Source organism: Hibiscus syriacus, unplaced genomic scaffold (genome assembly GCF_006381635.1).
Source record: "Hibiscus syriacus cultivar Baekdansim isolate YM2019G1 unplaced genomic scaffold, ASM638163v2 tig00110472_pilon, whole genome shotgun sequence".
Lineage (NCBI taxonomy): Eukaryota > Viridiplantae > Streptophyta > Magnoliopsida > Malvales > Malvaceae > Hibiscus > Hibiscus syriacus.
The window spans coordinates 180,844-252,932 of record NW_024062752.1 but is presented as its reverse complement, the minus strand read 5'-3'; the positions used below and the strand labels follow the sequence as shown (position 1 = coordinate 252,932).

At 32.3% G+C, this 72,089-nt stretch overlaps 4 protein-coding genes, 1 non-coding gene and 1 pseudogene across 6 annotated transcripts in view; 3 read left to right on the top strand and 3 right to left on the bottom strand.

Annotated features, from left to right (window-relative positions):
* LOC120127823 (indole-3-acetic acid-amido synthetase GH3.6) overlaps positions 1 to 5,945 on the top strand; it is an 18,815-nt gene extending 12,870 nt beyond the window's left edge. Inside the window, exons 2-4 of one of the 2 annotated variants that reach the window (XM_039145639.1) lie at positions 3,824 to 4,155; positions 4,265 to 5,193; positions 5,283 to 5,945. In XM_039145639.1, coding sequence (XP_039001570.1) covers positions 3,833 to 4,155; positions 4,265 to 5,193; positions 5,283 to 5,869 — 1,839 coding nt within the window. In that variant the 5' untranslated portion in view covers positions 3,824 to 3,832 and the 3' untranslated portion in view covers positions 5,870 to 5,945. The remainder of the gene's footprint in view (positions 1 to 3,823; positions 4,156 to 4,264; positions 5,194 to 5,282) is intronic. The other variant, XM_039145640.1, reaches the window with a different exon arrangement.
* Positions 5,946 to 22,254: 16,309 nt separating this feature from the next.
* Positions 22,255 to 22,337, bottom strand: TRNAL-UAA. The gene has a single exon. It is a non-coding gene; the product is annotated as a tRNA-Leu (tRNA).
* A 1,478-nt stretch (positions 22,338 to 23,815) lies between these two features.
* On the top strand, positions 23,816 to 24,244 carry LOC120127713. The gene has a single exon (XM_039145569.1). It carries the CDS (start codon positions 23,816 to 23,818, stop codon positions 24,242 to 24,244), a length of 429 nt encoding a protein of 142 aa, XP_039001500.1.
* Positions 24,245 to 46,659: 22,415 nt separating this feature from the next.
* LOC120127668 lies at positions 46,660 to 47,810 on the top strand. Its single transcript, XM_039145530.1, has 3 exons — positions 46,660 to 46,711; positions 46,748 to 47,122; positions 47,650 to 47,810. Exons 2-3 carry the CDS (start codon positions 46,758 to 46,760, stop codon positions 47,705 to 47,707), a joined length of 423 nt encoding a protein of 140 aa, XP_039001461.1. The 5' UTR covers positions 46,660 to 46,711; positions 46,748 to 46,757; the 3' UTR covers positions 47,708 to 47,810.
* Positions 47,811 to 48,830: 1,020 nt separating this feature from the next.
* On the bottom strand, positions 48,831 to 51,166 carry LOC120127711 (annotated as a pseudogene).
* Positions 51,167 to 67,876: 16,710 nt separating this feature from the next.
* Positions 67,877 to 70,204, bottom strand: LOC120127805 ((-)-germacrene D synthase-like). Its single transcript, XM_039145624.1, has 7 exons — positions 70,042 to 70,204; positions 69,679 to 69,946; positions 69,230 to 69,596; positions 68,915 to 69,133; positions 68,669 to 68,807; positions 68,329 to 68,577; positions 67,877 to 68,265 (listed from the first exon to the last, which is right to left on the bottom strand). The coding sequence occupies exons 1-7, from the start codon at positions 70,150 to 70,152 to the stop codon at positions 67,963 to 67,965; spliced, it is 1,656 nt and encodes a 551-aa protein (XP_039001555.1). The 5' UTR covers positions 70,153 to 70,204; the 3' UTR covers positions 67,877 to 67,962.
* Between the last annotated feature and the right edge of the window lie 1,885 nt (positions 70,205 to 72,089).

Below are 72,089 nucleotides of genomic sequence, written 5' to 3'. Positions count from 1 at the left end.
TCCGACCAGTCGGAAGAACCGATCGACGTCATAATTATTTAAAAAATTAAATAAAAATACCAAAAATATTTAATAAAAAATAATTTTTTATATCACAAGTCATATTCAAAGCAAGTCATAACATATATAAGTTAAAAACCATAAAATCAAGTGAAACAAAATGATTCAAATTAACTATAACATAATATTTAAGGTAAAACATATTAAATAATAAATATAATTATATAACTATAATTAAAAAATAAATTTGGGGTTAAAAAAATCATAACAAAATGATATTGTTTGGTTTAATTTTTTTTAAAGAAACAACCTCACATGGCTAAGAAACATAGAAGAGCATCCCAAAAGTCTAAAGAGTAAAAATATGAGAACAAAACAATCTCACATTGCTAAGAAACATAGAAGCGCATCACAACTAACTTCTATAAATAATAGAGGTAATTTGGCATTCAAAATCATGGAGCCTTTTGGTGAGCATTGAGTGAACTATTCTTTCACTTCAATCAAGCTCGAATTTTAGGCTTCAATCGAGCTTCTAATTTTTTTTAGTTCAAGCCTTTTTGAGTTCAAGTTTCAATATTATATTTCGAGTTTGAGTTGAACTTGATAATTTTTAGCTTGTGAGTTTGAGTTGAGTTTAGCTTACTTTTAAAGTTTTCAAGTTTGAGTCGAGCTCAGCAATACTCGAGTTCGACTTGGCTCGTTTAACAAACGACGTTGTTTGGTTTAATTTTTTTTAAACAAAAACAAAAATCCTAGTTTTTCCCGGTTTTCAACCGGTCCAGTTCGAACGGTTCAGCGGTTCTGGCCGGTTCACTAATAGCGGTTCAACCGGTTTAGATTGAACCGGACTAAGCAACGGTTCCCGGTTGAACCGGTCCGGTTTTCAAAACAGAGGTATTAAGTCTAATAGGAGAGCAACTGTATGCTTTTATTATTTTAGAAGAGTTATTAAATTTAGTTGAGTCTACTAAGGGAAGGAAAAAAATAAAAATAAAAATAAAAATTGCATACTCTTTTTTTAAATTTTTTTAAAAAAATATTGAACCTAGTTTTTTAAATTTATAGGTTCACTACTGGACACAAACCAAACAACCTCAATGATTAAAGGATGCTTGTTATCCCTGGAAATCGCATGTTCAAGCATGACATCTGTAAGTGTATTTGAACGTTCAATGTCAAATAATTGAGAGTTTTCGAATTAATATTATCTTGTAATCACTTCAAATCTTTTAAAAACAATTCATCACTACATATAATATTATTATTTTAAACCTTTATGATTTTTTTATAATTTAAAATTACTATCTTTATCTCTTCAAGAGGTAACATAAAATATCATAACAACATATGCAAGGAGAGCCGAGTATTTGCAGGCAAGTAGGAATCCTAGTAAAAAATAAACTAGGGTAAACTACACCATTTATCACTCAACTTTACTCTATCTCCTATTTTACTCATTGTACTTTTAATTTTTTTCAATTTAACCACTCAACTTTTGTTTTGTTCCTATTTTGATCACTCTATGATGACATTAATTATTTTAAAAATATTTTCATATGATGTGGCATAATTTATTAATATTTTAATACCACATAAGATTATAATAAAAATTAAATTAATTAAAAATCTAAAGTATACCTTTAAATTTAAACCCAAACTCTAAACCCCTAAATCATACCTAATAGTATATCAAACCCTAAATCCTAAATTAAAACCCCACCCTCAGCCTCATCCTCTTGTCGATGGACGGTGGACGGTGGCTCATTGACGATAGTTCAGTTCTTCACCTTTTCTAGTTTCGATTGGAGCCTTTTCATGCTCTCAACCATAGCCTTTTATTATTGCATTTTAGTTTGTATTGTCGAACATATACGGGGCTTGATTGGGGCATCAACTTCTTGCACCGGATGGGAATTGGATTTGTGATTTCAGTATTGGACACTCTAGTAACAGGCTTCATTGAAGTAAAACTTTATTCATGTCGACCGGGTACTTGGAATTCAATTCTACTGCACTGTTTTGGACAACAATTTCAATTAGAAATTATGTGAGCACGATATTTGTTTCTTTAGTACATAAATTCAGTGCTGGAGCTGATGGATCAAATTGGCTTCCAGATAACAACATGAACAATGGCCGATGAGACACCGTCCACCACCAACGAGAGGTTAGGGTGGGGTGAGGTTGTAATTTGGGATTTAGGGTTTAATATATGATTTGGTATTTAAGGTTTGGATTTAAATTTAAGGATATAATTTGGGTTTTTAATTAATTTATTTTTATTATTAAAATATTAATAACTTATACCATGCATATGAAAATATTTATAAAATAATCCATGTCATCATAGAGTGACTGAAATATGAGTAAAACAAAAGTTGAGTGATTAAATTGAAAAAAATTGAAAGTACAATGAGTGAAATAGAAAGAGAGTAAAGGTGAGTGATGAATGGTGTCGTTTACCCATTAAACTACGTGAAGCAACTGAATTCCCATTCGTACACGTGTCAAATTATTAAGTTTGACATCCAGCTGGCCGGTCCCACTAATATCCTTCCACACGAGAAAATTTAAAATAAATAAAAGAAAGAAGAAGAAAAAACGGCCTCCAATTATTTACCGTACGCACTCATAATTGTTTTTTTTTTCTCTCTCAAAAATAATTTATCTATCTTTTCAAGATATATTGACATAACGTCTCGCGAGAACCTGAAAGTAAACGCCGTTTTTTCTGTTACTGGGAACTACAATTTGCAATTAAAGTAAAAAAAAAAACTTTTAAAAGAAAATAAAAACTAAACTGGCTGCCGGTATTTTGTGAGACACCCGCGGTACAAGCGTGCTTGTACCGGTGATTTTACTGCGGGATACCGGGAATTGCCTGTCAATCATTTCTACCCGGTAAACTAAGTTTTTTTCTCTCCTTTCCTTTATATATATAATTATATATTATTACTTGATACAAAATTATTTTAATTTTAAATCTTAAAATTTAAAATTTAAATCTGAAGTAAATTTTAGATGACATGTACATTCAAAATAATTATAATTAAAAATTCATTTGAGAAAAAATCACCAAATTAATTATATATTTTCAAATTAAAAAATCAATATATTTAATTGAATAAATTAAAATTTCAGTTTATAATTTAACATAATAAACAATCGGGAGAAAATAGTAAAACATACAATAAGAATACAAAAAAATAAATTGATTTATGAATTGTAATTTTTTAAATGAATAGTATTTTTTATTAGTCTAAGTGACTATAAGATAGTATATGTTTAGAATTTTTGTTAGTTATTGATAACATACGTACGCCCTGTAACCGTAACAGCTTGAACATGAGACCTATAAGGTGAATAATATTCTCTTTTATTATTGGGATGTATTCGTAAATATTTATTTTTAAATAAAAAAATATTTTACTTGAAAGATAACAAAATGAGATTGGTAATTAAGGGAGTTAGTCAAGTTAGGGATAAAACTTGATGGCTAGTACGTGGAATTTTAGCTTTTTCTTTCTTTCAAGCATATAGGATTTGGCAAAAGGAAAAAAAGAATGAAAACTTTATGTATCTTAAGGCATGCAATAGATGATAAATAGGAAAATATGAATTGACATATTTACCCTTAAGAGCTCGAGCAAACTTCATCTCCCTCCCTCTATTTATACCCAACTTCTTGCTTCTTTACCCTTCACACCTAAGCCAAAACCATAACTCCATCTCTTCTATCAACACTTTTCTTCTCTTTCTTGACTCTTTAAAAAAGGGTTAAAGCCCTTTACTTTCATACTCGAAAGTGCAAAAAACGAAGATCAGAATCATGCCTGAAGCTCCAAAGATCACACAGAAAGCTACAGATTACAACCTGGAGCTGAAGAACAAGAAAACCCTTCAGCTCATTGAGGATATGACTTCAAACGCCGATGAAGTTCAAAAGAATGTCCTGCAAGAGATCCTTTCAAGCAATGCTCATGTTGAGTACCTGAAAACGCATGGCCTTAATGGTCGTACCGATCGAGAGAGTTTCAAAAACATCATGCCTGTAATCACCTATGAGGATATCCAGCCTTCTGTTGAACGTATTGCCAATGGCGATACGTCGCCAATCATTTGTTCCAAGCCCATTTCTGAGTTCTTAACAAGGTTAGAACATCAGAAATGAAACAACCCTTTTTTTCTTTTACTTGCTCTGTTTTGTTTTGGTGTTGATTTTTGGCTAAATGGGTAGTGTTGGTTTTGTTCATTGTTGCAGCTCGGGGACATCAGGCGGGGAGAGGAAGCTGATGCCAACGATCGAGGAGGAGCTAGGGAGGAGGTCACTGCTCTATAGCCTATTGATGCCTGTTATGAGCCAATTTGTCCCTGGTCTAGACAAGGGCAAAGGGATGTACTTTTTGTTTATAAAATCTGAGGCCGAGACACCTGGTGGCCTTGTGGCACGCCCTGTACTCACTAGCTACTACAAAAGCAGCCATTTCAAAAATAGACCATATGACCCTTACACAAACTACACCAGCCCAAACGAGACCATTCTTTGTCCCAATTCTTACCAAAGCATGTACTCTCAAATGCTTTGTGGACTTTGTCAACACAAGGAAGTCCTCAGGGTGGGTGCTGTTTTCGCCTCTGGCTTCATCAGGGCCATCAAATTTCTTGAGAAACATTGGCGTCTCCTTTGTAATGATATAAGGACAGGAACCATTGATTCCCAAATCACTGACCAATCTGTCAGGGAGGCTGTTATGAACATCCTTAAACCTGATCCTAAACTCGCCAATTTCATCAAGGCCGAGTGTAGCAAAGATTCATGGCAAGGGATCATTACAAGGTTATGGCCTAACACAAAGTATGTGGATGTGATTGTGACTGGAACCATGTCACAGTATATTCCCACTCTTGATTACTACAGCAATGGCCTCCCTCTTGTCTGCACCATGTATGCATCCAGTGAATGCTACTTTGGTGTCAACCTTAACCCTCTTTGCAGGCCGAGTGAAGTTTCCTATACTCTCATTCCCACGATGGCCTACTTCGAGTTCCTTCCGGTTCAAAGGAACAATGGGGTCTCTAATTCCATTTCTATGCCCAAAACTCTCAATGAGAAAGAACAACAAGAACTGGTTGACCTTGTTGATGTTAAGCTTGGCCGAGAGTATGAGCTTGTTGTCACCACTTATTCAGGTACATCAAGTTAAAAACTTTAAGAGTTATACTATAGTTTTATTTGCTTGCATCTACTGACTGACGTTCGAAACTAATGTTTGTCGCAGGACTCTATCGTTATAGAGTCGGTGATGTGCTGAGGGTAGCAGGGTTCAAGAACAAGGCACCACAATTCAATTTCATTTGCAGGAAAAATGTGGTTTTGTCCATTGATTCTGATAAGACCGATGAGGTTGAACTTCAACATGCTGTTAAGAATGCAGTGAACCATTTGCTGCCATTCGATGCAACATTGGCCGAGTACACTAGTTTTGCAGACACCACTACAATCCCAGGCCACTACGTCCTCTACTGGGAGCTTAGTCTCAATGGTAACACCCCGATTCCTCCTTCAGTTTTCGAGGACTGTTGCTTGACTATTGAAGAGTCCCTCAATAGTGTATACCGCCAAGGGCGTGTATGCGACAAATCTATTGGACCTCTCGAGATCAAGATCGTTGAGCCAGGGACATTCGACAAGCTGATGGATTACGCCATCAGCTTAGGCGCATCAATTAACCAGTACAAAACGCCAAGATGCGTGAAATTCGCTCCCATAGTTGAGCTTCTGAACTCAAGGGTGGTATCTTGTTACTTCAGTCCCAAATGTCCCAAATGGTTTCCAGGTCACAAGCAATGGAGCAACACAAATTAAGTGAAATGGAGAGGGAGGACTCTTAATTGGTAGGTTCTCATGGAAGTTCACAGGCACTGTTTTTGTGATCATCTTTGGGAAAAGCTCATGATTTAACGTTGCGTTTTTTTCTTCTTTCAAATGTTGATTATGCATAGGGAGTTCTGATTAGCCATGCCATTGTACAAAAACAGTTCATGTTTCAAGGAATCCTCATGAAATTCTCTTTTTTGTGTTTAGCTGTTTAATCTCTTAACAATCATCACATTTAATGGGACTTTGGTTCTTAATTCTAGCAAGGAATCCTGCCCATTTACTGAAACGGAAAGACAGAGAGAGACAACTGCCATAAACACCCACTTCAAATCACCTATGCAACAAAGGTATGGTAGCTTAAAATTAAATTATAAATGGAAAAAGAAAACTCTTTTTCAGTGCAGTAAAAGAGAATCAGATCTCTGTCAAAAGATATATAACATCAGCTTTGGATACAAAAGAGCTTTCTTTTTTTTCCTATGAAACCAAAGGTTATAGAGATACATGCATTTGAAAAGGAATATGACAAAATCTGATATTGTTATGTTAAAACAATGACAATGTAAGCCACATGTGTCGGTTGGCCCCTACAATTCTGTATCATGTCATAAAATTTGGGCAGGAATTCATGTAAAATGGTCAAGGCAACAACTGCTGATGAGACACTGACTTTGTTTTGAAGTGGCAGGGGGATAGATAAGGTAGAATCGGCTGTTTCCCTTGGCTTGTACCATTGTCTGGGAAAACAAAAGCAGTTTTTTTCAGAGAATAATTTCAGGGTTCCAGACTGGCAATTATAGCAAAGTACAAAACCAGGTACACCTTGGGGAAAATAGAGACACTTCCCAGGGATGATTTTATTCAATTTTCTTAAGAGAACACAGTTTTCTATAATCAAAGAAACAAAGCAACTGAAAGGGAAGGAAAAAGTAGACAAGACACTTTCTTTCTTTGTATGTTGGTTTGTTGTTTGTGGTGCAAGACACTGATTTTTCTTTGCTCAGCAAATGCAAGTGTGCTTTTGTTAGGTCACATGAGAATGAGTGATTTAATTCTTTCAGGGTTATAATGATACAAGTAATTTATGTTGATTTTTTCATTTTTCAACACCTACATAGTGAGGAACGGAGTTAGAATCCCAATTCGAAAAGGATAATGCATAACTTTTATGGAAGTATGTGAGAATTTATAATTATTTTATAAATATTCAAATTATATATAAAAATTATAAATGCTTAATCTAAAATCTGTTATTTCTTTTTAATGAACAATAGATGTTTAAGTAATTAATGTCTCTTAGAAAGTGAAGGTAAATTCAAGGTCTTTGATGGCCCTTTGTTAAACATGATATATATATATCATATAAGAACAAAATTAGACCACTATTAATTTAATGCACCATGACTCTCCTTAGGCATGATTAGAGTTAATAAGTCAATTAATGGATAGAAGTAAGCCTGCCTTGGAAGACACGAAATCACAACTTATTTTATTTTTAGAGCTTGTTTTTAATATATTGATAATACAAACTTTTAACAATACAAGAGAATTAAAAAAATTGCCATGTGTGATTTTTTTTTATTTTTCTCTTTAGTTTCCATTTTTAAGGTCATGAAATACAGTTCAACGTTTACTTTAATGTGTTTAAGATTGTTACGTTTCCTGTGCTAAAAAAGTCCATGTTTCCGAATCCAATCACTTTTATATTTGAAATAATTAGATTTATTTTAAAAGATAAGTACTAAAAGTATATTATCTTTTTCATATAGGTATTTAAAGTATTTTTTTTATCAAAGTTGGTATATAAAAATATTATATTATTCATCTAAGCATCTAAAGCATCTTTTGATTAAAGTAGATATCCAAATTATACAATCTTTTTCATTTACGTACCTACAAATGACAAGTGGTATTAATTAAAAAATACGTTAAATACATAGATGAAAAAGGTAGTATGTTTTATGTACCTACTTTGAAAAAAAGAAACTTTTAAGTACCTAGATAATGATATATTTTAAGTACTTAATTTGACCAAAAAAATACTTTAAATATCTAAATGATTAAATAGTTTTATGTATTTTTTAGCCAATAATTAAGTTGAATTTTTCATGTATCTATTTCATTTCTTTATACAAAATAAGAATGCATGTTTCAAAGGGAAGGTTGAAAGATAAGGGTTAGGATTCGTTTCTTTAACCAAATGCATCTTTTATCCAACAAAGCCAAAATGACAATGGAACTTCGATCCAATGAAAAGGGCATGCATAATATATATTTATATATATGAAAGTACCATGCTTTGTTGAACTGGGCAAAGATAGTGACCCAACCATGGAGAAAATAGTGGCATTTATGGATTGTGGTTCAACTCAAATAATTTCTTTTTCCGTTTTCAGAATTAGTTTAAATTAAAAATTTTATTTTTAAATCATAAAAACCATACTTATAAATAATGATTAACATCAAAGTAATTCCATATTATACATGCAATTTGAAGTTGAGGAGAGAAATAATTGAGCACTCTACCTAGGGAAACTCTGCTAAAAGTTAAAGTTGGTGGTAAAATTTCTTAATGTTTTTTAAAATAATTTAGAGTGATTATGATGTAGTATTTGTTCTAAAAAAAATTGATCATTGACCACACGTACACATATTACAAATACGGTTACTTGAACCGAGGACTACTAGAGATAATAGTAATTCTTTCAACTATTGATGTCTCTAGATAAATTCAAAATTTCTTAATATTTAAGATGGTAACAAATGAGGTGAACAATAAGTAGGAAAGGTTGATGCTAGCTTTACTTCCACTATTAAAACCCTTTATTAGTCACTTTAAACACGCTTTTCTCCCTTATCCATGTTTATAAAAGACACCACAAATGTCAAATAGTGTCACTTCACCAACCCCCTTTTTTCTCACACAAAAGAGTGATGAGGTAGATTTGTAGGTAGGGGCTAACAAACCATTCAACGAGGGCATAAAATAAGACGTTTGAAAGCAACTTCACCAATGATTTAATGTAGTGGGGATGGGTAATGGTACTTTGATTAGATTATCGAAGTGACGATTTAATTAATGAAATGAGTTAAGCATGGGGTATATTTTTTATGGTCGAGTGTGCGGTACTTACTCCATTAGGAAAGCTTAAAATCAACCACTTCAAACACTACAACACAAATATATTGTTCAATACTCACATGCTCCACCATTTATCTTTTTAAATTCTTTTAACCACTAGAGTTATTCAATAAGTTCACTTAAATCTTTTATTTAAACATATTAAAAAATTTAACTATTGTTTAATTATTTTGATGAGTAAGTCTTGATGTGACCATTTAGCTAATTTGGTTTTACATTTCTAACGTAGTTCTTTCTACTATCATTTTTTAGACTTTATAAGTATAATCATAAATAATATAATTGAATGCATTATAATAAAAATTAATTAAAAATATGATTAAAAGAAACAATCACAAATTATATACATAAACAGTGGAATAAATATGGATAGTGCTTGAAAATTAACAAAATGTATGATACACATAATAATTAAGATATGACAAAATTATAATAAAAAATATGATGAAACTCACAAATAATTGTAATACTTAAACCAAAAATAAATTCAAAACAAACAGATATATAATTTATCGAAATTAAAATTAAAAATAAAATTATAACTTCAACTTAACTAGTCCCATTAAAGATCTTAGAATCAAGTAATATTAAAGATAAGTAGCCACTTGTGCTGTAGTCATATGACACACGTGGCAAAATGGGACCCAAAGTCCATACTGCGTAGAACACGGGAATTTTAGAATTAAAAAAGGGAAATAATATTTGGATGGGTAGGGGACGGTTCTCAAATTCGGCCACGTGGAAAGTAATACTGTTGACTATACTGTGCGATGTGGGCCCTACTTTGTGTTTCTTTTGAGATCAATATCTGCAAAAAAAACATCCACGTGGGCTTGTTTTGCTTTAAATTGGGCCCACCCAGAAATATAATAAAAAGCAGTAAACTTCACATTTAGTACCTAACTATCAGTTTTGTTTCGTTTTAGTACCTAAATTTTTATTTGTTTTAAAATATACTTAAAGTTTAATTTTTATTTTCTTTTTTAGTGAAAATAGTACAACATGACACTTTTTTATGGATAAATTACATCATTTATCAACTCAACTATCTTCTTACTCTTATTTTGGTCCCTAACGTTTTTTTTAATTTAATGATTTAACTTTCAATTTACTCCTAATTTAATTATTATAACTTTCAAAAAAAATTATTTTAATTATATATTAATAAAATAATAATAAAAATGTCATGTCACAAAAATTATTAATAAAATAAATTAGAGTGATTAAAACACGAGCAATTTGAAAGTTGAGTAGTTAAATTGAATTTTTTTAATTTTAGTGGCTAAAATAGGAGTAAGAAGATAATTAAGTAACGAATAATGTACTTTACCCATAAAAATGCCATGTTGCAGTTCCGTTAAGTATTTAACTGTGGGTACCAAAATGAAACAAAGGGTAAACATTATGTATGGTTTTGAAATAAATAAAAGTTTAGGTACTAAAATGAAACAAAGGGTAAATATTATGTATGATTTTGAAACAAATAAAAGTTTATGTACTAAAATGAAACAAAACTGATATTTTAGGTACTAAACGTGTAGTTTATCTTAAAAAATCCGTCTCGGCTGTTGGATGTAAGAAGATTTTTTTAACAATTGCATGTAAGAAGATTAAAAGACATGAAGTGAAATTAGAAGTAGCATTTCACCATGCAACAATCTTACTATTATAATTGTAGTTATATTATCTTATTTCAATTTTATGTAATAAAATATTATTTATATAGATTTAAAAGTATTTTTTAAAATTAGTCATATTGTCATTAATAGAGGATAGCGTCGGTTACAACAATATTAAAAATACAGTCCAAATAATCATAAGTAAAGTACACCGTCAAAGAAGTTGTAACATCCCAAAATACGGGTTAGTGACTAAATCATAAAACTTCAGAGTTTAGTGATTTAAGTATGATATTTGTATAGTCCAATGATTTATTCGGAAATGTTTCCTGAAAGTTATTAGTAATTATCAAAGGAATTAAAGGGCAAAATGGTCATTTAGCATGAAAGATATTTTTTCCCCAATAATATGAATGAATCACGTGGGGGTGGGGGAAAGAGTTATCTGAAAACTCTTTCTTCTTCCTTTCTTCTTCTTCCTTTCTTCTTCTCCCAACCGTGGAAGCCAGGTAAAGGTAAGGGTTTTCTGATTTGTTGGTTATTTGTTAAATTAAAGGTTAGGTTTTGATCATTAAATGATAACTAAGCTTAAGGAAAGCTTAAGTTGTCTTATAATCAAAAGATGAAGAAGTTATAAGAGATTTAAGAAAATGAGTTTTTATATGAAATCATGGAAAAGAGTTGATAAGTTGAATTTGAAGTTAAATTTGACTTGTCATCATGCTAATTAAGAAATATGAAGTGTTAGAATGGTATTTAGAACATATTGAAATTTGAGTATGATTCTTGAATTACATATGAAGAATAGGATTTTGAAGTTATAGATGATTTTCATGGATATAAGTTGGTTTAAGTAATGGTAGTTGAGTTTAATGACATGATAGGGGTTTAAAATAGAAGAATTAAGTGAAGAATTGATGATTTTCGGGGTTAAAATACAATTTATTGGCAGAGGGAACCGATACCCTATAAAGGGAATCGATTCCTCCTCTTGGAAGAAAATTCCAATATGTGCAGGGGGAACAGATTCCCCCCTGGGGGGGTATCGATTCCCCCATAAATAAAAAAAATAGAATTTGATTCATTAAACCGATTTAAGTTATTAACATCGAGTTTAAAGTTTAGGCTTCTGATAGTTGTTTTGAAATGTTATATTTATGTAGATATTGAGCCTAAACAAGTTCTGGAATAATCAAAGGATTAGAATTGATTCAAATCAAACAAGGCTAAGGTGAGTGCAATTTTAATTGTACTTATATTATTGAACGAACATTGGCTTGCGATGAGCCAATGATGGAGTTACTACGGTAAGAAGTGACTCCTAAAATGTTATTTGATATGTGATTCTTATATGTACATGAATACATGATATGCATAAACATAAGAGCATGAAACATGAGATATATGATATGATATACATGATTATAAGCATATGTGATATATGCTATGAGATATGACCATTGTGAAATGAAATAAGCTATGTGAATATATGAAATGACATATGAATATGCAATATGTGATATGATATGAAATATATGGTTACACATACATGTGGTATGTGACAGAAGAGAAAGAATAAGTGATGAGAAATATATTCATAATAAATGCCCATAGTATATGATACGAGAGCTATAGGTATAGTTGGCATGCCAAGAGTCGAGGGTATTGTAGTCCTTCGGGATGTAGTCCTTCGGGACGTAGTCCTTCGGGACGTAGTGGTCCTACGGGACATATATAGCACTCATTCGGGACGAATACTGAAAAAATGTTCGGTGCCCCATGAGGGAATTTATACGAGCTGTGGTGACAGCATTAGTGCACAACCTCAATGTACTCACATACCTCTATTCCCAATAATATACATGGGCAACAACAACAACAATTGAAATATAAATTAAAGTGAAAGTGATGCAAAAAGGTAAGTTTCATGTGTGCATGACTTGATTATATATGTCATAGGAAATATATCCATGCATATTGAAATATCATGATCAAACAGTAAGAATGCATATTCATGAATCTACTGTTACATGTTTATTTATTGCCTCACTAAGTCTATGACTTAGCGTGTAAGTGATTTACACGTAGGTACCAAGAAACGTGAAGAGCAAGAATAGAAGTAGAAAGGAAAGTATTATTACTAGAAGATCAGATCAGAAGTAATCGACAAAGTATGTATTTTGTTGTGTATAGAGTGTTGGCATGTAATAAGTCGTTAATTATGAGTACTCTGATCAAGTTTGTATTTTGTGGTTTCTTTTATGTAAATTAAATTATTTTGTTTTAAACAAGGTTTAAATTCCCCGGGGTTTTTCTTTAAGTGTCAAGGTTTGAAAAGTCAATGTGACACCTCAGACTCGTATTCGGGTCGGGTACGGGTTGGGGTGTTACAGTTAATGGCATCAGAGCTAAGGTTTAGTCGATTCTCGGCATAAACCGAAGTCTAGAGTGTTTTATAAGGTATACATGCTAACAAAATAGTGAAAACTTCTGATCTGATGGAATAGTAAGTGTAGTGTCTTGCTAATAGAATTAAAATACTATTTTATATTAGATATACGATCATAAGAGTTTCTAAAGTGAAATACAAGGTGATAGACCTGAAGGTAATAGCATTCACCTGCCCTGGCCAGGCAGGGAGAAGAGCGAAAACCAAAGGGAATGCATGTATAAGATTAGAGAGTGATTCATGATGTTGAATGATATTATGATGTGTTTTAATTTTATACTTCTATAATTCATAGAATTAATGTATTGAAAAGAGTTGAGAACACCTAAGTTTAAGGGTGAATTTGAGAAATGTTCCATTGTTATGGAAATTTGATTAAATGGTAGGAAGATAATATTAGAAAATTTTCATTTCTCCAAAGTGGAGAAGTTAAATTGAGTAGTTTTATTACTACATAGGTAAGCTAGAAGTATGGTGAATAAATGTCACCATAAGAATGTTAAAATATCAATGACGTGGTTATCAATTGCAGAAGAATTTATGAATAAGTACATGAATGATCAGTTCATAAAACAAATGAAGATCGAATATATGAGATTAACAAAGAAGTTACACATGCATGTGTATGAGTATAAGTTTAATAAGTTAAACCGATTTATTGTTGTGTTAATTTTGATTAGGAAGGATAAGGAAGAACATGTGATTGATTGTTTAGGGCTTGCGCCTTAAATTAAAAGAGTGTTACTGGTTTTGAAATTGTTCTCAATTCAAGAAATGATTAATCGCGTTAAAATTCTATAGAGAGCTAAGAATAAAAGGATTGGAGAACAAAAATTTCAGATGATTAAGAGAATTAGTGTTTAATAGAGTTAAGCACCATTAAAGAAAGATAGAGATTCTAGCTTTCAACTTCAAATCAGATATGAATTAGTTGCATTCTCCGCCAGAGAATCAAATCAGATGAGAGTCAGACAGACTAAAGCGGTAGGGTCTGATATTTGAATATTAAATAAGGAGTTAATTGATGATAAGTCAGGGTTAAAGACAATCTTTGTGAATTGGGTTAAAAGCTTTGTTAGAAGTTATGAAAATTGAAGAAAAAAAAATATTTTAAAGGGATATAAATAAGTTTAAGTATGTGTATGTGAGATAAGGATTTGAATGTTCAAGAGAAGATATAGAGTAATAGAAAAGTTTGAGAATGAGTAAGTCGGTGAACAATTTATAAGATAAAGGAAGTTATAATGTTTGATTTTAATCAGAGAAATAATATTGCGTGTGAGTAAAAGTCCAAGTTTGAAAAGTTGAGTAAGATATCATTGGAATATATATATATAATAATTTGATTGAAAATATGGTATATGATTGAGTGGATAAGGGTTGTACCCTAGATTAAAAATTAAAGATTTCGTTTAAAAATTAAGGTGCTATTAAATAATGTTAAAGGATATCTACTATTATAAAGTGGAGAATTTAGATGAGATAATTTAGTTGCTATGCAGTTGAGCTAAAATATGGTAAATAAATGTTGTAATGGGAATAATGGAAGATTTATTGATGTGAATATTGTTTCGGAAAAAGTTTAAGAAATAGATATGTCAGTAATTATTTTATAAGATGGAAGATGTTGAAATGTTGAGAGTGAACAAATAAAATTTCATGATACATGAGAATGAATGTGGATTTGATAAGTTAAGTAAACAATTGTTGAGATAATTCTGATTGGAAGAAAATATAAAGTGAATTAATCAAGTATGATATGGATTTGAATATGGTTAGGTATTTGGATCATATATATATATGATTAAGGCAATGAGAAGAGTATTTACAGGTTTAAAAAGGCGCTTTGAGAAATAAAAATAATGCAAGTATAAGAAAGGATAAAGAATAAAGTTATGTGAAAATAATGTTAAATATTAAGGTTATGAAAATGTGATAAATATTAGTAATCAAATATAAGTACAAGTGTTATTATGATGTTTTTCATATAGATATGAAAAACGTAATGGAGTAAAAAAAATGAATGAAATGATTTAGATTGCAAGGAGATTTTGATTTGTGAAGGAATAAAGAGATAATGAAATTAAATGATAGAGTTTAAAGGTTTAAGAATGAAAAGGGTTATGATAAGGTGTAAAGTATAAGTTTGGTATAAAAGTAAGAATTTTTCAATTCTAAGTGGAAAGGATAAAGAGTTATGAATTTTGTATCAGAATTTCAGTAGAGACTAAATTTAGAGGTTTATGAAGAAACTGATTAAGTTAGTATCCTTTATCATACTGAGGTAAATATCTCTTGGATAAGTATGTAAGGTTATATGAAAAGATTGTTGGATTTTGTAAATTGTATGTCTTAATTATATCTGATGAAGATTTAAGATTATCTCAAAGTTGTGGAAATCTTTGAAAAGGTCTTAGGAATTTAAATTAATTGTAGCATTGATATCTATGCATAGACAAATAGTGAGTTTAACATATGATTCATACTTTAAAAAGGGTATGTATGATTGAGTTCAAAGAATCATGGGAAAATTATTTACCTTTAGTAGAATTTGTCTATAATAATAATTATCAATTGAGCATTAAGATGACTCTGTATGAAGTTTTATTTGGGAGAAAATATCAGACATCATTAATTTGGTTCAAGTTAAATGATCAGAATTTTATTTTCCAGGATTTATTGAAAGTGGTTGAGGATAAAGTAAAGATAATTTAAGATAATTTCAAGATGACATCTAATCGACAGAAGTATTAGGCATACTTGAGACATAAATAAATTAAATTTTATGAAGACGATAAAGTTTTCTTAAAGTATCATATTAGAAAAAAAATTAATTTCAAAGGGGAGCGTATAATAGAGTTTAAAAGATCGGAAAAAGAATGTCAGACTAAGTTAACCAAGTGTAACATGTATTGGTTTAAGGTTGTGGTTCTTAGCCATGTAAATATAGTAAAAGAGATAAGGATTTATTTATATGTATGAAGGAAACTTGAGATATATTTGAATGATAGTATTCTCTCTAATCAAGTTGTTAAAGATAAGTATGTTACTTTTGAGATGAAAAAAAGAGTATTGACATCAATTTCAAGATTGATATGAGTAAAATTTAGAAAGAAATGTGTATAATAATTTGGATGAAGATGGTATAAGAATAAATGTTTGGTTTATGTTGTAAGTCATTAGAGATGGATGAAAGAAATCAACGGACTCATGATGTTGAGTGATAAGGATTGAGATTACCGTATGGATGGAACCTTATTATTTCCATAATGAGCGACATTATATTTATATGAATTTATAAAGATTAAAAGGTGTAGAATCGAATGAGTGAAAAGATAGGAATGAATGTAATTCCTTGTTGATTGAAAATAAGTTTAGTAATTACAACCACGAAGGGAAAGTTAAAGACTTAAAGTCAGATATGTTGTCATAGGAAGAGTTATTATTGAGTTTATTTAATGAGTAGTAGGTTCGCAAGTAAAGAAAGATATCAAAATAGTTTTATTGTGACATTGTGTAAAAGAAATGCTGGAAACTATTAAGTTAGTTGAATAAAAATATTGAGATTTTGTATGGACAGATTGGATCAAAGCAGTTGAAGAAAAGTGGGAAAAAAATTAATTAAGATAGTGGATAGTTAACAGAGGTTTTATATATATATTTAAAGAAAAAAATGGAAGTGCAAATAAGATATAAGTAGACAGTTCCCATCTCTTTGTACAATGAAAATTCGAGGACGAATTTTCTTAAGGGGAAGAGATTTGTAACATCCCAAAAGACGGGTTAGTGACTAAATCATAAAACTTCAGAGTTTAGTGATTTAAGTATGATATTTGTATAGTCCAATGATTTGTTCGGAAATGTTTCCTGAAAGTTATTAGTAATTATCAAAGGAATTAAAGGGCAAAATGGTCATTTAGCATGAAAGATATTTTTTTCCCCAATAATATAAATGAATCACGTGGGGGTGGGGGAAAGAGTTATCTGAAAACTCTTTCTTCTTCCTTTCTTCTTCTCCCAACCGTGGAAGCTAGGTAAAGGTAAGGGTTTTCTGATTTGTTGGTTATTTGTTAAATTAAAGGTTAGGTTTTGATCATTAAATGATAACTAAGCTTAAGGAAAGCTTAAGTTGTCTTATAATCAAAAGATGAAGAAGTTATAAGAGATTTAAGAAAATGAGTTTTTATATGAAATCATGGAAAAGAGTTGATAAGTTGAATTTGAAGTTAAATTTGACTTGTCATCATGCTAATTAAGGAATATGAAGTGTTATAATGGTATTTAGAACATATTGAAATTTGAGTATGATTCTTGAATTACATATGAAGAATAGGATTTTGAAGTTATAGATGATTTTCGTGGATATAAGTTGGTTTAAGTAATGGTAGTTGAGTTTAATGACATGATAGGGGTTTAAAATAGAATAATTAAGTGAAGAATTGATGATTTTCGGGGTTAAAATACAATTTCTGGGTAGAGGGAACCGATACCCTATGAAGAGAATCGATTCCCCCTCTTGGACGAAAATTCCAGTATGTGCAGGGGGAACAGATTCCCCCTGGGGGTATCGATTCCCCGGGAACAGATTCCCCTTGGGGGGTATCGATTCCCCCCTAAATGAAAAAATGGAATTTGATTCATTAAACCGATTTAAGTTATTAACATCAAGTTTAAAGTTTAGGCTTCTGATAATTGTTTTGAAATGTTATATTTATGTAGATATTGAGCCTAAACAAGTTCTGGAATAATCAAAGGATTAGAATTGATTCAAATCAAACAAGGCTAAGGTGAGTGCAATTTTAATTGTACTTATATTATTGAACGAACATTGGCTTGCGATGAGCCAATGATGGAGTTACTATGGTAAGAAGTGACTCCTAAAATGTTATTTGATATGTGATTCTTATATGTACATGAATACATGATATGCATAAACATAAGAGCATGAAACATAAGATATATGATATGATATACATGATTATAAGCATATGTGATATATGCTATGAGATATGACCAATGTGAAATGAAATAAGCTATGTGAATATATGAAATGACATATGAATATGCAATATGTGATATGTGATATGATATTGAAATATATGGTTACACATACATGTGGTATGTGACAGAAGAGAAAGAATAAGTGATGAGAAATATATTCATAATAAATGCCCATAGTATATGATACGAGAGCTATAGGTATAGTTGGCATGCCAAGAGTCGAGGGTATTGTAGTCCTTCGGGACGTAGTGGTCCTACGGGACATATATAGCAGTCCTTCAGGACGAATACTGAACAAATGCTTGGTGCCCCATGAGGGAATTTATACGAGTTGTGGTGACAGCATTAGTGCACAACCTCAATGTACTCACATACCTCTATTCTCAATAATATACATGGGCAACAACAACAACAATTGAAATATAAATTAAAGTGAAAGTGATGCAAAAAGGTAAGTTTCATGTGTGCATGACTTGATTATATATGTCATAGGAAATATATCCATGCATATTGAAATATCATGATCAAATAGTAAGAATGCATATTCATGAATCTACTGTTACATGTTTATTTATTGCCTCACTAAGTTTATGACTTAGCGTGTAAGTGATTTACACGTAGGTACCAAGAAACGTGAAGAGCAAGAATAGAAGTAGCAAGGACAGTATTATTACTAGAAGATCAGATCAGAAGTAATCGACAAAATATGTATTTTGTTGTGTATAGAGTGTTGGCATGTAATAAGTCGTTAATTATGAGTACTCTGATCAAGTTTGTATTTTGTGGTCTCTTTTATGTAAATTAAAGTATTTTGTTTTAAACAATGTTTAAATTCCCCGGGGTTTTTCTTTAAGTGTCAATGTTTGAAAAGTCAATGTGACACCTCAGACTTGTATTCGGGTCGGGTACGGGTTGGGGTGTTACAAAAGTGGTGGATGCAAACTGAGCCACAGGATGAGGAACCTCGTTAACGTAGCGGTGAATGGAGCAAATGCTAAAAGATGGATGAAAATCTGAGATACGGCTTAATATCTAAAATTTAGATATGACACATGTCATTAAAATAAATATATATTTTTTAAAATTAAGTTTACATGTTTCATATCAGTTAATTTTTCTATATTTAATATACCATTGGTATCGAATTAAACAAACAATAAATTAAGTGTACTTCTTTAAATGAATATCATATACATAGACAATAATTAATATTTTCACAAAAAAATATAAAACCTAAAGAAACACGTAATTATCACACGAAAAGCATTCAAAATGATATTAATGAAATATGCTACATATCTAAACTCAATGATTTCTCTAATCAAAACACTAGTGTTCTATTTTGCTTGTTGGTTATAATATTAGGGTTGAGTGATTCTTTTGAATTGAAGATGCTAATTTGGAGACGAACTCCCTCGGTTATTTGAGATATTCATACGCAAAGCCATTCCCTCAATTGTAACACTTATAAATTACAGCTAAAAAGAATCATAAATTCATCCTTCACGTCAATATATAAAGTAAATTTTTCAATAAGTATATTATATTCGATTACAACCCTAAGGATATCGTTTTATAATTATGATTAGATGACGTAAAATGAATACAAATTTAGAAATTATTTCTTAAAAATTCAAATTTGATTTGATAAAAGGTGTGGAAAAATTAATTGGTGAAGAAAAGAATAATCATGCCAAATTGTAAAGTCGATTTCTTGTCCAAATTATTGTCGGAAAATAGATGCATGCATGCTATGAATGGATGCATGGAAATGGTGAAAATGATTGATTTGAAAAATACAATTGTTGCTACTATAATAGAATCCACTCGTTATCTACAAATTTATTCTAGACAATTTCAATAAGTAATTTAAAATCAAGTAGAAGAAAAAAAATGAATTTTATCATTAAATATATTCATTTATCACTCGCGAGAAGTTGCGGGGAAAAATGTCCATGCAGCTGTAATTGGCATCGTTAAAAGTTGATATATATATCAAAAGAAAAAAAAAAAGAAATGGGCATCATGTAGACAAAAATTATGGAACAAATCATCCAAGTAGAAACAAAGAAATAAATAGAAAGGGGGTAAGTTGGGCCAAAATTCACGTGAAATGTAAAGTATGGGCATGTAATGGCCATGTCGGGAGATTGTGGAGGCACCTATTTTGATGTCATCATACACGTGGCGTATTTGGTGGATATGTCATCAGACAACAACACGTGTGTCCCCATTGATCCATGGACTTTGAAACTGCCCCACCCACACGTGAGGGATATCTCCCATCCCTCATCACACACTTATGTTGACTGCAACAATATTTGTCCACCATTTCTTGATAATTGTCTTGGTGATGTGTTTGCTCTCTCTCTCTCTCTCTCTCTCTCTCTCTCTCCTGTTGATAATGTTATATATATAATTCAAGAATATCCAAATCCGTTTCACCTGTTAGTTTCATCTTCGAACTCGATTCATCACCATATATACATACATAAATATAAAACATATGTCAGTAACTTGGATATAAAATAGTAAGAGATTTCAACCTCACACCAGAAACCAAAATATATATATATATTTGATTCATATAATTGCAGGGTGATGAAAGATGAAATCAGCACCAATTATTTTGGAAAATTTTATATGTATATATTAGGTTTGGTTGTTGAATTAAGATAAATATTCTACACAAAGTTGAAACAAAGACTTTGAAATATATTATTAATTATCTGATGTTTCCAATCCAGGAGAGACAATGCTGCAGTTTCTCAGTAATGATAACAGTTATCCTAATTATTATTATTATTTTTCTTCCTTTTTTCTGGTGAGAGGCTTCTGTCTACCATTGTTTAATCTGACAATTAACATGATAAATTATTCAAAATAAAATATTTGTTTTGATGTTGATTTGTGAGGTTGAATTAGAAGAAAAATAGGTCATGAAACTGACAGTTGGGACAACATTATATAAATAAACTATACTCATCTGAGGTCACTGAGCTACATTATTCATGCTAAAGCCGTAAAATACTCTTGATGTTCTCTAATCCGAATTGGACCACCATTTTGTAGGTATATCGGAGTCACATTATTCACGCAAAAACAAAGCTTGAAGAAAAAAAAAACACTGGAATTTGCATCATTAAATTGCTGATTGAAACATTGTTTATTCAACAGATAGATTAAAAAATTGCAATAATCAATGGTGGATCAGTTAACATTCAACCAAGTTCTACACGAGGAATGGATAATGTTCTTTTTCTCTTTTGTACATAGATATTTGCAGTTTCCAAGGCGAATGTCTGAGAATTAGACAAACACCAGACTGTTCTTCCTGGGTTCTGACTTTGGACATGTCTTCCTACCATCTAACACAGCTAAATTCGACTGATTAAACAAGCACTCCTGTCTGGTTTTCGAATCTTCATAGTGTTGTGTTTCAACAAATGAACACTGGTTTATAATAATCATTAGTCAACTAAACCAAACTTATAAATATTATTATCTTCTTATCTGGTATTTCTTCCTACTAACCACTCTTGTAAAAAAAAAACAAGACGATTTTGACACTGCCAGCAAGCTTGCATCATGCATCGACTAACTGCCATTGTAAAAAAAAAAGCATTTTAAAGAAGAATAAAATGGAGCAAGAGTGGTTGGGAAAGTTGTTGATTTTCAAACCTGTTACTTTCAAAAGTGATGTGTAAGATATTCCAACAGATTGTAATAATTCATGGCGAGTCCAGATTTTGAAAGCACTTGTGTTTGGGTTATTGGCCCTCTACTTGGGTCATAAAACAGAAACCAGAATCTACTTTGGTTCAGTTAAAAGCCCATTTTCATACCACGTCTTAAGATTTCAAAAGTCTTGAACATGTACATACTATGTTTTATGGATCCGAATAATCATGTCTGAATATGTGTTGAACATAGATATCGAAACTTTGGAGTCAAATATATATGAAATTTAGTATACAGATATTAGATCATAAGACAGTGTCGCATTGAAAAAAATGTTCTCGCAGCTGGGTTCGGAATAAGCAATATGTAAGTATGTCCTCTGAGAGTCTGAAGCATAAGTCAATTCTCTGATCATGATTAGAGTTGTCATCACGGTTGGTCTTAAAGTCTAATATGGTATATAAACATATAAGAACATTGCAGGCTGTGGGGTTTGAACCCACGCGTGCTTGAGCACAGAAGATCTTAAGTCTTCCCCCTTAACCACTCGGGCAAACCTGCTGTTCCATTACCTATTTTATTTAGATATAATTGTTTGTTATAGTATTTCAGTGCATCTGCAATTACCGAATTAGTGCATGAAAATGTTAGTCCACGATGGACTTGTCTATGTTAACCAAGCTTAAAGATCGAGTTGGTTAATTCAAATAAATTCACCTTCTAATATGGGTTAATTAACCTTCGTTTAAGATCATTATTGTGATTAGGGTTTGTTTATAAAGAATAATAATTTTGCTTGCCGTAGAGCATCATCAAAATCTAAACATTAAAGAATGATCTCTTGTCCCTTACAACAATTTGGTAGGGCATCCAATTATTTGAGTTTTGCTTGTGAGAAATGAAAAGGAATTTCCAATATAGTATGAAACATTTAATTTATGGTAAATTTATTTTTATTTTCTAAGATCTGATAATTATATATAAGAAATGTTGGACAAAATTATCTTGGATCTAATGTTAGGAATTATTGTTTTAATTAAAAACAAATGTAAGAACAACAACTTAGAGTTCATACACATGACACAAGAAAACCAAATTCAACACATCAAAACATTCAACTTATAAGTTTAATCAATTTTATATTGAATTTATTTAATTATGTACTAATTTCCTTAAAACGACCTTTTTTTTAAAGAAAGTTTTGTATGATTTTATTGATGACACGCATACCAAACAAGAACAATGAGATAGACCTCATTATAAAAACAGCTTAAACCTAAGTGGAAGAAAAAGAGTATACCATTTTGATGTCGATACAATATAAGGCATACATGAAAACTGCATTAACAACTCAGCAAACTCACGAAGGCAATTCCTTAAAACACCTTTCCTTATTATATATATATATATTGTCTAAAAAGGTTAATATACATTTTGAATCATAAATTTGATTTTAAAGTTCAATTTAGTATTTAAGTTTTTTTATTCAATTAGGTATATGAATTTTGGTTTTCTTTTGTTAAAATTCATACCAAAACTTTTTTTTTAGTTTAAATTAGTTAAAAGTCATAAGTATCATTTTAAATAATAAGATGAAGTTCATTTATTAATATGAACTGATAAATAAAGTTTGTTATCTAATTAGATAAAAAATAATTAATTCCTAAATTGAATTCAGAAGTCAAATTAGAATATTTAATTGAATAAAAAATTAAATACCAAATTTAAATATTGAAATATATTGAAATAACAAGTAAACTAACCAAAAAAACTAAGAACATATCATTAATGTTCATTAATTATATGATAAATTATAAGAAAATCAATTAAACCCTAATCAACCCTCACCTCCTTTTTTTTACAAATAGACCCCATTCACTAACAAAGCAAAACAGACCTTCTAAAATTTTCTAACAATTTTTTAAAAGTAATTTCACATTATTTCCCCCCCTCCAACCCCATTTTCCTCTGAAACTTTTTCTTCTTTTGTTTCCAATATATTTTTGCTCTTTTCTTTTTCATCATTTTATGCATTCGAAATGGCATCCATGGCAACCTACAATATTTTTCATTATATGTTCTCTCTTCCTTTCCCCTTTCTATTATTCTTGTATATCAATCCACCGTCTTCTCGTTTCAAGAGGCTTGCCGGCAGGTCTATTCCCGAAGGAAGTGAATCGTATACGCTTTGGGATAACAAAACTCTTAAAGTTTTCTTGGATAGACCGTGCTTAACCAGGTACGAGAACATGGTGTTTTTCGATGGTGTTGAGAGTGCTAACCTCACCTATGGCAGCCTTATTGGTGTTGTTGGGTTAACCCAAGAAGAACTCTTCCTTTGGTTGCCTGTTAAAGATATCATCGCCAATGACCCGAAATCCGGTCTCATTTTGTTTGACATTGGTGTTGCTCACAAACATCTTCCTTTGTCCCTCTTCGAAGAACCTCCTTCCTGTAAACCTAACTAAAATCCAAATAACCAAACTAAAAGAAAACTTTATTACCTTTTTAAGAAACTGCAATTGAACAAAACACAAAAGGCCAAAGCTTTTAAGTTGCGCTATTACAAATGTAAGTAAACGAAACCCCAGAAAAATAAACAAATCCCAGCAAGAGTTTTACCTTAAGAGTATTTGGTCGAGTCGAGTTAAAAAAATCTAAGTTATTCGAGTCGATGATTCTTATTTTAAACTCAAATTATATTTTGACTTTTTTAAGTCTAATCAAGTTTATGAAATTTGAGTCGAATCAATTTATTTAATTTTTTTTTATAAATATTGATAATGTTATGGTACTACATGATTATAATTTAAATTGTTTTTTATAACTATATAATATACACATAAATATTTTTTTCATATACGATATACTAATTACGAGTGGATTTTACAAAATTACGAGTCAAATCAAAATAATTTTTTAATACTAAATCTAGTCAAAATATAATTTTAAAAAATCAAATAGAATATTACTCACTCCTATAGGAGAGTTTGGTTATATCTTTTGTGGGCTTGGAAATGGACCAAAGGAGAAGAAATAGAGGACAGAAAATAGTATAGAAACCGAAGAGGGGGGGAAGTATTCCCTTTTCGTTTTTTTATTAGGTAAAAGTAATAAGATCAGACATTATGAAACCATAATTGCATATTTGAGATTACATTACGTGTTGAAACTAACTCAAATTGACCTTTCCAATAACATGCTACGGACAAATCATATATTGTCTTTAAAACTTGACAGCAACAACTCAACTATAGTTGCACCTTCCAAGTGGATTTAATATTATCCATCTGATTCAATAAGTTCGATTCCAGTTTATAAAGGATTAAAAATCATACTTACAAAGTATCTATTAAATGAGATTGTTACTACGATCTTAATTTTATTATCCTTTAAAGTGTTAATGAGTATTTAATTAACTAAATCGAGAACTTATTAAATAGTCTCAGTGATTAAAGAAAATATTAATCTTTAGAGGTTTTAAATTTAAAACTGTTGAAAATCAATGCACCGAAAGTGCATGGTTTGAAGAAAAAAAAATATTGAATTTTGTCAACAATTGTAGGCACCGAAAATTAGGTGTAGAAATTATTGATTTTTTATATGGGCAAATTAAAAACTCTAGTCACTAAAATTTAGGGTATTTACAAATTAGTCCTTAAAGCTTCAACTATAAATACCCTAACTCATTTAGCTTCAAAACCATCCCAAAGCATTCTAGCTTTCTTCCAATACTAGAGAGAATTTAGAGAGTTTCTTGAGAGTTATTTTCTCCTTTTATCGAGAGAGAATTATCATTATTTTCTCCTTGGTAGATCGAGAGAGGTTGTAATTCCTATTTTCTCATAGGGAAATTATCTTACCGTTGCCCGTTGTTTTTACCCTATTTTATTTAGGGGTTTTTCACGTAAATTTTGTGTCTCTTTTTATCTTCATTTTTATTTTCTCAAATTATCAGTTGCGATTTTGCTCTATCCGATAGTCGTCTTCCGCAACAATTGGTATCCGAACTAGATTAGAGTGTGTAATATCTGCTTATTATCTTTGTGGTTGCCACTAAAAGGTGGATCCTCCAACATAAGAAAATAAGAAGTTATTACCCATTCTTTGAAGGTTCCAGAGAACTATTCACGATAGTGAAATAGTGGGAGCTATCCGTAGAAGAAGCTATGGCAACGAAATTTGATATTGAAAAATTCAATGGGAGAAATTTCTCATTGTGGAAATTGAAGATGAAGGCCATCCTAAAGAAAGACGGGTGTCTAGCGGCTATCAATGAAAGGCCGGTGGATTTCGCAGATGACATCAAATGGAACGAGATGGACGAGAATGCTATGGCAAACTTTCATCTAGCATTAGCAGATGAAGTATTGTCAAGCATCGAGGAGAAGAAGACAGCTAAGGAGATATGGGATCATCTCACCAAATTGTACGAGGCCACATCGCTGCACAATAAAATTTTCCTTAAGAGGAAATTGTACACTCTCCGTATGCCAGAATCTACTTCAGTGACGGAGCACTTAAATACACTGAACACCTTATTTTCTCAGCTTACATCCTTAATTTGTAAAATAGGAGAACAATAACGTGCTGAACTTCTACTTCAAAGTCTACCTGATTCGTATGATCAACTCATCATCAACTTGACAAACAGTAATGTCACCAGTCTAGTCTTCGATGACGTTGCAGCTGCTGTTCTCCAAGAAGAAAATCGGCACAAGAACAAGGAAGACAGACAAGTAAATCTGCAACAAGCAGAGGCATTGATAACGATGAGAGGGAGATCAACAGAACGTGGCCAAAGCAGCAGTCACAAACATGGTAGATCGAAGTCGAGGAGCAAGAAGAATTTAAAGTGCTACAACTGTGGAAAGAAGGGCCACTTGAAGAAGGATTGTTGGAGTCTAAATAAAAACTCCAATACACAAGGCAATACCGCAAACACTTCAGATGATGGAGATGCTCTATGCTGTGAAGCGTCAACCACCGTGGAAGGCAGAAAAAGATTTGCAGATATATGGCTCATTGATTCGAGAGCGACATATCACATGACCTCAAGAAGAGAATGATTCCATCATTATGAACCTGTCTCAGGAGGATCTGTGTATAGTTGCAATGATTATGCCTTAGAGATCGTTGGAGTGGGAACCATCAAATTGAAGATGTATGATGGAACAATTAAAGTTGTTCGAGATGTGCGACACGTGAAAGGCCTAAAGAAAAATTTATCATCCTACGGATTGTTGGATAATAATCAAGCAAGATTGAAACACGGAAAGGAATCATGAAGGTGTTCCGTGGAGCGCTTGTGGTGCTGAAAGGCGAAAAGATAGCAACAAACTTGTACATGTTGAAGGGAGAGACTTTGCTAGAATCAGAAGCCTCTGTTGCCTCATGTAGTTCAGATTCTACAATGCTATGGCATCAGAAACTTGGACACATGTTAGAACAAGGAATGAAAGTCCTTGTGGAGCAAAAATTACTTCCCGGCTTAACAAAGGTATCACTTCTTTTGTGTGAGCATTGTATAACAAGTAAGCAGCACCGGTTGAAATTCAACAAGTCAAATTCTAGAGGCAAAAGTGTTCTAGAATTGGTTCACTCTGACGTATGGCAAGCACCAGTTATATCCCTAGGCGGAGCAAAATACTTTGTCTCATTTATTGATGACTACTCCAGGAGATGTTGGGTGCACCATATTAAGAAGAAGTCAGACGTGTTTTCAACTTTCAAAAACTTCAAAGCGCGGGTGGAACTTGATTCTGGAAATAAGATCAAGTGTTTCAGAACAGATAATGGAGGAGAATACACAAGCGAAGAATTTGATGACTTTTGCAAGAAAGAAGGCATCAAAAGACAGTTCACAGTGGCGAACACTCCTCAACAAAATAGAGTGGCAGAGCGGATGAACAAAACCTTGTTAGAAAGAACAAGAGCAATGTTGAGAGACGCAGGCCTAGAAAAATCATTCTGGGTAGAAGCAGTCAATACCGCCTGTTATTTGGTGAATCGAGCTCCATCAACTGCAATAGAGCTGAAGACACCAATGAAGATGTGGACTGGTAAACCAGTTGATTATTCAAACCTCCATGTATTTGGAAGTATTGTGTACGTGATGTACAACGCCCAAGAAATTTCAAAGTTGGATCCAAAATCCAGGAAATGCAAATTCTTGGGGTATGCTGATGGAGTAAAGGGGTATCGCTTGTGGGATCCCACTGCCCGCAAAGTGACCATTAGCAGGGATGTTATCTTTGTAGAAGATAAATTACAAAGAAAAGAAGACGCTGATAGCGCTGAAAAGTCAGAGACTACTCAGATACATGTGGAAAAGAGTTTGAAGAAGGAGATTCTTCTGAAGCAGAACCAGCACATGATGAACAAGTACCAGAGAGTTCTGAAGCTCCAACAACTCGTCAATCAGATCGTGTGAGAAGACGTCCCAATTGGCACTCGGATTATGTTATAGAAGGTAATATTGCATACTGCCTTTTAACAGAGGACGGTGAGCCATCAACATACCAGGAGGCAATAAACAACTCAGATGCTTCACTGTGGATGATGGCGATGCAAGAAGAAATCGAAACCCTTCATAAAAATAATACATGGGACCTTATGCCACTACCACAATGAAGGAAGCCAATTGGTAACAAATGGGTTTTCAAAATCAAGCGAAATGGTGACGATCAAGTGGAGAGGTATCGTGCAAGACTGGTGGTCAAAGGATATGCTCAGAAAGAAGGTATTGATTTCAATGAAATTTTTTCTCCTGTGGTTCGACTAACAACAGTTCGAGTAGTCTTGGCAATGTGTGCTACATTGAATTTACATTTAGAACAGCTAGAAGTTAAAACAGCTTTTCTTCATGGAAATCTTGAAGAAGAGATTTATATGCTCCAGCCTGAAGGTTTTGAAGAAGACGAAAAGAAGAACTTGGTTTGCAGGTTGAACAAATCTCTGTACGGTCTAAAGCAGGCGCCGAGGTATTGGTATAAGAGATTTGATTCCTTCATTATGTGCCTTGGATACAACAGACTTAATGCATACCCTTGTGCTTATTTCAAGAGGTCTGGTGATAACGATTTTGTTATATTATTGTTGTATGTGGATGACATGTTTGTTGCAGGACCCAACAAAGATCATATTGAAGAATTGAAGGCACAACTGGCTATGGAATTTGAAATGAAGGACTTGGGATCAACAAACAAGATTCTAGGGATGCAAATTCACCGAGACAGAAGTAATAGGAAGATTTGGCTTTCACAAAAGAATTACTTGAAGAAAATCTTGTCACGATTTAGCATGCAAGATTGTAAGCCAATTTCTACCCCTCTTCCTATTAACTTCAAATTATCCTTCAGTACGAGTCCTAGCAGTGAAGAAGAGATGATGGAGATGTCTCGGGTACCGTATGCATCAGCAGTGGGAAGTTTAATGTTCGCTATGATATGCACAAGACCAGACATTGCACAAGCAGTGGGAGTGGTTAGTCGGTACATGGCGAATCCAGGCAAAGAGCATTGGAATATTGTAAAGAGGATCCTAAGATACATCAAAGGGACCTCAAATGTTGCATTATGTTACGGAGGATCAAACTTACTAATCAATGGGTATGTAGATTCTGACTATGCAGGGGATTTGGATAAAAGCAAATCTACTACAGGATATGTATTCAAAGTTGCTGGTGGAGCTGTAAGCTGGGTTTCAAAATTGCAGTCAGTTGTGGCTACGTCAACAACAGAAGCAGAATATGTAGCAGCTACACAAGCCAGTAAAGAAGCAATTTGGTTGAAGATGCTATTGGAGGAGCTTGGGCACAATCAAGAGTATGTCTCTCTATTTTGTGACAGTCAAAGCGCCTTGCATCTAGCAAGGAATCCAGCATTTCATTCAATGACAAAGCACATACGAGTTCAGTACCATTTCATTCGTAAAAAGGTGGAAGAAGGGACGGTAGATATGCAGAAGATCCATACCAAAGACAACATAGCAGATTTCATGACGAAGGCGATCAATACTGATAAATTTACTTGGTATCGATCCTCTTGTGGCCTGTCAGAGACGTAAGCAACATGATGGTACATGGTAGAAAGAATGGTGTGAAGATATGATTGTTCCAATCAAATCTTCAAGTGGGAGATTGTTGAAAATCAATGCACCAAAAGTGCATGGTTTGAAGAAGAAAAAAATATTGAATTTTGTCAACAATTGTAGGCACCGAAAATTAGGTGTAGAAATTGTTGATTTTTTATATGGGCAAATTACAAACTCTAGTCACTAAAATTTAGGGTATTTATAAATTAGTCCTTAAAGCTTCAACTATAAATACCCTAGTTCATTTAGCTTCAAAACCATCACAAAGCATTCTAGCTTTCTTTCAATACTAGAGAGAATTTAGAGAGTTTCTTGAGAGTTGTTTTCTCCTTTTTATCGAGAGAGAATTATCATTGTTTTCTCCTTGGTAGATCGAGAGAGGTTGTAATTCATATTTTCTTATAGTGAAATTCTCCTATCGTTGTCCGTGGTTTTTACCCTATTTTATTTAGGGGTTTTTCACGTAAATTTTGTGTCTCTTTTTATCTTCATTTTTATTTTCTCAAATTATCAGTTACGATTTTAATCTATCCGATAGCCGTCTTTCGCAACAAAAACAACATATGTAAGACGTGTATACATTATTAGTCGATTAATAAAACTTCAAACAAATACTATCTTGAATTATTTCACACGTACCCTATCTATCTGCAATTCTTTTGAAAGGTGTTTTCAAAACACACCACCCCTGACTTGACACTTTCAGTCTTTTGTAGTGTTGCACACGACATTGCTAGTCTAGATGAAGCTGAATACAGCGACTGCAGATTGCTTTCTCTGCAACACTAACTAAAAAGAAAACATGTACATGTGGCACTAAGTTGTCAAACCCAATGAGTGAATACTAAATAGATATATATATATGTGTCTGGTATGATCGAATTTACTTATATGTATTTGAATGGTAAATACCAATAACTTTTTTTAAAACAATTTTTTTATTCAATTAAGATTTCGAGTTTAAATTTTAAGACTACAATAATTATTTTAATTATAGTTTTTGTTGATAAAAGAGTTTGAATAAGTTAAAATAACATAGATTTCATGGGTGTGGAAAGTGCCAAATTCTCATGTGAACGGAATATATAATAAGTTCATAACCTTTAAAAATAACTCAACATTCTGATATCTTCGAAACCCTCTTCGTTTCTTGTTGTGGACTGAATTCAACGCCACTTCTGTCGTAATCGATTTTCGTTTAGGTACGAATTTTTACTTGGCGGAAAAAGTGATGTGAATAAATTAATGATTTTACTTTAATTTTAAAAAAAAAATATTTTGGGTTAGGTAAGTCGAATACTTAAAAATAATATTTTAAAAGATTTTTATGAAAACATCGATTAAAAGATAAACTGATCTGCGTTTTAACCAAAAATTCATTCTTTTTAATAAAAAGGGATTCGTGGTCGGTTACGTTTAGGGAAGGATTAGCACCCCTACAACGCCCAAAGTTAGTACTTTTTAATTAGAAATTGTCTCTATTATTTAAAAATTCAAACTATATTTAATTTATAATCATATTATTTCAAAATTATAATTATATAAAAAATATTTATATATATTTATAAATAAAATATTTATTTATTTAGAAATATCAGAAAAGGTCTTCTAGGTACCTTAAGACAGCTCTTTTCTTCGATATTAATAAATATCAATATAATAATTTAAACAAAATTATAATTTTTTATAATATTTAATTTTAAAATACCAGAATAGGACATCCAGTTATATTAAGACTGCCTTTTTCTTTGATATTGAAAAATAAATAAATAAATATTAAAATATGATAAAAAATTTATGTAAAAAAATATAAATTATTATTTATTATATATATATTTATATGACTATATAATAATAATAAAAATAATATTTAAATATATAAACAAGTAAAATTAAAATAATAAAAATACAATTAGAACTATATATTTAAAGGCAGTAAAATAAATGCTAATATTTAAAATTAGTGACTAAATTATAATAAAATTAAAATTAAATACCTAATTCATAATTAATTATTTAAAATTATAGGGATTAAACATGCCATTTTCCTTATTTATTAATTTGGTGACTAAAATAAAATTATATAAAATTTTATTATCAGATTAAAATAAATAAAAAATATAATTTGGGGTTAAAATATTAGTTAATAAAATTAGAGGACTAAATATGTTATTTATCCTAAATATTTATAAATACGGTTAAGGGCTAAAATATAAATAAATAAAATTTAGAGACCAAATTAAAATGATTATAAATTCGATTTAGTGACTAAAATGTAAGGATTACAAGTTAAGGGACTGTGGACGGGATTTAACCCTTAGTTAATTACACAAATAGCCCTCCCCGAAACGACGTCGTTTGGGAAGGGCTATTTAATGCCCGAAATCGGCTGGCCCGAAGGGCCAGCTCTCATTTCCTTTCTTCCCTCTCTCTCTCTCTTCTCTGAGAGAATTCAGAATTCTCTCGCTTCTCTCTAAAACAGAGAGAAGCACACCGGCCGGCAGCCGTTCGCCGGCGTTGACCTCGCCGCCGGTCACCGCCCCGGAAATTTTTTTTTACACTAAAACGTAGATCGGACCGTCCTAATGACGGTTCCGATGTTCTTTTCTCTTAAATAGCTCCCGATCGGAGCAAATCTAAGAAAGTACCTTCGATTTTCGAAGGTTTTGGTGACGTTTGAAGAGGTCCGGTGGTCGTAGCTTCCTCGATAAGCTTCTCTCCTTTCTTTCCTTTTGTTTTTGGTTGTTGTGTTGTGGGTTTGCTCTGCTTTGGGTTTGCTGTTGGTTGCTCATTTTCTGTTGGGGGTTTTTTTTGTTCTCCGTTCTTCCTCTCTCTTTTTTTTTGGCAGGGGACTTGGTGGCTTTTATAGCCACCACCGGTGATGGCTTCGGACCGGTCCAAAAGGGGTTCTTTGGTGAGTCACCGGACTTCCAGTGGTGACTCACCGTTTGGGGGAGACGTGTGCGGCTGGAGTGGCTCTTCTGGAAGCCTTCGGCGAGACGTGGCAGCGGTGGAGATAGTGGGAGCAGCTGCGGCGGCCGCGTGGCCCTAGGGTATCATACCCTAGGGTTTGCATCTGGAGGAGTGTGGGCCGTTGGATCTCTCAGATCCAACGGCTGAGATGATGAGGCGGCTAGGGTTAGATCAAACCCTAATCTGTTAGGATTTAGTTGGGCCATCTGAATTTGTAATTGGGCCAGATAATATGGGCCTGTTTGTAATTATTATTTTTTAATAATAATAATATATATATAATAATTATAATAATAATAATTATAATAATAATTATAATAATAATAAAATGGGTAAAAAAATTTAGTATCTTCAACTTCGTTTCTCGACAGCTTTCTTTAGCAATTTTCAGTGCATTAAAGACTCTTTGGTGTTATTAACAAGTGTTGAGAAATAATAAGGTTTATTATTCAACTATAAAGAAAATTCATATTTGAATTTAAAATATGATATTATTAGAAGAAAATTTTAAATTTAAAAATTATATTATTAAATGTAACTATAAATTCTTAAGATCAACTATATAACATACATAAAAATTAAAACAAATTATATAGTGCCGTCAAAATTTAAGGATTAATTGTGGTTATCGACGAGTTGTGTTCTTTTGGGTCATAAATAATTTAAATCCACAAAATAAATAATTATCGGAAATAAAAAAATTAAAAAATAGAGATATTGTTAGATAAAATGTTAATTCAAGAAATAAAATAATAATATTAATTCTATTGTAGAAGTATGACATTTTTACATATTCAACATATAAATAAAAAATAGATCTTTTATTAAAAAGAGAAAAGAATAAATGTGGAGGAGTTGAATTTCTTTTAGTCATGATAGGAAATAACATTTTCAATTGAACGAATATATAAAATCTTTTTGTTTTATATTAATTTAAGATTATTATATGAGTACAAAATTATGGATTGATTATTAAAAATAAAAATAAAAAAAATTATTAAAATTTAATATCAATCATTAATTTACATTCATCTATTAATCTTAATTAATATATTTTTATATCATATAGAAAAACCCTTTCGTGTATATATATGGATAACATATGGGTAATATATATGTTTCAAACGACTTCATTGTTGTGCTAAACTCCTCGGGATGGATAAGATGAATCGTTTTAGTTTTTTATTAGAAGTATATTTTATAATAGCTACTCACCATCTTATAGAAAATTATAATATGTAGTTATGTACACTAATTTTTTATAGGGTAAAGTACATAAATGGTCCCCCAACTATAGAGAGTTACTTTCTTGAGTCTCTCAACTATTAAAAGATACAAACTAGTCACTCGACTATTCATTATGTTTCAAACTCGTCCTTTTTCCTTTAAAAATTAACGGTTATCTGAGTTGGACGTTAACATGCTGACTGAGATATGATAATCGTTTGTCATTATGAGATCAAATTTTATTATATCTTAGTTAGCAAGTTAACGTCCAACTCAAGTTGTCGTTAATTTTTTTAACGGAAAAAGACTAGTTTGAAACATAATGAATAGTCGAGTGATCTTGTTGTAACTTGTAATAGTCAAGGGACTCAACAAAGCAACTCCTTATAGTCAAGGGACCATTTTGCAACTTTTAATAGTTGGAGGACTCAACAAAGCAACTCTCTATAGTCAGGGACTATTTTGTAACTTTTAATAGTCAGAGGACTCAACAAAGTAATATTCTATAGTTGGGGGACCATCTGTGTACTTTACCCTTCTTTATAATTCAAAAATGGATTTAAGAGATGTTAAATTGGTGTAATATTAAATATTATATTTTTTTTAAAATTAAAATTAAAAAAGAAAATGTAAATATTAAGAATTAATTTTGATATTTCGTATTCTTAAAAAATAATTTATAATATCTTAAATTCGAGTGACTCAGTTAAACAGCTTATGATTAGATTACCATCTAAATAGTTTATCCTGTTTTATAATAGTAATTCGTCATTTTGTACATATAATTACGAAGTGTAATAGTGTATGCCAACGTTTGATGATAACAAGTACCGAAAACATTTATCAATAGTTTTAAAATAAAAATTGACATTATTTATGAAGGGGACGAACGTGTGTAAAAGGAATAAATGACGACACAATTAATTAATTAATCAATAGTATTTGTTTAAAAAATAATAATAATTGACAACGTATATATACTTGCAAACACAACTACTTAACCTAAGACTTCTAGAGAAAATAATTTTTTCTCTAATCACTAAAAGGATGTTGCTGCCACACTCAACGAGCACAGATGAACACCATTAAATTAATTTATAAAACGTTAAATTTTAAAGTACTAAACGTATAATTATAAATTAATTAAAAATCTAAATATTAATTATAATTAAAGTACAATATTTACAATACATTAGTTTTTATAATCTTATTTTAATTATGATTAGATCAAACATTAATTTAAAAAAATTATAAACCCTAATTTATTTTCACAACTTTGAAGGTACCATCGTTGCCGTCGTCGTTGTCGCAACCACCACCAGTATCATCTTTTACTGCTGATGAACGACAGACTAAATCACCGACGAAAGATGATACCGACTCAGCTACTGCGACGGTAGTAAGAGCTTCAAAGCTATGAAAATAAATTAGGGTTTATAAATTTCTCAAATTAATATTTGATATAATTATAATTAAATAAGATTATAAAACTAATATTTTATAAATATTGTATTTTAATTAAATTACATTTAGATTTTTAACTAATTTATAATTATACGTTTAATATTTTATAATTTAATGCTTTATAAATTAATTTCATAATACTCATTATTAACGGTGCTCAGTCACGCTCGGTTGTAGAACTTTTCATCACTAAAATCATTGATGAGTCAAAATTAATAAAAAATTTCAAGAAATCAAATCCCTTAGTATCAAAATGTTTATGGTCATCATTTAAAAAAAATATTAATTAATCTAATTAAAGTCCTCGTTGCACCCATAAACAAATTCAACATCGGTGTAGTTTATCAAGTTTTCAAGTTATAGAAAATCTTCATTTATCAATGGCTTAAGTACACAAAAGGTGCCCAACCTATGCCATTTTTTTCAGTTTAGTACCTAACGTGTTGAAAACATTTTGATGTTTTGATATAACAAATTAAATTAAAAGAATTTTAATTTTGAAAAAGATTTTTTCTAAGCATATTCGATATATTAAATCGAATATCAAAATATTACTCAAAGTATTTCAAAGTTCATTTTAAATCCTTACTCAAGTGTAAAATTAAGTTTTAATCTTAAAATAATTTCAAAATGATTTTACAAAATATTTCGAACCATTTCAAAGCCAAAAATTCCAGATTGCTCAGAGGGAACCGATTCCCCCCCAAGGGGGTACCGATTCCCCCTGAATGGTTTGGCTCCGAGAATTCTAGTATGCTCGGAGGGAACCGATTCCCCCCAGGGGGTATCGATTCCCCCCCAGGGGGTACCGATTCCCCCCACTGTTCAACGGGTCGAAATATTTGAATTTTACACTTAGGGAACCGATTCCCCCACGCTCCAAGCAGAAATATTAATTGTTTTCACACTTAAACGGCTCCAAAAACTTCATTAATGATCCCCAACGTTCAGAAGTGATTCAAGTTGTATTTAAGCAAGCTTAGAAGCCATTGATCAATAACAAGAAACATCAAGCAACTAGAATCAAGAGAGAATTAAAGAGAAAGCATCAAACCTCAAGTTTGAGCATTTCAAGCCTATTTTTCATTCAATATTCATTTTGCTTTCAAGAACACTTATTGTGCTCAATTGTATTCACTCTTGAGTGTTCTTTTCTTTGTTCTAGAATTGTGCAAACAATCTACCTTGTGAGGATTTCCTTGTAAGTTTACAAATTTGTATTGTTCTTTTGGGAGAGAGTATTCTCAAGAATTTGGGGTATAATTCTTGAGGGTTTGTAAGGTTACTCTTTGTCCACAAAAGAAAGACAAATTAGTGAATTTGTGGAAAATCCTTAGTGTGGATAGCTAAGGTAGTGGACGTAGACTTTGGTTGAGAAAGTCGAACCACTCTAAATCGCTGTGCAAATTTCTTTCAATTTTTTGCAAAAGCTTCCACCAAAATTTTAATTGCCAATTCACCCCCTCTAGGCCATATTCGTCAATTGATTAACTCAACAATTGGTATCAGAGCCTAACTCATTTGAAGGTTTAATCGCCTCTTGAGTCGATTCGGGAAGAGTTACATCGATAATAAAAGTCATCAATGGCCTCTACTTCAAACTTCGACTCCGGTCTCGATTCGATGCCTGTCAACAAGCCTCATTTCTTTAATGGGGCTAACTATGCCTATTGGAAAAATAGGATGATGTACTTTATTCAAGAAAGAGACATGGGAGCATGGAATGTCATAGAAGAATGATACATCAAGCCTATCACTCATCCAAGATTGTGGAGTGAAGGAGAGACAAATATGTTCCAGCTCAACTCTAAAGCCATCCATATCATTTTTTGTGCTCTTGGACCAGATGAATACGAAAGAGTTTCATCTTGTACAACCGCCAAAGAAATATGGAACAAACTTCAAGTCACTCATGAAGGTACCGATGAGGTAAAGAAATCTAAAATTAGTATTCTAACGCATAGCTATGAAAATTTCAGGATGAAACTAAATGAAGATATCAAAACTATGACGGATAGATTCTCAACGATTGTCAATGGTCTCAAATCATATGGAGAGATCATTTCAAATGAAAAGCTTGTGAGGAAGTTAGTCTATTCCCTCCCAAAATCGTGGCAATCAAAGAATACATCAATCATCGAGTCTAAGGATCTAACGTCCTTAACTCTTAAAGAGCTAATCGGTTCACTCATCACTCATGAAATGATGCTTGAAGATGAGGTGGACCTTGATAAGATTGAAGAGACACCAAAGGAGAAGGAGAATAAGAAAAATATTGGAGTTGCTCTTAAATCCACAAAAGATGAGAGTGATTCGGATGAAGATGACGATGATGAGGAAATGGCATTGTTTGCCAAACGGTTCAAAAAAATGATGAGACCTTACCAAGGAAGAAAATTCAAACGAAATGAAGGCCTAAAAAATGAACCAAAAGAGAAGGATCCAATCATTTGCTATGAATACAAAAAGCCGGGGCATGTCAAATATGATTGCCCACAATTGAAGAGAAAGGGTCAATCAATGAATAAGCACAAGGCTCATGTGGCTACATGGAGCGATGAAGAAGGTTCCGATGAAGAGGAACAAGAAGTAGCAAACTTGTGCTTGATGGCATTCGGGAAAGATTATAAGGAAACCTATAACTCATCTGATTTTGATGATTTATCCTATGATGAGTTATTAGAGGAATATGATGGGTTGGCTTCGGATTATGAGAAATTGTTTTTAAAATATAAAAATAATGTTTCAAAATTGAAAAATGAAAATAAACTCATATCCAAAACCAACAACGATCTTGAAAGTAAAATCAAAGATTTGTAAATCAAACTAGAAGAGTTTGAAAAGAAAAATTTGGATTTGCAAAATTTACTTTCAAAGGTCAATGATGATCATCAAAAGAAAATTGATGATCTTAAAGCCTATTTTGATAAAGTTGGAACAAAACGTTTTGAAAATGGAGAAAATTCAAAATCCAACTTTGTTAGAAAAAGTTTTAAAAACTACAATCATAGAGGTCCCCAAAGAACCTATAATGAAAAAATTGTTAGAAGTATATGGGTTCCTAAAGAGCTCATTACTACTAAAGATAAGGATATCCTACACAAATGGATACCTAAGGGGACTAGGATTTTGGAAACTAATGAATATGGACCCAAAAGAATTTGGGTACCAAAAATTAGAAATTAATCTATGTTTGTAGGAAAAGGAGCATTGCTACAAGGCACGGGAAACAAATCCAAATTCATGGTACCTTGATAGTGGATGCTCAAGACACATGACCGAAGACAAAAATCGGTTCATTGAGCTTAACGCCAAAAATGGAGGAGAAGTGACTTTTGGTGATGATTCAAAAGGTCACATTGAAGGTATTGGTACTATTGGTAATACATCTTCCATACAAATTAATAATGTTTTATATGTGAATGGATTAAAGCATAATCTATTGAGTATTAGTCAATTTTGTGATAAGGGATTCAATGTCATGTTTGATATTAATGGTTATAAAGTCATTGACGTTGCATCTAATTAGATTATGCTTGTTGGTCATAGAATAGGAAACATATACATGGTGCATTTAGATTCTATTGATATGACTAATTTGTGCCTAGTTGCTAAGGATGAACATGATAGTTGGTTATGGCATAGGAGACTAGGACATGCTAGTATGAGTGTTTTGCAACGGCTAATTCAAGGTGATTTAGTTCGAGGGTTGCCTAAGCTTAAATTTGATAATGATAAAATCTGTGATGTTTCTGCTAAAGGAAAACAAAAGTGAGTTTCTTTTAAATCCATTAATGACGTATCAACTAGTAGAGTATTACAATTGATCCATACGGATCTTTTTGGGCCAATTAGGACTACTAGCTTGGGTGGAAAACAATATGCATTTGTCTTGGTAGATGACTATTCTAGATATACTTGGGTTCTATTTTTAAGTACTAAAGATGAAGCATTAGAACATTTCATCACATTTTCAAAAATAATCCAAAATGAAAAATGTTACTCTATAACTAGTGTTAGGAGTGATCATGGCACTGCATTTGAAAATCTTGGATTTATTGACTTTTGTAATTCTAATGGTATTAGCCATAATTTTTTAGCACCTATAACCCCTCAACAAAATGGAGTTGTTGAGAGGAAAAATCGAACTTTAGAAGAAATGGCTAGAACCATGCTTTGTGAATATAATTTGCCAAAATATTTTTGGGCGGAAGCCACAAATACTGCTTGTTATGATGTAAATCGAGCAATGATTAGGCCAATTTTAAAGAAAACTCCATATGAAATTTTCAAAAATAAAAATCCTAACATTAGCTATTTTCATCATTTTGGATGTAAATGTTTTGTTTTAAATAACGGTAAAGAAAAATTTGGCAAATTTGATGCTAAAAGTGATGAAGGAATTTTTCTGGGTTATTCCTTAAATTCTAAAGCTTATCGAGTATTTAATAAAAGAACTTTAGTTGTAGAAGAGTCTATACATGTTGTTTTCGATGATAATCCCCTTCCGAGAAAGGATTCTTGTGTGAATGATGATGTAGGTATTATAAATACAAATGAAGTTAGACATGAGGTTGAAGAACCATCATCAAAGGAAGAAACAAAAGATGAGGTAACTCATGATCCTCTTGAGAATCCAACCATTGAAGAAAGGGAAATATCTTATCTAAGAGAGTACAACTATGTTAAGGATGGTGAGATTATAGGTGATCCATCCAAAGGGGTAACAACTCGATCTTCTTTTAGAAATATTTGTAATTATGTTGCATTTATTTCATGCATAGAGCCTAAGAATATTAAATAAGCATTAAAAGATGAACATTGGATTATGGTTATGCAAGAAGAATGAAATCAATTTGAGAGAAGTAAAGTATGAACATTAGTTGAAAGGCCTAGTAATAAATCTATTGTAGGTACTAGATGGGTATTTAGGAATAAGCTTGATGAGAGTGATAATATAGTGAGAAACAAGGCTAGACTTGTTGCTCAAGGGTATACTCAAGAAGAGGGCATAGACTATGATGAAACATACGCTCCCGTAGCTAGGATGGAAACAATTAGAATGTTATTAGCATTTGCATGTTTTCATGAATTTAAATTATATCAAATGGATGTTAAAAGTGCATTTTTAAATGGTTTTATAAAGGAAGAAGTGTATGTGGAACAACCTCCAGGTTTTGAAGATTCAAAATTTCTGGATCATGTTCTTAAATTGACAAAAGCGCTTTATGGTTTAAAACAAGCTCCTAGAGCTTGGTATGTAAGATTGTCAAACTTTTTAATTGAAAAAGGTTTTTCAAAAGGGAAGGTTGACACTACATTGTTTTTAAAGCATAAAGGTAAAGATTTATTAGTAGTTCAAATTTATGTTGATGATATAATATTTGGTTCTACTAATGATGTTCTTTGCCAAGAATTTTCTAAGCTAATGCAAAGTGAGTTTGAGATGAGCATGATGGGGGAGCTCTCATTTTTCTTGGGACTCCAAATCAAGCAAAGAAAAGATGGCATCTTCATCAATCAAGCTAAGTACGTCAAAGATATGCTCAAAAAGTTTGGACTCGAAAATGGCAAACTTACGACACTCCAATGAGCTCTTCAACAAAGCTTGGCTTAGATGAAGGAGGTAAATGTGTAGATGTTAAATTATATAGGTCAATGATTGGCTCTTTGCTTTATCTAACTGCAAGTAGACCGGATATTATGTTTAGTGTTTGCTTATATGCTAGATTTCAATCATGTCCTAAGGAATCACATTTACTAGATGTTAAGAGAATCTTTAGATACCTTAAGGACACTCCTAGTTTAGGACTTTGGTATCATAGAGACTCTAGCTTTAGCTTGTATGCCTTTTCTGATGCGGATTATGGAGGATGCAAATTAGATAGGAAAAGCACCTCTGGTACTTGCCAATTCCCTGGAAATATGCTGATTTCTTGGTTTTCAAAGAAACAAAATTGTGTTGCATTATCTAGCACTGAAGCCGAATACATTTCAACTGGTAGTTGTTGTGCACAAGTTTTATGGATGAAACAACAACTTTTTGATTATGGAATTGAAGTATGTATCATTCCTATCAAGTGTGACAATACTAGTGCTATTTGTCTCACTAAAAATCCCATCCAACACTCTAGAACTAAGCACATTGAAATAAGACATCACTTCATTAGAGACCATGTCACTAAGGAAGATGTAGTTCTAGAATTTGTTGATACTCTGCACCAATTAGCGGATATCTTTACAAAACCTTTAGACAAGGAAAGATTTTGGACACTTAGGAGAGAATTAGGTTTGACCAACCTATCTTCACTTAGTGTTTAAAATAATTTTAGCACTTTTAAGACTAAATGAAAAATGTTTAGAATAGTAATTTTTGATTGCATTCATTGCTATTAGTTAGGGGGAGTTTATGATTCTTGATGAAAATTAACTTTATGTTCAAATATAGTTTAAAGATTAATTTGATTATTTGAACGTGTTTAATTTTCAATATATGAGTTGCCAAAACCGCTAGAGAAAATTAATTTAGCATTTTGTGTTTAAAATCGGATTTTAGCATTTTGGTGCAGAGGGAATCGATACCCCCATGAGGGAACTGATTCCCCCTTTGAAGGGGAACTGATTCCCCCTAGGGGAATCGATACCCCCCTGGGGTTATGGTTTTATCGGGCAGAACCCTTGTTTTTACCTCAAATCATCTCTTCTCTTCACGTCGTTTTCCCCTCCATTCTCTCAAATCTCCACTTTGCCTCAAAACAACGTTCTTAATCGGAATTCTCTTCAAATATCATCTTCTAAACCTGCTAGCATCATTAAAATCGTGAAACAACATCAAAATCCACTCAATCTCATCTTTCAAGGTAAATTTTTCTAAATTCTCTATTTCATTGATTTTGAACATAGGACTAGTTTTAATTAGTTCTACATAGAAATAGTGATCGGGCCTTGATTGTTTAATGATTAGAAACTAGATATTACAACTAATTTCATCAAAAACACAAGAATTTTTCAAAAATTTTGAAATTTTCAAAATATAAAAAAATTGTTTTTTAAATTATTGTGTTTTAATTGAATTATGTTGTTGTTATGAAAACTATACATATATTGTTTTTCAAAACCTTATTTTTATCTAGTTTTCAAAAACTTTGCCCATTAGGATTGGTTTAGAGAACCTTGAAATATTGAGGACTCAATTGAGTTTTGGGATTGATTGAATTGCATACATATGTTTTCTAAATTGCAGGTTATCCATTCTATTCCGACTTCCTAAACCATGTCCAATCCTAAACGTGCTAGGTCTTCATCTAGTCGCTCACACCGTCAACCAAATCCACCTCCAAATCCTCCTCCTATTCCTGAAATTCCAATTCCTAATCCTAATCCTATTGATCCTAATATGACTATCCAAGAAATCAATATTTTGACTTACAAAATTAGAGAAGAACGTATCCCTTCTCGTCAAGCTATGTTAGATATCGATTTAGATATTTTCCTCTTTTACAAGAGTGGAAATTTGATAAACTTTGTGACCTTGAACCTATAGTTTACCATCGACTTGTTCGCATCTTTTATTCTAATGCCGTTTGTGTCAAAAACCGAGCTCAAACTAAGACCATAGAAGTTCGTTCCTACCTCCTAGGACAATTCTTACATATTAACTCGGCTTACATAGCCAAAGCATTAGGATTAGATAATGATGGTATATCAAATGAAAAACTGGTTTTAGGTTCTCGTTATAAAAGAAGAGATAGTGCGAGTGTCTTAGACCTTCATGATCATTTTCTTCATCTAATGATTTCTTGGTGGTTTCGACCATCCGGAGGTCGTTACTCTACTCTTCGTGCTTTAGATCTTTGGTGGTTACATGGTTTCCAAAACAGTATTAAAATAAACCTACCTCAGATTATTTTTGCTGAAATCGTTGAAACCGTAAATCTTGTTCCTAACAAGAAACTCTGTTCAACTCTAGTTTACGGTTTCATTTTGAGTAATCTTTTTTCTAAAGATGGGCTTAGAGTAGGTCTAGATGCTGCCTTTCCTCTAAAGAAACAAATTAATCTTCTTTCCTTAACGAGAGCATGATGGATAAAGGATAAGGAAACCGGTGAATGGGTTCGATCTTCTGAAAATACTCCGGGAGTTAGTTCTTCACGAGCTCCACCAGAAGCTGACGTCGATCCCGAGCTTGAACAATTAATGCGAGACATCGATGAAGCCGAAGATGAGCCTGAGCAGCCCGAGGAGCAGCCCGAGAAGCAAGCACAACAAACGAATCAAATGCCTCCATATTTTCAATCTTTTATGGAGACATTCGATTTCCGATATGCTACCATAGATTCGCGCTTTACTTTTATAGAGTCCCATTTATCCATAATGGGAGCTCAACAATTGGAAATTCTTCAAGAGATGCGTGCAAACAATGAAGCAACAAACGCTCGTATTAATGAACTCACTCATGAGATGGCCGCTATGCGAGCTCGTTTTCCTCCTCCCGATCCTTCTACGGATGCTTGATTCTTTGTTTTGCTTTAGTACTTTGAACTTAAAGCTTATTGTTTAAACATTTTGAATGTTTTTGGAATGTTTGATTTTTGTGGATTGTTAAACTTTGGATTTGTTTGAATGTTTGAATATTTGGTTTAGTTAAATTTATTGCATCATTTACATCATTTTAGCAATATGACCAATTTTGCCATGTCACATTATTTATAAATATTGATTATGAAACTAATGGCTAATGTTTCTCTTGATTGTGATCTTAGCAGCTTAAACTATATATATAATCAATTGTCCAAATGATTTCAAAACCTTGTTTAAATTCTTTTATGAATCTTTTTGATTTAACAAAAAGGGGGGGAGAAATGTTATTAAATTAAAAAGGGAGTTTTTGAAGAGGAGTAGTGTTAAAGTAAGGGGGAGTAGTATTTTTCAAAATCAAAATTCATTTTGAAATTAGAAAATCTTAAAATGTTTTGTTATATCAAAAAGGGGGAGATTGTTGAAAACATTTTGATGTTTCGATATAACAAATTAAATTAAAAGAATTTTAATTTTGAAAAAGATTTTTTCTAAGCATATTTGATATATTAAATCGAATATCAAAATATTACTCAAAGTATTTCAAAATTCATTTTAAATCCTTACTCAAGTGTAAAATTAAGTTTTAATCTTAAAAATAATTTCAAAACGATTTTACAAAATATTTCGAATCATTTCAAAGCCAAAAATTCCAGATTGCTAAGAGGGAACCGATTCCCCCTGAATGGTTTGGTTCCGAGAATTCCAGTATGCTCGGAGGGAACCGATTCCCCCAGGGGGTACCGATTCCCCCCACTGTTCAACGGTCGAAATATTTGAATTTTACACTTAGGGAACCGATTCCCCCCACGCTCCAAGCAGAAATATTAATTGTTTTCACACTTAAACGGCTCCAAAAACTTCATTAATGATCCTCAACGTTCAGAAGTGATTCAAGGTGTATTTAAGCAAGCTTAGAAGCCATTGATCAATAACAAGAAACATCAAGCAACTAGAATCAAGAGAGAATCAAAGAGAAAGCATCAAACCTCAAGTTTGAGCATTTCAAGCCTATTTTTTCATTCAATATTCATTTTGCTTTCAAGAACACTTATTGTGCTCAATTGTATTCATTCTTGAGTGTTCTTTTCTTTGTTCTAGAATTGTGCAAACAATCTACCTTGTGAGGATTTCCTTGTAAGTTTGCAAATTTGTATTGTTCTCTTTGGGAGAGAGTGTTTTCAAGAATTTGGGTTATAATTCTTGAGGGTTTGTAAGGTTACTCTTTGTCCTCAAAAGAAAGACAAATTAGTGAATTTGTGGAAAATCCTTAGTGTGGATAGCTAAGGTAGTGGACGTAGAATTTGGTTGAGAAAGTCGAACCACTCTAAATCGCTGTGAAAATTTCTTTCAATTTTCTGCAAAAGCTTCCACCAAAATTTTAATTGCCAATTCACCCCCTTATTGGCCATATTCGTCAATCGATTAACTCAACATAACGTTTATTTTATTTTAGTTTAGTGCCTAAAGTTTTATTCCGTTACTCAAAATGGGTCAAGTCGTGACGGACCGTTATTTTCTTGCATTAAGTGACACATGTCAGAATCTAATAATTTTAAAATATATATATATAATTAAAAAATAAAATTATATATTTTTCAAAAAAGAAAACACATAAATTTTGAAATAACCCCAAAACTTTGGAAACCTTCATTTCAACCCCTAAACCCACGCCCGACCGCCACCCTGTGCCATCGACGAAGCTCCACCTGACCTCACCTCTCCCCGGCAACCAAAACCCCCTTGAAATCGTGACTGATCAGCGGTCGATCGACGGCGAACCGACGTTTTATACCCCACAAACCCTAGGATGAAAATCGCAATCCCAAGCGATTTCGACGGCCAATCGACAACAACTACGGCGACTTATAACTAGGATGATTTCAAGGACGACGTCAACAGCAGTGGTCGCGGACGGAAAAGGCGACGATAATGGGTTGGTGTTAGGATTTGGGGATTTTAGGGATTTTGAGTTTTTTTATAATTTAAAAGAAATAAGGGTTTTTTATAAATATAATAATATTTTAAATAATTTAAAAAAATAAATTTCAAAATTACTAGATTGTGACATGTGTCGTTTAACGGAGAAAACTAACGGTCTGTCACGTCTTTACCCATTTTGAGTAATAGAATAAAACGTTAGACACCAAACTAGAACGAAATAAATGTTATGCACTAAACTGAAAAAACATGCATAAGTTGAACACCTTTTATATACTTAAGCCTTTATCAATCAATCAACCTCGTTAGTAAAAGGATGATAAAAAGAAATATTATTGAGTTTAAGTAGATGCATCTACATCATTTGTATATAAATAATTAGAAAATATTCTAAACAAATAATATTTTATAGTTATTGATTACCCATTATTAAAAAAAATCCTCAACAACAAAAACGTAGTTTTCTGGTAATAAATATGGAGTGCAAACTCAGCATATACAACCCCTCATGCCATGAACGAAGGCAGACCCACACTTCTTGGCATTTCCCTCTTAGTAAACACACAAAACGTAGCCCTTTTTAGACGCTATAAATTAGATCCCCGATTCACTTGAACCCTTTCCCTTTACCCCGCTTCTTCTCTTTCTTTCTTCCACTTTTTCTTTTCTGTCCACGCGCATAATTCTATATTTAGTTCGTTTCCCATGAGATCTTTCTTGGAGTGTGTGTCATGTTGGGGCACGACGACACATGAAGTGTCGATGGAGGAGGTTGTGACGGTGGCGGCGAGGGAGGAGGAGGAGACAAAGTCCTTGATGCCTGCAGGTACCACGGCAGCATCGAGGAGGAAGACAGATAGGGTAAGGGTGAGGGTAGGGTCGACGGGGTCTGTGAATCCGCAGTGGAAGCCCTCCTTGTGTTCCATAACGGAGGATAACATCATGACGGAGAACAGAAAGAAAACACCCTCGGAAACGCCGCCGAGGACCGTAGATAGAGTGGTGAAGAGGAAGAGCTCTTCAGGGCCAGGTTCTAACGTTCATGTTCGAAGCTATAGCAACGAGACCGGGTAATTTTCTTTTATTTTTTTTTATTTTTTAAATTGTGGTAAAGAATAGTAAAAAACATATAAAAATTAATGAATCATTTACTCATTTAGTTGCTATGTCAACGTCGGGGAGAAGTTGATTTTTCATTTATGTTAAATAAAATGATGATAGAGAAAGTTAAGAAAATGACATTGGAGGACGAGGTGAAGTGAGGATAAAATTAGGTTTGAAAAATTAATTTTATTATTTAAAATATTAAAAACTCTATATTATTTTTAGGCTCACATGTCAAATACTTAAATTATACTCCATCTAAGTACTTATTTTCCACTTAGACTTATTTTTTATTGTAAGAATTATATTTTATCCCCAACTCAATCCAATGATAGATTACCCACAATTGAAATATATATACTTAAATTCTAATTGTATTATTGAAAGCTAAAACTTATTATTTTACTATCGTGATAATAGAAATTCTAACCGAGTTAATATTTAATCAACTGTTGAAGTTAAATTAAACGGTTGTATTTGATCAAATTTGCAGGCGAAATCCGGTGGCGGTGTTCCTACCCACGTTTTCCCCTACACCTTTCATGTTCTGAAGTCTTTGATAGTGTACAGATATAATGGTATGGATGCATGAAGTGTTGTAAAACATGCAAATGTTTAGAATCCAATTAAGTGGTCTTAGTGTTAAAGAGGATATTGTTCCTCAAAGTTCTAAACTCGAGAAGTTATATTTGTAGGATGTATCAATGACCAAAAAATTTATGAATTTATATTATCTTGTAATCGCACCAAACTATTAAAAAATACTTTTTAAAAATGTTTGAACTTTGGATCGAATTGAAATAAAGAAATGAACCGTGACTTCATTATTGATCTCCTTCTTTGACTTATACCTATCGTCTTTTGAATTGAGTGCATTCTTTTTCTTTTGATTTAATAGTAATTAAAGTTTTCAAACTTTTTCAAAAAATATTAATGTGACTTTCTAAATTTTTATATATAATGCGACTCTTAAAATGAGAAAAAATTATATAATTTTTAATCAATGAAATCAAATGTTAATTGTTATGATATTAACGTAACAATTTATAAAATTAATATAATGATCTATAATGTAGATACGAAGATTCACGATGAATGATAACATAATAAAAGAGTTAAATTGATTATTTTGTTAAATTATTTTTTTAAATAAGAACTTATTAAATTATTATTAAAGTAATAATATCATTAATTTGGTTTAGTTGATAATCAAATTTAAAAACTGCTACTAAAAAAAAATAAGACTTAATCTTAAGAATGATTTTGAACAAATATAGAATTAAGTGACGAAAATTTAAGGGGAAAAAACCTCAAATTCTGGTTATGCTTGTACCAGTGACTTGTTCTCTTAAATAAAAATCTTGGTAAGTTTCCATTTCTGTTGGAGCGAAGATGCAATTTTGCCACCTTTATATGCCATGTGAGGAAATTTGACAAAAGGTCAGTTTCCAGCAATCTCCCCCTCTGCAGTCATACAATGGCTTGTTTAGTGTCTCAGGTAAACAATATTGAAGAAAAACAAGTGGTTTTGGTTCAGTAACAGAATTTGGCAGCTGACAGTTTATTCTATAAAATATTGGACTACAATTCCATATAAAGAATACTTGATATCCAAAACTACCCAGAGTTTTGGCAATGATATTCAACAGTATTCTTTTCCTTATTCCTCTGCTCTCATTTTACTCTTTCTGCTTCTAAACCTTTCTTTTGTTTGAGATCTCTTCTTGGTTGAATATTCAACAAACAATGTGCAGGCATTCCTCCAATCAATCCACATACCCCAAACACCATGAACGGAAAACCGCCGCCTAGAACCACCACAAACGGTGCCAATATAGCTCCCATTTCTGTTGCACATCTGACTGCCGCGTTTCTCACCACCGTAGGGAAGAGCTCTGTCGTGTGGATAAACAACAAATTGTAAGTTCCGGACATGCCAAATACCCCCAGAATCCCACAACACCCTCTTGTTACTTTCCATGTTCCTACATTTCCCATCATCCCCATGAAGCAAAAGATCGCACTAAACCATTGTGTCCCGAATGCCAATGGCTTCCTTCCGAATCTGTCCAATAGAACTGCTGTTATGGCGAATGCTGGCATTTCGACCACCGCATTGACCACGACGGTGAGCTAAAGATTAGTCTCGAGGTTAACGAAGTTTAAGCTAAGGCCATAGTACACAACAGAGCAGGTGAAGTTGATTCTCACTGCTAGGAATAGTCGAATTCGAGTGATCGGTGATCGGATTACATCGATGACAGAACCACTGATTGATTCTTTTTCTGTTGTTGATGCTTTCCAAATTTGATTATCATTTGAACCATCGTCAGCTTCATCATGCAGTGCAAGGGTGACTCTACCAGGAAGGTGATGTCCGTTGCACTTGGCAATGGTCCGCATAATTTTCATTGCTTCCGTTTTCCACGAACGAGATACCACCGAGGGGACTCAAAGATGAAAGGAATCACCAGGACAAGGAAAAGGATAGACGGAACAGAGGACGCAACATAAAGCGCACGCCATGTTCGGAAAACGTATGCTATGCCAGAGAGTAATGCCATTCCTCCCGAAAAGAAATAGAACGTCGACATTCCAGCGACACCACGTTTCGATGGACCAACAGGTTCGGTGGCAAGGACGAAGGCACATAGGCCGACACCTCCAGTGCTGAAACCGGTTGCGAACCGGAGCATGAGGTACCTAACGTAGTCCGGGGCGCCTAATGATGTAAGGCAACCAAATATAGCATTTAAGATGCAAACTGCGGTTAAGGAACCTTTTCTTCCGAGTTTGGAATCTGATAGTTGACCAAATACACCAGCACCTGAAAATATTCGAACAAAAATAGAATTTTAGCCACTGATGACGCGATCAGTTCTTTCTGCGGTGAGGAACTTATCCAAAATAGAATTATTATGACTTTAAACGTATAAAGGACGTGATGACGCGCGCTCTGCATGATAATAGTTTAAGGACCACAATCATTAATAGGTACAGAATTCATTAACGTCAAAATGCCTTGGAATTCTAAATACATTTAAGTTCTTAAAATATGCAGTTACTTCATCAAATTATTATATTTACTGGCCTGATTCGTATGACACGTCCTTCTTTGTTGGTTTTTCCTTTTGTTTCTGGGAATTTCAGGTCCACAAATGTATTAACGTCAACCATGTGCTGTTTCCGGGACATCGGTGATTGCCTTTTTAAGAACACCAGACTAAGGACAGAAGAGAAACAAGAGGTGTGTAGACGACTCACCAATCATGCAACCGCCAAAAAACAAGGCCTGGACAAGCCCGACCTTATACTTCTCTCCATAAACCAGTTCCCACTGAGCCACCGTGGAGCTCCCCGGACCACCTTCCCATTCCCAGGATCCCGGTTCCAACCCACAAACACTGCTGGGATTAACACGTGGAAAGGAAAGTGCTGGAGATATGGAGCTAAAGATGGTGTATTGTTTGTCATATAGTAGTAGATTCAACTGAAAAGATATATTGGTGGTGAAGGATCAGATAAAATTGACATTTGAAGATCAAAGTAGCAAGTCCTTTTCATATCTCTAAGAGCGGGATAGTTGTGCGGTTTCATTTGAGCTTCTACAACGGTTTTGCTATATTTTGTAAGAAAAGATTTGCGTCATTGGAAGCTTTGGGATGTTTTGTGGAGATTGATCGTTTGTTAAGCCAATGGGTTGGCTGAATACTCGGCTGTGTTAAGTGTTTATAGGAACCATCTTATCTTAGGATAGTTTTGATGCTTTAATCTTGTTTTGGGCAGATGCTTAGGGCGTAACACTCCAGCCATTCTCTCTAAGTAAACGAAACATAAGTATCCTCGAAACATAAGTATCCTCGAAACATAAGTCTCTCTTTCCAAATGCTAACTTATACCAATGCGTTTAATCGTATGAATTTGTGAGATGGCTCATCTGTAGCCACCATAAGCATCCTCTCTGTTTCTTGTTTTACTTCATCGTGTTTCTGTTGAGTTTCTGTATCCATATTCTGCAGAGTTGCAATTTAGGGGCTCATAAGAATTTCATTTAAATAAGGTCCACCATAAGTACACTACACCAAAATGAGTTTTTAACCGTGTAGCGGCGTTTTTGAAAAAACACCTTTAATTTTTTACGGATAAAATGCAGTATTTACGGATAAAACGTCACAATGAAAACATTAACAGCGTTTATGGGATAACGTCGCAATATTCATATACCTTTAATGGCATTTTTAATAACTCTATGATATAAGACTAAAAAAAGCCGTTTATGGCTAAAAAACGATGCTATAGCTGTAGTGGTAGATGTTGTATTGAGTTTTAAAAATATCTCTATGATATCAATGAAGTGGTTATCGAGTTTGTCATTACATTTTTCTTTAGTTGAAATTTAAAATAGTCATTCTTCTGCCTATTCATTGTGGTTACCAAGTATCGGTCAATTACAAGCTGACGTTGCCTCTTTAACATGATATCAAAGTCTTTAATCTGATCGAAAATTGATCCCTGAACTCATCTATGTAATCTATCTACGACAAACACTGAATTACCGATTCGTCTCTTGTACGTTCTATGGCTTACTCCAACAACCTTGCTGAAGAAGATCTAGCTCATACCATAATAATTGACGATCAGACATCGCAAAATTTCTCCAACAAACGGGTAAGCGTTCGTCTGGATGCCAACAACTATCTTCTTCGGAAGCAATAAGAATCATTCATGACACAGGGCTTCTAGATTGGAAGTTTTTCTTGATGGAAAACGATGACTCTAGTAAAGATTATTACAATATTAGAGGGTGAGCAAGTTCCCAATATAACATCTTAAAAATCGGTTAATTTTTTTTTTTGATATTCGATGATTAGAAAAAAAAAATCTAATAAACTATTTGATAAATTGAAATTTTAACATCAAAATTAATTTTATTTTATAGTTTGAACCGAAGAATATATTATGCATGCACCATTTTTTACCTAATGAATAAAATTTAGTTTTCGTACTTTCAAAATGTATAGAACTTGCCACTAATCAATTTAGGTGTGACAGGATCATCAAAATATTTAAAGGTTTGAGAAAATCAGAATTAAGTTCGGAGGCACAATTACGTGTGAATAAAGATTAACATTCTCATCACGCTCATCAAAATATATTATTGTGTTTGGTTGGTTTGGCAGGAATATACGATTATTGTATTTGGTTTAAAGAATAAAAAATTTCTAAATATTTAAATAAAAATTATTTATATAAAATTTATATCTGTTGATAATATATTACTTGAGTATTTAAATATATCATGTATTATTTTATTTTTAATTAATAGTAAATTTTACATAATTTATAGTAAAAATATATTAAAAATATTATTGTGTTTATGATATTTTTAGGAGATTTTCTCACTGAGGTAGTGTGTTGATGACAAAAAGCTTCGATTTTTTTAGGCTAATGCGTTTAAGGAGGTTACTTTTTTCCATCATGAATGAAGACAGTTAACAGATGAGATAACCATATATTTTTTGTTCTTATATCGTTTTCTATAAACCATGAAGTCCTGAAACTATGTCTTATATTTTAAATTCATCTCCGGATTTTAAAATATTTTAATTGTGTCTTAAAATTATCAATACCATTTCAATTAGGTCATTCTGTTAGCTTGAATATTAAATATTAACTTTGATTTAATGTAGAGTATAGTTTTACATCCAGAAAACAATGCCTGAATAAGTGAAAGAAAACACAGAAACTGTTCTTCATTAGCAACCTCCCATTCCAACATCGTCTGGACGACAGTGCAGCGCAACGGATCTTTCCGCTAGATCGGTTCAGAAAAAGCGGTTAAAAACTTAGCAAATTGTTTCTGTCGAATATCTAGACTATTGAAAATAGCATCGACAATCCATTGCCTTACCTGTTTCAATAAAAAAAAAGTTTTAGTTTGTTCAGATAAGATAAAAACTAACGTTTTTCGACAAAAACGAGTAGTCGAAACATAATGGAAATTTTGTATCATTAGTCCATTCTTGAGAAGAGATGCAAACAGTCTCAAAAACAAGTTGAAAAGTTTGTCACCGGAAAATGACATTAAAGCTAACATGAACAACATCTTTTTATCTACACTTGACATTACAAAGCAATAAATGAACACTATTTAACCAGCTCTTGGGGACAAGGGAACCGTTCATACAATATGAATGAGCTACTGACATATATAACACAACATTGCAGCATAAGGAACCATCAGTCAAATTCAAGAGGCTGATAACTTCTACGAATAGATGATTCCCAAAACAACTAATTTAACAGTTCTTGGGGACAAGAACAATTGTTTGTCATCACAATAAAAAAAATTGAACACTAATTTAACAGTTCTAAAGTGAGTAAAAACAGACCACATGATAAAGTTTCCAAGCATATAGCTGAGAAAAAGCTTAAACAAAAAAAGGGCATGGTTCATTAAGACCAGCTGAATTAATAAAAAAAAATAGCAGTCTCAACAGCATAACAAGTAGGGGACAGCAAACGAATTGAATCAGACGGGCCAACAATACTATCATGAGCAAAAGCCATTCTGATTAAACACCACCAAATTATATTAAGTTGACTAAGAAATACAAAGGATATACATTTAGAGAGTACAAGTAAAACATCTTTTTTTTTCATGCCCACAAATACTCTAACAAGGATACCACTCACAGTGATGAATCCTCTTATTTAGAGATTGCATGTTACAGGATCACTTTTGAACTGTAGTGGCTTCATGATATAACTCTCTAGGTTCATTGATGCCCAATTTCTGTCCAGGAAAAATATGCCCTATTTCTTCTAACTTGGAATTGTCCAATAAAAAGTCTATAATCATTTCAAAGTTGTTTACACGAGCAATAAGTAAGGTCTTATGTATACTGCCCTGCGTACACAGACACTTAATAGTATGATTTAGGTAGTAACAATAGTGTATACTACACTTCCGCCTCAACTTAAGTAATATAGATTGGTGTTCTCAGCAGTATGAGATTCAAAAAATGCTTGCTCTTATTTTCCAATAGGAAAACAACAAATTTTTAGCCAGGAGCAGGTTTAATAGGGTTTGTCCACGTAAAACCTATCTAGATGAGAATATATATACATATGGCTGGGTAAAAAATAATATTATTTTCTCAAAAAAAATCAGAATTCGAACCGTTACAATTATATAGTGTCTTTGCGTGTTGTTAATTGACTAAGAAAAAATTCAGAACATATACTAACTTCTAAATTGTAATCACTCCAACTATTCAACATACATATATATGGCATTATAGCATTGGCAACAAGATGCCATTAAATTAGAGCAAGAATTAGCGCATAGACTAAATATATATCAAGATCAAACACTGGCAATTTTACTAGACAAAAACAGTTCCAAGGCTGGACAAAGCATTCTAAATGCAACTCATAAACAAAGCATTCTAAGTGCAACTCATAAACAAAGCATTCTAAATGCAACTCTTAAATTTATCATTCTATCCAATTTTTAAGACAAGAGTAATCGTAACAACGAAAACATTATCAATTTCTTCAAAGCATACAATGCAAAGCTTCGAATAATCCATATGAACCCAAAGAATTCAGCTGAATAAAAGCATTCTAAAAACAGCGGACACAACCTAAAATTTGAAATAAAGCTATATAGGAAAATCCAATTCCTAGCCAAATGTAACACCCCAACCCGTACTTGACCCGAATACGAGTCTGAGGTGTCACATTAACATTTAAAAAAAAATCTTACAAAATATCAAAAACATTTGAACTCATTTTAGGAAAATACCACAATATTCTATTAAATTGTGTTTCGTATAAAATTTCCAATCAAAAACGTATTTATAAACAGTATCGTATGAACAGTACCTGCTACAGTACCCTAATGTTAAAATTTTCCAGATTCAAAGAGGGGAATTGATTCCCCTGCTACAGGGAATCGATACCCTGCTGCAGTAACTTTAGTAAAATACATATAAATTCATAAAATTTAAAACGTTCATCTCTATACATTTATCATTTACATATATATATATATATATATATATATATATATTATTTAAAACCTTATAAAATTCAATCATATGATTTTACAAAACCGATTAAAACATATCGAATTTAAACCTTTATTACATGCCAACCACTATCATTGTTACAAAATACATACTATACATTTATTTTCTGATCTGATCTTTGGAAATGAGAAACTGACCTGTCTCGCATAACTTTTACCAATCTTCCTCTTCTCGGAACCTACGCGTGAAACAATCACACGCTAAGTCGTTGACTTAGTGAGGCATATTAAACATAAACTATAACCATATATCATTTCACATAAACAAAAGGTATATATATGCAAAAACTATCATATCATATAAAAACATATATCATTAACATGCCTTTCAATACTCATATTATTATTACTAATTCCTTGTGATCATATAAGCATGTGTTGAACATTTCTATAGATATCATAGAACACATATATTTCAAAAAGAACACACATAGCATCCTATAATCCATGCAATACCTTTCATATCACCACAAGCATATGCATCTTATATATTGTATTTGTTAATGTCTCTTTATTAGCCCATGGTACACTTGTGAGAACTGAAGGTATGTGAGTACACTGAGGTTGTGCACAAATGTTGTCACCACAGCTCGTATAAATTGCACCGAAGTGCCACGTAGAAATTGTCCCGAAGGACCGCGTAGAAATGCACCGAAGTGCCACGTAGAATTGCACCGTAGTGCCATATAAGATTGTCCATAAGGACCACATATAAATTCCTTAAGAATCATATACATATACCAAGGATCAAGTAAGTGTCTCAAAAGACCTCATACATGCTCCAAAGAATACATATACGTCCCGAAGGACCACGTAGAATTTGTCCCGAAGGACCGCGTAGACCCTCTACTCTTGGCATGCCAACTATACCTATAGCTCTCTTATCATATAACATGGGCATTATTTTTCATATTTATCACTTGACATATCATCACATAGTTCAATTACACGTAGAACATTTTCATATGATTCATATTCATATGTCGCATAGCTTATACTTTGTTCTTATGCCTTCTCATAGACATATATTCTTTCTCACGTGGTCACATAGGTTCATATCATATAACATATATCATTGGTTGCATATTTATATGCCACATATTTCATATCATTTTGCATAGAATCACATAGCTTGTTTCATATGGCTTATAAAATTTCTCCTTTGTTCATATTTTATTTTCACATATGGCATATCACATAAATCACATGTGCATATAATCGCGTAGTTTACTTTCATGTAATTCATGTCACTTTTCATATGAATTCATACATCATACAAATCATATAATCTCTTGTTCTCATATGTTTCCAATCCATCACATATATCACTAATACATTTTTACATAAACATGTAAATCATGTAACATATAAGAATATATATTCATTTCTATATATTAATACACACATAATAATCACATAACATGATAAAAGTTACTTTTTACCATAGTAACTCCATCATTGGCTCATCGCAAGCCAATGTTTGTTTAAGAACCTAAGTACAAAATAAATTGCACTCACCTTAGCCTTGTTTTGATTCAATCCCAATTCTTTGATTGTTCCAGAATTTGTTTAGGCTCACTATCTACATAAACATAATTTTTGAACTTGATGTTAATAACTCAGACTAATTTAATAAACCAAATTTTAGCTTTTCCTTTAAGAGTGCATCGATGCACTATGGGTGTATCGGTGCACAAAATAGCTTTGAAATATCCATGCATTGATACATGATTTACATTCAAATATTTTCATTTTAAGGGGGTGCATCGATGCACTAATTGCATTCTAATATGATAAGACCAGAAGAAGTTTTCTCATAAGGCGTGAGCACGAATTATTCATTTTGAGCTTTCGCAGAAGAGGTATTTAGTTAAGGCGTGGGCACGGCTTATTCATTTGGAGCTTTCGCAGAAGAGGTCTTTAGTTAAGGCGTTGGCACGGCTTATTCATTTTGAGCTATTGCATTCGAAAATCATCAACACTTCACCCAATTTTTCATGTATATAATTATTATTATGCTACTAAATTCATCTATAACAACTTTAACCAATTCCTATCATTCCAACACCTTATAATCTTTCATATTTCAACATGATTCTTAGAATTAATAATCATACCCAATATTTCATGTTATCCAAACTTAATTCTAAGACTTATAACTTCTTATTCTCATAGATGACAAGTCAAATTCAACCTCCAAATTCATTTAAACCTTATTATTCAAAATTTCACTTAAAACCCCATTTTCTTTAATCTTTCATAACTTCTTTATCTTCTGATTTTAATACAAATTAAGCTTTCCTTAAGCTTAATTATCATCTAAGGATCAAAACCCAACCTTTAATTGAACAAATAATCAACTAAATAAAAACTCACATTTGCCTAGCTTCCACGGTTGGAGAAGAAGATGAAATGTTTTCATCTCACTCTCCCCACTTGAATCATTGATATAAATGGAAAAAAATATCTTTCTTGTCAAATGACCATTTTGCCCTTTAATTCTTTGGATAATTACTATAAACTTTCAGGAAATATCCCCAAATAAATCATCAAACTATTCAACTATTTTACTTTAATCACCAAATTCTAAAAATTTACGATTTGGTCACTAACCCGTAGTTTGGGATGTTACAAATCTCCCCTCCTTTTAAGAAAATTCGTCCTCATATTTTCATTGCACACTTTGATAAGAACATATCTTTTAATTCTCTCATGTTGTTTTCTTTATTTAATCTTTCATTTTCATCGCTAACAGACTTATCTTTTTCTCTTACTCATTCATCTACTGTCGTTTATCACATAAACAGTAACCAATAACCTCATCCATTTCCGTTTTTTTCTCATTCAATTCTATATTTTCCTTTGACCTTTCTAAAATTCTATATAACATCTCTCATCATGTATACAATAACATCCAATCCTTACTACTCAATATTATGAATCAATTGATTTTCTTCATCCTGCTTTAATTGCTTTACACCATAACCCAAATCTTTACTCATTCCTTAATTCTTGTCCGTATTATAATACACAAAATCTTTTCAAATAACTCACGTACTTGTTCAATGAATAATCACCTTTTATAATCAAATGTATTAACTTTAAATCTTCTTCAAACATACTTAAACATATACTTTACGGAATCAAACAATCCTTCACATTACCTTACACGTTTCTCGTGTTTCTATACCGAACTTATCATCTAAACTTCATATAACCTTTATCACATTTGATCATTTATACTTCATCATTTCCTTTCTTTATTCCATTATTCCTTTATTTCTTTAAAGTCAAAATCTCCTTATACTCAGATCATATCTTTTTATTCATGTTTACATACCCTTTTCCTATCACTTATGTTCATCTCTAATCACTGATATTTACCACATTTTTATAACTTTGATAATCAGCTTTACTTATATAGAATCTTATTCTTCACCATTTCTTATACCTGTATTTTTTTCTTTCTTCAAAGCTCCCTTTAAAACTTGTAAATAATCTTCTGTTTGCCTTCATCATATTTATATGATCCAAATACATAACCATATTCAGATCCATATCATACTTGATTAATTCACTTTATCTTTTCTTCCAATCTTATAACTCTATCACCTTTACTCTTACAACTAGTTAATAACAACTATTAATTCTAGGGCACAAGCCCTAATCAATTAATCATATATTTATTTAGTATATATTTTTTAATCAGAATTATCTCAACCATAGTTTACTTAACTTTTTAAATCCGCATTCATTCCCATGCACCATGAAATTTTTTTTGTTCACTTTCAACATTTCAACGTCTTCCATATTATAAAATAATCACCGACGTACTTATTTCTTGAACTTTTCCCGAAACAATATTCACATAAATGAATCTTCCATTATTCCCATTATAACATTTGTTTACCATATTTTAGTTCAACCGTATAGCGACTACATTATTCCATCTAACTTTTTCCACTTTAGGATAGTGGAGATCCTCTAATATTATTCGGTTGTACATTAAATTTTTTGAACACAATCCTCAACTTTTTAATCTAGGGTACAACCCTTATCAACTTGATCATATAAATTCTTTTCCATCAAAATTTTCCTCCACGATATCTTATTAAATTTTTTTTTTCAAACTCGGACTCTTACTCACACACAGTACTATTCCTCTATTTTGAAATCACACGTTATAACTTTCTTTGTCTTATAAACTAATTACCAATATAATCATTCTTAAACTTTTCATATCAATCCTCAGCTTTACTTAACCATATGAATCCTCACTTCCTTCAATATATCACATCATTATCATCAAAATATACAACTGTATCCAATACATCTTTCATTACAAAATCTTGTTAGCCAATGCTAACTCTTTCCTTCTATAGTATAAACTCTTATCATATCCATACTCTTGCTCATACACAATACCATTTACAGGTCTATTATTCCTTTTTACTTATCATTTCTTCAATAGATCTTTCATGCTATCATAAACTTCACTTTATTACTTTAATTCTTTCATTACCTTTTCCCTTATGCTTTTACATTCTTTTCATATCATTTATACTTTTCCTTCTTTATGCCTTTTTAACTTTTCTATCAATCTTTATTTCCGTCAAACATACAAATCATTTATCTTTAATACATTCTCTATCATGCTACTTTATTATTCAACTTATTTCTTTCAATCGAAATATAAACCTTCATCCAACTATCCATATATATATATATTCTTTCCAATCAAAATAATTCATTCGCTATTTCCATCACTTATCAAACCTTCATTCTCATTCGTCCATAATGCAATTCATTTGGTTCGAATTCAACCATTTCCTTTACCTTTGTCTTATACATAACTAATTCATATCATATCTTCTTACTCCTATGCTCTTTTATATCACATATATTTATCCTTAATTATCACTCCTTATCACAATTTCATGACTTTGATAGTCAACTTTACTTGCACAAAACCTTATTCTTTATCATTCTTATACTTATGTTTTCTCAACTTGTTTCAAAAATCACCAGATTTCAATACTCATCTAATCCATTTAAAATACTTTTTATGCTTCGATTTACATAACTTCTGACAGAGCTTTTAACCCAATTCACAAGGGTTGTCTTTAACCCTGACTTATCCTCAATTAACTCTTTGTTTAATCTTTCAAGATCAAACCTACTGCTGGAGTCTGTCGAACTCTCATCTGATTTGATTCTCTGACGGAGAATACAACTAATTCATGTCTGGTTTAAAGTTGAAAACCAGAATCTCTACCTTTCTTTGATGGTGCTTAATTCTATGAAGCACTAATTCTCTTAATCATCTGATATTTTTTTCCAATCCTTTTATTCTTAGCTCTTTCTAGAGCTTTAACACGATCAACCATTTCTTGAAATGAGAACAATTTCAAGACCAGTAAAACTCTTTTAATTTAAGGCACAAGCCTTAAAAAATCAATCACATGTATCCCTCTTAATTAGAATCAACTCAATAATAATTCTACTTAACTTATCAAACTTACTTTCATACCCATGCATGTATAATTCCCTTGTTTCAAGCTCATATATTCGAGCTTCATTTGTCTTATGAACTGGTCATCCATGTACTTATTCTTGAATTCATCTACAAATAATAACCATGTCACTTGATTTTTTTTCAACATTCTTATGGTGACATTTGTCCACCAGAATCTAACTTGCCCACGTAGTAACAAAACTATTCAATTTAACTTCTCCACTTTGGAGAAATGAAAACTTTCTCACATTATCTTCCTATCATTTAATCAAATGTCTATAACAATAGAACATTTCTCAAATTCACCCTTGAACTCGGGTGTTCTCAACTCTTTTCAATACATTCCTTCTATGAAACATAGAAGTATAAAATTAAAAACACATCATAATATTAGTCAACATCATGAAACATTCTCTAATCTTGTATAGACACTCCCTGAGGTTTTTCGCTCTTCTCCCTACCTGGCCAGGGCAGGTGAATGCTATTACCTTCAGTCTATTGCCTTGTGCTTCACTTTAGAAGCTCTCATTATCATACATATAATATAACATAGCATTTTATTTCTATTAGCAAGACAGTACACTCTTTACACTATCAGATCAGAAAATTTTTCACTTTGTGTTGGCATGTATACTTTTTAAAACACTTTTGACTTCGTTTTTAGCCTAGAATCGACTAAACCGTAGCTCTGATACCATTAAATATAACACCCCAACCCGTACTCGACCCGAATACGAGTTCGAGGTGTCACATTAACATTTAAAAAAAATTTCTTACAAAATATCAAAAACATTTGAACTCATTTTAGGAAAATACCACAATATTCTATTAAATTGTGTTTAGTATAAAATTTCCAATCAAAAACGTATTTATGAACAGTGAAATACGTATGAACAGTATCGTATGAACAGTACCCGAATGTTAAAATTTTCCATATTCAAAGAGGGGAACTGATTCCCCTGCTACAGGGAATCGATACCCTGCTACAGTAACTTTCGTAAAATACGTATAAATTCATAAAATTTAAAACGTTCATCTCTATACATTTATCATTTACATATATATATATACATTTAAAACCTTATAAAATTCAATCATATGATTTTACAAAACCGATTAAAACATATCGAATTTAAACCTTTATTTACATGCCAACCACTATCATTGTTACAAAATACATACTATACATTTATTTTCTGATCTGATCTTTGGAAAGGAGAAACTGACCTGTCTTGCATAACTTTTACCAATCTTCCTCTTCTTGGAACCTACGCGTGAAACAATCACACGCTAAGTCGTTGACTTAGTGAGGCATATTAAACATAAACTATAACCATATATCATTTTATATAAACAAAAGTTATATATATGCAAATACTATCATATCATATAAAAACATATATCATTAACATGCCTTTCAATACTCATATTATTGTTACTAATTCCTTGTGATCATATAAGCGGCTAAACTCACGATATAATGCACTCAAAATAAACAATTCACGATCTAATGCACTCCCTATATTATTTGCTGAAATAGGGCGAAATCAACAGTGTGGCCGTAGGTCGCCATGCCTTCCGGGCGACCTACAAATGATTGCATATGCTATGCACGTCCCAACACGCTGGGAATCCGAGGCCATCCGACCGACGCCATCCGAGAGCATCCGAGGCCATCTGAACGAGCTATGCGAGGGCATCCGAGGCCATCCGAACGAGCTATGCGAGGGCATCCGAGGGCAACTGAGCGAGCTATGCGAGGGAATCCGAGGGAAGCCGAGCGAGGGTAGGTCGCCCGGAGTGCATGGAGACCTACAAGGTCGCCCGGAGGGCATGGCGACCTATGTGTTGGGACGTGCATGTGCCATGTAACACGTTCATTCTCACGTTCATTCTCTCTGTTTGAGCAAGGGTAGGTCGCCCGGAGTGCATGGCGACCTACGACCAACACTGTGGATTTCACCCTATTTGAGCAATTAATCTTGGGAGTGCATTAGCTCGTGAATTAATTTCTTTCAGAACATTATCTCAAAAGTTTTGCCCATATAAGAATGTGTTGAACATTTCTATACATATCATAGAACACATATATTTCACAAAGAACACACATAGCATCCTATAATCCATGCAATACCTTTCATATCACCACAAGCATATGCATCTTATATATTGTATTTGTTAGTGTCTCTTTATTAGCCCATGGTACACTGGTGAGAACTGAAGGTATGTGAGTACACTGAGGTTGTGCACAAATGCTGTCACCACAGCTCGTATAAATTGCACCAAAGTGCCACGTAGAAATTGTCCCGAAGGACCGCATAGAAATACACCGAAGTGCCACGTAGAATTGCACCGTAGTGCCATATAAGATTGTCCATAAGGACCACATATAAATTTCTTAAGAATCATATACATATACCAAGGATCAAGTAAGTGTCTCAAAAGACCTCATACATGCTCCAAAGAATACATATACGTTCCGAAGGACCACGTAGAATTTATCTCGAATGACCGCGTAGACCCTCTACTCTTAGCATGCCAACTATATCTATAGCTCTCTTATCATATAACATGGGCATTATTTTTCATATTTATCACTTGTCATATCATCACATAGTTCAATTACACATAGAACATTTTCATATGATTCATATTCATATGTTGCATAGCTTATACTTTGTTCTTATACCTTCACATAGACATATATTCTTTCTCACGTGGTCACATAGGTTCATATCATATAACATATATCATGGGTTGCATATTTATATGCCACATATTTCATATCACTTTGCATAGAATCACATATCTTGTTTCATATGGCTTATAAAATTTCTCCTTTGTTCATATATTTTATTTTCACATATGGCATATCACATAAATCACATGTGCATATAATCGCGTAGTTTACTTTCATGTAATTCATGTCACTTTTCATATGAATTCATACATCATACAAATCATATAATCTCTTGTTCTCATATGTTTCCAATCCATCACATATATCACTAATACATTTTCACATAAACATGTAAATCATGTAACATATAAGAATATATATTCATTTCTATATATTAATATACACATAATAATCACATAACATGATAAAAGTTACTTTTTACCATAGTAACTCCATCATTGGCTCATCGCAAGCCAATGTTTTGTTCAAGAACCTAAGTACAAAATAAATTGCACTCACCTTAGTCTTGTTTTGATTCAATCCCAATTCTTTGATTGTTCCAGAATTTGTTTAGGCTCACTATCTACATAAACATAATTTCCGAGATGAATTTCAGAATCCTAAACCTTATAACTTGATGTTAATAACTCAGACTAATTTAATAAACCAAATTTCAGCTTTTCCTTTAAGAGTGCATCGATGCACTATGGGTGCATCGGTGCACAAAATAGCTTCGAAATATCCATGCATCGATACATGATTTACATTCGATGTTTTCATTTTAAGGGGGTGCATCGATGCACTCCTTATGCATCGATGCACTCCTTATGCATCGATGCACTAATTGTATTCTAATATGATAAGACCAGAAGAAGTTTTCTCATAAGGTGTGAGCACGAATTATTCATTTTGAGCTTTCGTAGAAGAGGTATTTAGTTAAGGCGTGGGCACGGCTTATTCATTTGGAGCTTTCGCAGAAGAGGTCTTTAGTTAAGGCGTTGGCACGGCTTATTCATTTTGAGCTATTGCATTCGAAAATCATCAACACTTCACCCAATTTTTCATGTATACAATTATTATTATGCTACTAAATTCATCTATAACAACTTTAACCAATTCCTATCATTCCAACACCTTATAATCTTCCATATTTCAACATGATTCTTAGAATTAATAATCATACCCAATTTTTCATGTTATCCAAACTTTATTCTAAGACTTATAACTTCTTATTCTCATAGATGACAAGTCAAATTCAACCTCCAAATTCATTTAAACCTTCTTATTCAAAATTTCACTTAAAAACCCATTTTCTTTAATCTTTCATAACTTCTTTATCTTCTGATTTTAATACAAATTAAGCTTTCCTTAAGCTTAATTATCATCTAAGGATCAAAACCCAACCTTTAATTGAACAAATAATCAACTAAATAAAAACTCACCTTTGCCTAGCTTCCACGGTTGGAGAAGAAGAAATGGAGAAGAAGATGAAATGTTTTCATCTCACTCTCCCCACTTGAATCATTGATATAAATGGAAAAAAATATCTTTCTTGTCAAATGACCATTTTGCCCTTTAATTTTTTGGATAATTACTATAAACTTTTAGGAAATATCCCCAAATAAATCATTGAACTATTCAACTATTTTACTTTAATCACCAAATTCTAAAAATTTACGATTTGGTCACTAACCCGTAGTTTGGGATGTTACACCAAATAAATTAGTTAGTTCAATAACAATATAATAGAGACCGACCTCAATCACCGAAAGTCTCAGCTTTTCAATTCCACATTTCAGCTTGAAAAAAAAAACCCAAATAATTGGAACATTTGGGTTTGATAAATCATTTAGAGTTCCAAATGCAGGAAAAACCCCAAATAACAATCTGAAACCAAGTTCTCTTCAAAATAAAACATAGGTTCCAAGCAAAAAGATCATTACTTTGACACTATTAATGGAGAAAACATGGGCTTGACCAACTGGAAAAATAACAGAACAAATGCAGGAGGATAAATTCAACAGGAAAACAGTAACCGACACTATTAATGAAGAAATATATGCTAGCGGGGAGAAGAAAGGGAGTGGATAAGAAATCTTACCAGGAATCTCACTGGGAAACGATGAACTTTTCCCAACACGGGGGAGAAGAAGATATCGCGCAGAGGCAAGCTGAAAAAGAGGGGAATTTTAGCCTTTAGCACGAGAATAAAATAAAATCTAATGGTTGCGAAAACTATGAAATAAATGAAACATAATAAACAGGAAAAAGAAGGAAAAAAAAAGTAGTAAGAAGTATGAACCTGAAATTACAAATCTTATATTTCAACTCATAAAGTAAGACTTGGAAACGATTCCTGCACACAAAATGAATAATCAAATTCAATGTTCAAATCAATCTAAAAACTACAACATAGATTTTTTCAATGCAAAATTCACAGAGATAATTTCAACTTTAGAATATGAGATCAAAGAACTAAATCAACAATTTAATCGAAAAGACGAATAAAATAAAAAATATCAAATCATTTATAAAAAAAATAAAGAACAACAATTCATAATGATTTCGTATACATATACGAGATTGAATAAAAATGAAAGGGAAAAAAGGAAGAGACAAAAAGTAAGGAGAAATAAAATATTTTTATTAGATGATAAAATGATAAATGAAATTTGAATAAAGGGAAAAAATGAAAGGGGAAACTTACGAATTTGCGGAGGAGGGAGTCGTTGAGGGGAAACCATGGTGATAAGCAAACGCTGCGTGAGGGAGGAGGAAGAAGAAGGGGATGAATCCCGATAGCCAGAACGAAGTGGAAGAAGGTTATTTTAGACAACGGGGACGAGAATAATGAAATACCTAAGGAGATGTGGGGATAGATATTACCGGGAAAACAGGGGGGAAATCATTGTTGGTATTAATTTATTCCTGGCATTTGGTAATGTGCCCATCCAAACGTGGGTATATTTTTCTGGGAAAAAACATTCCCCCTGGGAATAAATTATACCCTGAACCAAACGGGGCCTAAGATTGGAGAGAACTTGAAGCGGTGACGGCGCGAGTTCGACCATGGCTCAAGCTAAAGCACTCTGAGTCTCGGTCAAGGTCATTGGATCTCCTTAGATCCAACGGTGGATAATTGGCGGCGCTGGCTTCCCTATATTAAGGTAAAAACCCTAATGGTACATCAGATCTGAACCGTTAAATCTAATATGATCCAACAATTCCTAGGAGTGGCGGCTGAGGAGAAAAACATAAAACCCTAATATGCTAGACTCCTTTGCTTGTTAGGGTCACTGGTAGTTGGATGTATTTGATTTGGGCATTGTAATTAGGGATGAGCATGGGTCGGGGTTCGATTAACCCGAATGACTCAAAATTTTCACATCCTTCACTCGACTTGACTCGAAAAATATATATCATCTACCCGATCCGAACGCGACTTGATTTTTTGAGATAAAATCCGAATCTGATCCTACCATACCCGTAATAATAAAAAATATTATTTTTATTCAATAAAAACAATAATTTAATTGAAAAAATTAATATATAGAGGGTTATTATTATAATTATTTTTAAATATATAAGGAAAAATTATATTTTTCCCGGGTGGGTATTTTTCACCTTAAACCAGAACTTGACCTGACACGAATATCACTTTTAAAAAACCCGACCAGACCCAACCTGAAGATGAATTTTTTAAAAAAAATCTCAACCCGATCAAGTCGAAACCCGTCGACTTCAGGTCTCATGCCCATCCCTAATTGTAATGTTCAAGTTGTAATAATATAAAGTATTAATAAAAGTTAACATTTTTTCATTTTCAAACCTTAATATTTATTTAGTATAATTAATAATTAATAATAACTATTAATAAAAGAAAGTAATACTAATATTATATTACTAATAATAATAATTAATTAAATATTAATTAACACTAATAAGGCTAATTAGATGGCAATTAATACTAATAAAACTAATTAAATGAAAATTAATACTAATAAAACTAATTAAATAGTAGTTAATGCTAATAAAGCTAATTAAATAACAATTACTACTAATAAAACTAATGAAATAATTGTTAGTAATAATAAAACTAATTAAATAGTAGTTAATACTAATAAATTAAATTAAATAGTAATTAATACTACTAATAATATTACTACTAATAATAATATAATAATAATTAAAATAAAATAAAATAAAAACTATTAAAAAATCCGGACGAAAATCGATGTCTACATATTACTTTGATAATGATTTAGGGATTAAAGTGTGATAAATGAAAAATCTGTAGATTTTAATGAAAACTGAAAATTTTAATAATTAATGGAAAAATTAATTATTAAAGATTCGATTGGACCATACAATAATTAGTTTAAATAGAAAAGATGAAATATTAGTTTTGTGATTTCACCATTTTTCATTTTTAGAAAAGGCACATATGTGTGATTTTTAGCACATGTTACAAGGCGGTCATCTTTTATTCTAGTTGTATCAAATTCTCAACCATTGATCAAATCGGCACTTGATGAATCAGTAACGAAGCGATTTCGGTCTTTACAACATTTCCAACGTGTGTATATCCATCTCCTCCCTTGTAAAGGAAATCCATAACCCTCGCTAGATTCAGAATGCAAGTAAGGGCCGGCAATGGAACCGCAGCAGCAGTCGGTTCAATCAACAACTCATGGTTTATATCCTTCCAAGCATTATCAATCAGCTTCTTTAACTCTTCGCATGCCTTTTCTTCCGAAACGCCGTGTTGCTTCGTGTAGCATTCGACGGCCGATGCAACATGTCCTCTCTCTTGCTCAAACTGCAAACATTTTGTCAACATATGAAATGAAGTAGTAAGAAACAAGAGTAATACGGTTGGTACCTTGTGTGAAACAATATCGTCCATGAGGCGGGCAATCATCGACGAAGCTCTGACGATCTTAGGGTTGTTAGATGCCCAATTGAAGGTTTCTTCTGTAACATCGTCTCCCATTCCTACAAAAGATGTGATTGTAACCATGATGTAGCCAGAGGATACTAATGCATTTTCCATGTACTCTCCTACTGTTGGTGCGTAGTTTTCATTGTACCATTTGGCCTCAACGAAATAAGCTTGTGATAATTGTTTCATCTGAAATGAACCCCGGCCCCTATATTATCTTCTGTAGGACTAAATAAATAATAAATGAGATAAAAAATGGATTTTGTTACTGTGAACTTACTGCTGCTTTTGCGTACTGAACTCTGTAAGATTTTCCTTGCTTTGTCATCACTTCCTCCATTTCTTCATAAAGATCTAACACTGCTTTGTAGAAAATTTTCATGTATTTGGGGAGTTGATCGAAACAGTCAGTATCCCACCTGAAATTAAATTGAAAGGTTATGTCAAATATTAGCCTTATATTATGTGGTCCATCATTTGAAGATATAGTTGTAAATATATATGTATGTATATATATATTGCAAACCTCTCAATGGCATTTGTCAGGAGTTGGAGTTCTTCAAATGTGCCATGCACATCATATATGTCATCCATAGTTGATGCCATGACTATTGCTTTTGTCAATATCTCTCTGGCAAAAGAGTATTGTGGCTCAAAGTACACCCCCAATATCCAAAAGTAGCATTCAACCAATCTATCTCGTGCAAATGGTAGTTTTCGCACAAAATCTAAATCTTTCCACCACCTAATGAAATTATATAACGATTAGCCCAAAAATTATTATTTGAAGAAATTTCCAAAGCAATTACATATATGAGAATCAAACAGTAGTAATCATCACCTAGAGATCTTGCTTAGCTCTTCCTTGTGCAGATTTTGTAATAAGTTGAAATCCAACTTTGCAAACTTCAATAACGTTTTGTGATGTGAATCATTTTGTTGATATAGGGAAATATAGTGCCTTGCCTCCAACCTTGGCAAGCTCCTTCGGATAGGTCGGTTTAGGGCGTGGGAGACAAGTGCTGAAAGGCCATTATGCCCTTTGGCAAACTCTAGATGAGTGGTAGTGAATGCAAGGGCCTCTTCTAGTATATGCTCTCCATCAACATTCAAATGAGAAGCCTCATAAAGTTGTAGCAACCCTTTGACATCTCTTGTCAAGGACATGTTGAAGTTTCCATTCTCATCTTTGAACTTGTTGAATATTTCTGTTCAATTTAAGACATTATATGCGTTTAGAGATTGAATCTTAATTCTATCACAAGAGTTCCATAAAGTAATTAGACTTACCGGATTCAACATTGAAGCCATTCTCTCTAAGTAGTCGAAACATAAGAGAAGTATCCTCGAGATTTTGGTGAGCTTTGTATTGGTAGCGATGATGAATATCCTGTAAAGCATCCTCTATCTCTCTTTCGAAAAGGTAACTTACACCAATGCGTTTAATCGTATCGATTAACCGCGATTTATGAGATGGCTCATCTGTAGCCACCATAAGCATCCTCTGTATCTCTTGTTTTAGTTCATCGTGTTCCTGTTGAGTTTCTGTACCCATATTCTGCAGAGTTGAAAAAGAGCATTTTCATTCCTATTCACATGCAAAGTTGCAAGCACACAGACTAAATAAAAGCATAAATATATAATAAGCTTCACCATTTTAGAGGGACGTGACAGGAAAATATCCCCCCAAACGCTGGGATGAAAGTCGGCAGAGCGACGATTCTCGCTGGAAATGGAACGATGAGCCGACGCAGAAGAAGACATTTTTCTCAGTAATTAGTTCTGGAAAACACTAGAAAATGAAATGATCATATATTGTGAATATGGAATTTGTGTGAGAGTAAGTGCATCTACGTTGCTGTATTTATAGATATATTTCTCAGTTGACAGAATGCTGAATGTTTTGCTTCAACGTCCTTCACGTTTTTCTCATGCTATTATGGATTATGGTGGACATCTTTTTCTCACGTATTTATGTTGTGAAAATATTATTTCAAGTAGACGCTGAATTTGCGGACATCTTAAATGTCCCTAGAAAAGACCAAAAACGTGAGAATATTAACACGTATTTATAAATATATTTTCTATGATGGATTATGGATTACAAGGGACTTCTTTTTCATGTGGATGAAAAGTCCACCCTCAAGAATGATATTTATGTTTATTTTAGATTTTGATCTGGAGATTATATTAAAAGTAATTAATTGATAAAGTTTGGTAAAATATTCAGATAATTAGATCGAATTAAGAATTTAAGAAAATTTGAAGGATGGTATAAAAAGGTTATAAATATTATTTCTATATTTTAGAATGGTGAAATTTGACAATGATCCTTGGAATTTAGATTTATTTTCATGTTAAATTGAAATTGTTAATTATGATAACTAGTTTGTAATTTTTAAAAATATTAAGGGTAAAATAGAAAATTATGAAATAGTTTGTTCATATATGATTTTGAAAATGATTTAAGGAAGATGATGTCATGGATGATGTCATAGAAATGGCATAGTTGAAATTATCGTATTTTTAAAGAGTAAAATTATAATTTTATATTATGTTTATTTAACTAAATATTTAGCATGTGTACATGAGATATTTCTCATAAAAAACCTAGAAAAGATGTCTTGTTCACCTTTTTCTCTATAAATTGCCGTGGATTCCATGAAAAAGAAGACGGTGTATGTTTTCTTTCTTTTTTTTTCTTCATTTTAGTCATTTTTCCTTTGATTTTTAGATTTAGTTATGAAATAGAAAAATGATTCATATCAAATTTTCTATCATTTGAGGATAATCTCTCATTGTTTCTATGCTAGAGTCATTGGATTATTGTTGATATGGAAATAATTGTGAATAGATGAAAATGATGTGTTGTTGATGAAATTATGATTAATTAAGTTGAAAATTAAGCTTGATATATTTCAATTAATTCGAACTAAAGGAAAAGACAAAGAAAATTGTGGAAAGATTTTATAAGGACTAGAAATGATGTATGAGTGATTCTACATGCTTAGATTATGAATTGAACCAATTTGGAAAAAAATGTGAAAGTATAGGGATTTAATTGTATAAATTGAGAAATATGGATATTAGTGTGCAATGTCTAATAATTGATGTATTACGTTAAAATTGAATGTTGGAATGCTAAAATTGATATTCGGATGATGATTTGGATCAAATTAAAAACTTGTGAAATTATAAGGACTTATTTGAATTTTATGGAAAAATTTAGGGATTGAAGTTAAATTATTTAATAGATGATGTACTATGCTTGAACTAAAAAGTTAGAATGCTGAATTTGATGTTAAAATGTGAAATTGAACTAATTTGGAAATTTGGTAAAGCTTAGGAATAAAATCATAAATTATAGAAAATATGAGGACTTTAGTGAAAATTTTGTAATTATTGAGGTGCTATATATTTGAATTAAATTCTGGAATTTTTAGTTGTGCTAATTGAAACTTGAATTGAAGTAAATTTGTAAAGATTGGGGACCAAATTGCATAATTGTATAAATTATGGTTTAAAATAGAAATTAGTATAAGTTAATGAGTAGAAATTGAACATGTTGTTGGATAGTTCGAATTTATTTAATGATATTTGCATTTAGGATTAAATAGCTAAAAGGATTATATTGAATAAAATGTAAAAATTAAATAAAGTTGAGGATATAACCGACAATTGTGTAGTTATTTAAAATATTT

What these genes read in the sequence shown, in the direction of transcription:
- LOC120127713 (XM_039145569.1), top strand. Translation starts at nt 23,816, where the DNA reads ATGGCATCCATGGCAACCTACAATATTTTTCATTATATGTTCTCTCTT.
- LOC120127668 (XM_039145530.1), top strand. Translation starts at nt 46,758, where the DNA reads ATGAGATCTTTCTTGGAGTGTGTGTCATGTTGGGGCACGACGACACAT. An exon ending in AGCTATAGCAACGAGACCGG is followed by an intron (nt 47,123 to 47,649) that starts GTAATTTTCTTT and finishes TCAAATTTGCAG; the next exon opens with GCGAAATCCGGTGGCGGTGT.
- LOC120127805 (XM_039145624.1), bottom strand. Translation starts at nt 70,152, where the DNA reads ATGTCTTCTTCTGCGTCGGCTCATCGTTCCATTTCCAGCGAGAATCGT. An exon ending in TGGCTTCAATGTTGAATCCG is followed by an intron (nt 69,597 to 69,678) that starts GTAAGTCTAATT and finishes TAAATTGAACAG; the next exon opens with AAATATTCAACAAGTTCAAA. An exon ending in GAGCTAAGCAAGATCTCTAG is followed by an intron (nt 69,134 to 69,229) that starts GTGATGATTACT and finishes TAATTTCATTAG; the next exon opens with GTGGTGGAAAGATTTAGATT.